The sequence below is a fragment of the Heterodontus francisci genome, chromosome 13, assembly GCF_036365525.1.
Source record: "Heterodontus francisci isolate sHetFra1 chromosome 13, sHetFra1.hap1, whole genome shotgun sequence".
Lineage (NCBI taxonomy): Eukaryota > Metazoa > Chordata > Chondrichthyes > Heterodontiformes > Heterodontidae > Heterodontus > Heterodontus francisci.
The window spans coordinates 104,907,396-104,973,837 of record NC_090383.1 but is presented as its reverse complement, the minus strand read 5'-3'; the positions used below and the strand labels follow the sequence as shown (position 1 = coordinate 104,973,837).

The 66,442-nt window shown below is 42.8% G+C and overlaps 1 protein-coding gene across 1 annotated transcript; it reads right to left on the bottom strand.

The window, feature by feature from the left end:
• Positions 1 to 18,303: 18,303 nt before the first annotated feature.
• On the bottom strand, positions 18,304 to 62,303 carry edaradd (EDAR-associated death domain). The gene is made up of 6 exons (XM_068044157.1): positions 62,184 to 62,303; positions 37,229 to 37,284; positions 32,793 to 32,841; positions 30,260 to 30,339; positions 27,925 to 27,976; positions 18,304 to 18,711 (listed from the first exon to the last, which is right to left on the bottom strand). The coding sequence occupies exons 1-6, from the start codon at positions 62,221 to 62,223 to the stop codon at positions 18,323 to 18,325; spliced, it is 666 nt and encodes a 221-aa protein (XP_067900258.1). The 5' UTR covers positions 62,224 to 62,303; the 3' UTR covers positions 18,304 to 18,322.
• Between the last annotated feature and the right edge of the window lie 4,139 nt (positions 62,304 to 66,442).

Genomic DNA, 66,442 nt, shown 5'->3' with positions numbered 1-66,442 from the left:
CTTTCTGCTCCTGGTCTTCAGGGGGATATCAGAGGTCCAGGTCTAGATATGAAAGGTCCAAATATTGACGTGGGTGCTCCAAGTGTTGATGTGCCTGAAACAAAAGCAAAATGGAAAATGCCAAAATTGGAATTGCCTTCCTTTGGACTGACTGGTCCAAAAAGTCCAGATGTGGATTTTGATGGCTCAGTAAAAGTGCCTGGTGTCGATGTGTCTGTTCCAAACGTTAAGGGAAATTATGAAGCTCCAAATGTTGATATAAAACTTCCAAAAGGAGATATAGATGCAAACATCCCAGAACTTAATAAACGAAAATTCACAATGCCAAAATTTAACTTGCCAAGTGCAAATTTATCAACTCCAGACACTAACCTGCATTTGAAAGCACCAACCGTGACAAGTGATTTAGATGCAAAGTTAAAAATTCCAAAGCTGAAGAAGCCCAATTTAGAAATTTCAGGACTTGAAGGATCTAATGTGAGTTTCGATGGCAAAGTAAACCTTCCGAAGGCTGACATATCAGCTCCTGAAATTAAAGGAGGGATAGGATCTGCTGGTATAGACCTGAAAAAGCCCACGATTGGTGCAGATTTTGATATGCCTGACATGAACCTTGAAGTTCCTGATGTAAAACTTAAAGGCCCAGGGTTCAAAAAGCCTTCAATTAACATGTCTCCAGGAAAAGCTTCCATTCCAGATGTGGATGTCAATCTGCCAACACCAAATATAGATCTCTCTGCTCCAAAATTACAAGCTGATGTCAAAAGTCCAAAGCTTGATATAAATGCTCCAATAGTTGATGACTTTGGTGGAGAAGCAAAATTAAAGTTCCCAAAATTTAAAAAGCCAACATTTTCAATCACTGGACATAAACCGAAAGTGCCTGATTTGGATGCGTCTGTACCAGAGTTGAAGACCGATATAAAGGCTCCCGATGTTGACATTGGAGGCTTAAAAGGAAGTGTTGATGTTCCTGAAACAAAAGCAAATTGGAAAATGCCAAAATTGGAATTGCCTTCCTTTGGACTATCGGGACCAAAAAGTGCAGATATGGATTTTGATGGTTCAGTGAAAGCACCTGATGTCAAAGTATCTGTTCCAAACGTTAAAGGAAATTATGAAGCTCCAAATGTTGACATAAAACTTCCAAAGGGAGATATAGATGCAAACATCCCGGATGCAGAACTCACAGGACGGAAATTCAAGTTACCAGGATTTAACTGGCCAAGCAATAAATTGTCATTGTCAGGTCCTGATAAAGGACTGAAGGTGCCCAAAGGTCAGATAGATCTTTCTGCTCCTGGTCTTCAGGGGGATATCAGAGGTCCAGGTCTAGATATGAAAGGTCCAAGTATTGACGTGGGTACTCCAAGTGTTGATGTTCCTGAAACAAAGGCAAAATGGAAAATGCCAAAATTGGAATTGCCTTCCTTTGGACTATCGGGACCAAAAATTGCAGATATGGATTTTGATGGTTCAGTAAAAGCACCTGATGTCAATGTATCTGTTCCAAACGTTAAAGGAAATTATGAAGCTCCAAATGTTGACATAAAACTTCCAAAGGGAGATATAGATGCAAACATCCCAGATGCAGAAGTCACAGGACGGAAATTCAAGTTACCAGGATTTAACTGGCCAAGCAATAAATTGTCATTGTCAGGTCCTGATAAAGGACTGAAGGTGCCAAAAGGTCAGATAGATCTTTCTGCTCCTGGTCTTCAGGGGGATATCAGAGGTCCAGGTCTAGATATGAAAGGTCCAAATATTGACGTGGGTGCTCCAAATGTTGATGTTCCAGAAACAAAAGCAAAATGGAAAATGCCAAAATTGGAATTGCCTTCCTTTGGACTGTCTGGTCCAAAAAGTCCAGATGTGGATTTTGATGGCTCAGTAAAAGTGCCTGGTGTCGATGTGTCTGTTCCAAACGTTAAGGGAAATTATGAAGCTCCAAATGTTGACATAAAACTTCCAAAAGGAGATATAGATGCAAACATCCCAGAACTTAATAAACGAAAATTCACAATGCCAAAATTTAACTTGCCAAGTGCAAATTTATCAACCCCAGACACTAACCTGCATTTGAAAGCACCAACCGTGACAAGTGATTTAGATGCAAAGTTAAAAATTCCAAAGCTGAAGAAGCCCAATTTAGAAATTTCAGGACTTGAAGGATCTAATGTGAGTTTAGATGGCAAAGTAAACCTTCCGAAGGCTGACATATCAGCTCCTGAAATTAAAGGAGGGATAGGATCTGCTGGTATAGACCTGAAAAAGCCCACGATTGGTGCAGATTTTGATATGCCTGACATGAACCTTGAAGTTCCTGATGTAAAACTTAAAGGCCCAGGGTTCAAAAAGCCTTCAATTAACATGTCTCCAGGAAAAGCTTCCATTCCAGATGTGGATGTCAATCTGCCAACACCAAATATAGATCTCTCTGCTCCAAAATTACAAGCTGATGTCAAAAGTCCAAAGCTTGATATAAATGCTCCAATAGTTGATGATTTTGGTGGAGAAGCAAAATTAAAGTTCCCAAAATTTAAAAAGCCAACATTTTCAATCACTGGACACAAACCGAAAGTGCCTGATTTGGATGCGTCTGTACCAGAGTTGAAGACCGATATAAAGGCTCCCGATGTTGACATTGGAGGCTTAAAAGGAAGTGTTGATGTTCCTGAAACAAAAGCAAATTGGAAAATGCCAAAATTGGAATTGCCTTCCTTTGGACTATCGGGACCAAAAAGTGCAGATATGGATTTTGATGGTTCAGTAAAAGCACCTGATGTCAATGTATCTGTTCCAAACGTTAAAGGAAATTATGAAGCTCCAAATGTTGACATAAAACTTCCAAAGGGAGATATAGATGCAAACATCCCAGATGCAGAAGTCACAGGACGGAAATTCAAGTTACCAGGATTTAACTGGCCAAGCAATAAATTGTCATTGTCAGGTCCTGATAAAGGACTGAAGGTGCCAAAAGGTCAGATAGATCTTTCTGCTCCTGGTCTTCAGGGGGATATCAGAGGTCCAGGTCTAGATATGAAAGGTCCAAATATTGACGTGGGTGCTCCAAGTGTTGATGTTCCTGAAACAAAAGCAAAATGGAAAATGCCAAAATTGGAATTGCCTTCCTTTGGACTGTCTGGTCCAAAAAGTCCAGATGTGGATTTTGATGGCTCAGTAAAAGTGCCTGGTGTCGATGTGTCTGTTCCAAACGTTAAGGGAAATTATGAAGCTCCAAATGTTGACATAAAACTTCCAAAAGGAGATATAGATGCAAACATCCCAGAACTTAATAAACAGAAATTCACAATGCCAAAATTTAACTTGCCAAGTGCAAATTTATCAACTCCAGACACTAACCTGCATTTGAAAGCACCAACCGTGACAAGTGATTTAGATGCAAAGTTAAAAATTCCAAAGCTGAAGAAGCCCAATTTAGAAATTTCAGGACTTGAAGGATCTAATGTGAGTTTAGATGGCAAAGTAAACCTTCCGAAGGCTGACATATCAGCTCCTGAAATTAAAGGAGGGATAGGATCTGCTGGCATAGACCTGAAAAAGCCCACGATTGGTGCAGATTTTGATATGCCTGACATGAACCTTGAAGTTCCTGATGTAAAACTTAAAGGCCCAGGGTTCAAAAAGCCTTCACTTAACATGTCTCCAGGAAAAGCTTCCATTCCAGATGTGGATGTCAATCTGCCAACACCAAATATAGATCTCTCTGCTCCAAAATTACAAGCTGATGTCAAAAGTCCAAAGCTTGATATAAATGCTCCAATAGTTGATGATTTTGGTGGAGAAGCAAAATTAAAGTTCCCAAAATTTAAAAAGCCAACATTTTCAATCACTGGACACAAACCAAAAGTGCCTGATTTGGATGCGTCTGTACCAGAGTTGAAGACCGATATAAAGGCTCCAGATGTTGACATTAGAGGCTTAAAAGGAAGTGTTGATGTTCCTGAAACAAAAGCAAATTGGAAAATGCCAAAATTGGAATTGCCTTCCTTTGGACTATCGGGACCAAAAAGTGCAGATGTGGATTTTGATGGTTCAGTGAAAGCACCTGATGTCAATGTATCTGTTCCAAATGTTAAAGGAAATTATGAAGCTCCAAACTTTGACATAAAACTTCCAAAGGGAGATATAGATGCAAACATCCCGGATGCAGAACTCACAGGACGGAAATTCAAGTTACCAGGATTTAACTTGCCAAGCAATAAATTGTCATCGTCAGGTCCTGATAAAGGACTGAAGGTGCCAAAAGGTCAGATAGATCTTTCTGCTCCTGGTCTTCAGGGGGATATCAGAGGTCCAGGTCTAGATATGAAAGGTCCAAGTATTGACGTGGGTGCTCCAAACGTTGATCCTTCTGAAACAAAAGCAAAATGGAAAATGCCAAACTTGGAACTGCCTTCATTTCGAATGTCTGGACCAAAAGGACCGGATATGAATATTGGCGGATCCGTAAAAGCACCTGGTGTCGATGTGTCTGTTCCAAATTTTAAGGGAAATTATGAAGCTCCAAATATTGACATAAAACGTCCAAGAGGAGATATAGATGCAAACATCCCAGAGGCAGAATTTAATAAACAAAAATCCAAATTGCTGTCTGTAAACTTGCCTAATGCAAAGTTGTCAGCTCCAGCCACTGACCTTAATTTCAAAGCACCAACTGTGACAAGTGATGTAGATGCAAAGTTGAAGATTCCAAAACTCTCAAAGCCCAATTTAGAAATTTCGGGAATCGAAGGATCAAATGTGAGTTTAGGCAGTAATGTCAAGATTCCAAAGGCTGATATATCAGCTCCAGAAATTAAAGCAGGGATAGGATCTGCTGGTATAGACCTTAAAAACCCCATGGTTGGTGCAGAGTATGATATGCCTGACATGAACCTTGAAGTTCCTGATATAAAAGTCAAAGGCCCAAGTTTAAAGAAGCCTTCACTTAACGTGTCTCCTGGAAATGTTTCCATTCCAGATGTGGATGTCAATCTACCCACAAACAATAGAAGAGGAGATGCAGCTATTAACATGCCAGGTGCAGTATTGAAGGGCCCAAACGTAGGCATGAAAAGTACAACGTTCGATGCTAATTTTCCAAATCATCACGGTAATTTTCGAGAAGTTGGTGTCGATGTCAGCACACCAAACACTTACGCTGAAATAAATGCTCCCGAATTAAATGTGAATAGTGATGACATGCAGAATAAATTTTCAAGGGAAACATTTAAAATAAGATCATCCTCTTTATCTGATCTTGATGATGCATCTGCACTGCCAAAAAGTCACTCCCATTTACATGCAAGAACTTCCAGTACTCTTCTTGTCACTGATACTGCTATGAATAAAAAAAGTAAGTTCAAATTCCCAAAGCTCTTTAACTTTAATCACAAATCGAAGGGATCAGTTGACTTCACAAAGGCCAAGGCAGCAGCTTCTTCTGGGACATTTACATCGAAGTTTCCATTGCCAGAACTTGAGCTCGCTGTGTCTAAAGACTGAAGGTAATTTGTACCAGCTGGTATTAACTTATGATCCATGTTCTTTATCGGTGACAGATGTACAATTCCTTCAGATCAACCCAAGGACATAGAAAGAATCTTTGATGTATTTTTACAATAATGTCACACTGCAATTTGTATTTCCTCATTCATTGTTGAGGAAAAATAAAAATGCTCCAAAACTGAAAATGACAAAGGCAAGACAGTAAGGGATTACTCTGGAATACAGACTTTGTTGCAGATACTCATCTAAAACACCCAACATCAGCACAATACTAGCTTTTTAAAGTGTTTTTAGTGCAGGACTTCAATGAAAGGATTTTGCTTTACGTACCTTAAATCTATAGGTAACACGATGAAGAAAACCTTTGTATAAGTTGTATACAAGTTGTTCCTGGAATCAATTTGTTGCAATGATTGTCTATCACCATCTAATACATATAAATATCCATAACATATGGGGATTGGGATTTTTCAAGGGGTGCTGCATATCTTTTGCCACAAAAATATAGTAAGATGAAAAAAAATTGACCAAACATTGATATCAATTCAGACAGTCTGAGTCCATACAAGACAAAATAAGGGTGATGCCTTTATACCCTAGGAATCTGCTTGAAAACGTATTTCAACTCCTGACAATCTCCTGAAATCTTATAAATGGTCTTACCACTATTTACTATTTTAAAATTATATCTATGTTATATATTCAGTTAAGTCAGGTTAAACAAAATCTTCGCTTCATCAAACTTACATGTAACAGGAGTGACTATACCAGAACTCCGTTGGCAACATATTGGAATATGCTAAAGGTATTTACTTATATTAGAAAAATCTATGTAAAAGTCAGGATTGTACAGGGTTTTCTTAGTTCTTCAGTGTCAAATTCAATGTGTAAAATAAGGAATTTCTTTAATGTTTTGAGAATGTAAAACTGTGAAAAGGCTTCACTGTAATATTTTAAATGGTTATTGTACGTTCTTACAAGTAGCCCTCAAGTGGTCAATCTCAAGGAGTTATCCTTCTGTGTTAAATGCTATTGCTTTGTTCTAATATGAAAGATTCCATTTTTATTGAAGTAACCATGTAATTAATATATTTATATAAATATGATAGTAAACACAAGTGTTGTTGGGATAATTTGTTTGAAATAGGTCTTTCTGATTATCAGTTTTTGTGACTCAAATTTTTAATGTGCTGCCTGCACTTTATCTGTACATTCTAAAGTAGATAATATAAAGTTTGTTTTACTTCAGAAAATTGTGTTCTTCTTAATTGATTTATGATTTTGTAGAAGTAAAAGTCATTCTGAGAATGAGAGTTGTAGTGTGCCATCAGGCAGATCATCCACAGCTTGCGAGGGATTAATGTTAAACTGAAAATGAGGCCGTTTTTCAGGGCTGTTTCATGTTCACTGGGTTCTGCCACACTCTTCACAATAGCACACAGGGAATCTCAACAGTCATCCTACGTTTGCTGGATTCAAGTGTCAGGTCTTCAGATGTGATCATACTTTAAATTAATTTCATCTTTTACAATTGAGGTTGAACACATATGAAAGTAAATGATCAGAATACAGCACCCAGTTATGGTAAAGATGCTTCCCAGTTGTGTTCTGAGTCATGTAGACCAGGAGGGTCCTAGGTACAATCTCTGATCTGTGCTGATCTCAGCTGCAGTAGCATTATAGGTGCTGCAATTTGCCTCAGCAAACCTGGGGGAGGCAAAAAATCAGCTGGGTTCCCACTATTGACCAGACTGAAGTTTCTGCATTCGTCACAGGTATGGATATCAGGAGGTGATTGTACCAAACTCAAACTATGATGCTTCCATGGTGGATGATGTACTATCTTGTCAGTGTGCTATTAGTATTGAATTAGGATAGTAGACTTTGGGTCAAAGTAACAGGAGTTTATTTACAGGGATCTTCTCATTATGGTATCCATATGAACACTGAGCAGCAGGAGGTACAGACTCGTGATATCACATCCTGTGATGATGTTTAAGGTGTATATACATGATCTACCCAGCAACAGCTTATGTACATTATACTACATCTCCCCCCCTCCCCCCTCCCACCCCGAGTCTCTGACTTCATTCATCAGGCTGTAACACTGTGGGGTTCTCACAACTGCCATAGCATGTTCTTCTTTCACTTGTTTGGGTTATTGAGTCTTCTTCCTCACTTTCCTATGGGTGAGTGGAACTATTGGATGACTTATGTTCTGTTTTCACTGTCATCTAGATGATCTGTTGTTGTTTGTATCACCAGTTCATCAGCTTTCTCTGGTAGCGGATTCTCTTGATCTTTCATCAATTGTTTATTTGGAGATACCCAAACCAAAAGTCTTCTATTTCTCCTTATCCATCCCCGGTCTGTCTGGACTATGTAGGACTGAGGATACGGAGATCTATCCTGATCTTTAATCCAAACCAAATCTCCAGGTGTAGGTCTGTTTGGTTTTTTGCTCTGTAATGTTTATCATGATTCTTCATTTGGAATGACCTTTCTTTCTTTCTCTCTCTGTTACGGCCACACGGTGTGACGTGGGTGGATCCTACTGTTCAACACTCCACCTGACCGCAGCACGTGTATTTGTATTAAGAGTTTAGCCCCTTGTTTTATTTTTCAAATCAACAGATAGCGACAGGTTTTCTTGTAGGTTTTAAAAACAGAAAGTTAATTGTTTATTGATCAATACACCTTATCCCAAAATTGTCGCAATTGCATCCACTCACGCATTCGTTCACACACACGCACGCACGCACTCACACACAGGAAGAAACAGATAAAGAAGGGAAAGAGAAAGGTATTTTTTTAGTGGGGGAGAAAGGTTACGATAAACCTGTTGAATTCTTTTGAAAATCAAGTTCCAGATGGCTGCAGGCCTGAAATAAAAGAAGATTTCTTTCTTGATTGAAGGTTCTGTTGCAAATGGTGGGTCACTTCTAGCTCTTTCTGCTGTATAATGTAGATGTCAGATTTTTCAGCAGGGCAGGTGCTTTATGCCTTGCTGGAATGTCAGTTGTTCCAAGTAGCTTCATCTTCTGGGTCAGTCTCTCTCTCTCTCAGGCTGTCTTTGTTTTAAGGTAAAACTGTGTCACCTTTCACCTCTTGTTAGGAGACACTCTGGTTTCTCTCCTCTGGTGATCACATCATGGCCCAGGAAGTGGCTACTTCACACCTCCTTTGTTTTAGAAGAAGACATTCAATTCTGGAGTGTTTTTAGGATAGGTGTAAGATGGGTTTCATCAACACCTTTTGGTTTTGAAGATTTGTTATTTGTCTTTGTCAGACTGTTTGAATACACAAAAGGCTAATCCCCTTTTTCTTCAGTGGCCATTTTGGACAATTGTTCACTTTTTAAAATAAAGGCTCATTTTTTTAAAGCCAAAGTCTGGTTTTTCCATAACTCTTCAGAGTTAGTCCCTGAATGTTGTATCATTGCACTTCTGATGTACATGACATCTCCCTCACCCTTTCCCAGTCCTCTGCACTGATTCATGGCTGAAGGGTGCTTGGGAGTGTGGGTAGTTGTGCCCTCAACTTCCTACCCATTAGCAACTCACATGGAGCCAGCCCATTCTGGAGTGGTGTTGATCGGTAGTTTGACAGTGCTAGCTGAAAATCCTCATTCTTTTTCAGTAGCATTTTCATGGTTCGAACACCTCTCTCTGCTTCTCTACTGCCTTGGGGGGTACCACGGTGAACTTGTAACATGGGCAAACACATATGTTTTTGCGAACTGCTGGAAGGCCTCATTTGCGAATTGTGGACTATTATCAGAGATCACTAGATCTGGAATGCCACATGTGGCGAAAATCTCTTTTAGTGATTTGATTACAGCTACAGAACTCCAGCCATGTATTGGTTTCATTTCAACCCATCTAGAGTAATAATCACCGACAATGGGGAAAATCTTCCCTTTATATTCAAACGGGTCCATTCCCAGGCACTCCCATCGCCTGGACGGAAACAAAGACGACATCAGTGGCTCTCTAGAGTCCTGTCTAGTAGTAGCAAATGCAAAACAATCGGAAATCATGTCATCAATCTACTAGGAAACCCCCAACCACCATACCTTATAGCTTATGCTCTACAATTGGTGATTCCTAAGTGCCTTTGGTATAATTTCTCTAGGACGTCTAATCTTAAAGCCCTTCGAATAACTCATCCTTCGTCATAGACTAGTAAGTTGTCGACAACAGTAAGATGGCTTCGTTGCTCATAATACTTTCTCAGGATTGGGTTATTCGTCATATTTTCTGGCCAACCTTCTTAGCAAAATTATATTACTTGTTCGCAGACTTTGTCCTCTTTCTGTAGGTTTCTAATCTGGCGTAATCTTTGAGCAGTTGCTGGCAAATCTTCGGTTATAGCTAAAGCAAAGACTTCCACTTCCTCCAGGAATTAGACATCTCCCAGTTCAGATTGTTGGATGCTGTCAATAATGTGTCAGCCGTCACCTGTTGCTTTCCTGGGACATACTCAGTTGTTGTGTCATACATCATAAGTCGTAGTCAAAACCTTTGTACCCTTGGGGGTAATTTTGCTCCTTGGAATTAAGCAACGATACTAGTGGATTGTGGTCGGTTTCGACCTTGACCTTGAGACCCAGTACATAGTCCGAAAATGTTTCGCATGCCTGTGTTGCTACTAATGCTTCCTTTTCAATCACTGCATACCTCCGTTCTGTCTCTAACAGTGAATGAGAGGCAAAGTACACAGGCCTGCGTCATCCATCTTTTTGAACCTGGAACAGAACTGCACCTAATCCTGTTGACGATGCATGGTCACTAGTTCCGGATCATAGTGCACCAAAACCTCTGGTGAAGTCATCATCTCAAAAGAATTTTTCTGGCCATCTCCCCAGCACCAGACATTCTGTTCTTTAGCAGTTGTCATAGAGGCTTGTTAATAGTTGCTAGATTTGGTAGAAATGTTCCTACCTGGTTAACTATACCTATGAATTGCTATAGATCTTAATGTGAGCCTGCCTCTTGTAATCGGTGTAATATCGCGCTTACACTTGCGTCGTGCTCTTCTTGGTTTGCTCCATGAATCAGACATCATCCACGTGGCAGATGATTCCCTCCAAACCTTCTAGGGTTGTTGACATCGTCCGCTGGAATATCTTTGGTGCCGATGCAATAACAAATGGCAATCTGTTGAAGCTGAATCTGCTGAAGGGTGTGATAAAGGTGATTAACAATGAAGACTCCTCATCTGTAGGCTACTGCCAGAACCCACTATTTGCATCCAACTTTATGAATATGGAGCTTCTTCCCAATTTGGCAATGCTATCATTGACTGATATCATAGGGTGAATCTCTCCCTCTGCCACTTTATTGAGTTGGGTAAGGTCCACACAAATTCTAATAGACAGATTTGGTTTTCTTACTGGTACCATCCCAGAGCACCATCTAAGGGGTTTTGTTACTGTGGAGATAACTCCTTGATTAAGCATGGCATCAATTTCCTTCTTCACCTTTTCTAGGAGTGGGTGTGGGACCTTTCTCAATGTCAACAAACATAACAGTTCTGCTTCTTCGTTAAGAGTAATATGGTACTCTGTTTTTAATTTCCCTAAGCCCTCCAATAGTTTAGGGAATTTAGCTCTAAAATCGCTGAGCTGTTTCTCCTGTCCCTAGCTCTCCTCCAGCCTGCATAACAGCTGTAGGGCTAAGCAAACTTTCTTACTTAGGAGGGAACGGGCTTGGTTCCTAATAACATACAGGGGTTTCCGGAATGGTGCTGTTTCTGTGTTAAGGTAGTCGGTATTTCTCCCACAACCTTCAACTGAATCCCTCCTGTCCTATAATTTCTTGTTGGTTTTCCTAAGCCTTTCTTTCCTCAGCCAAGGTGTTTGATCAGACACGATAGAAACCGCTGCTCCTGTATCTAATTTGATATTGGTTTTATTTTCTCCTAAATTTTTTGCTTCCCAGCAATCTTCGTTTTTTTCCCTGCACTTCTCCTAGGAAGAGAGTATTAATTGTTTGTCCCTCTTTTGCTTTATCATTTTACCAGTCTGCAGCGCTTGTTTTCTGCTGTGACAGATCTGCTGAAAGTGCCCCCTCTTGCACTGCTCTTGGCCACATCTACTGCAATTGTCACCTCTTGGGCTTTCTGACACCATTACTTTCTGTCTTCTCAATGGACTCCGCTGATTCCAGAATTTGAGGCGAGACTCCTCCAGTCCCCCTGAACTAGTAATCGATTATTCTTTCCTACTTCTGCCTGCTCGCTCAATAAAATAGCTTTTTTCAAAGTCAAAATCCTCTTTCAACTGAAGCTGGCCTGACAGCCCTTCATCTATAACACCGACTACTATTCTGTCCTGAATCAGTTCCTCTTGCAGACTCCCATAGTCGCAATCCTCAACTACTTTGTACAGATCATTAATAAACGAATCGATACTTTCACTGACCTTTTGGGTGCGCTTGTTGAATTTAGCTCTCTCCACGATTACATTTTTCCTGATCTGAAAGTATCCCTCCAATACTTTAATCACCGCCATATGGGGTTTCTTCTTCATCGATCCCCAGGGTAGTCAGAATGTCGTCCACACTGTCTCCCATGGCATAAAGCGAAACACTAACCTGTTCTTTGTCCAGTTGTGCCGTTAAACCCAACGCGGAATGGTACCTGTTGAATCTTCAAATCCATCTTGGCTATGCTTCAGTCTGGTTGGGCTCCACCACTCGCTTGAAGCTCTCTGGTAATAGTATGGACTTTTCCATGCTTCCTCAATGTTTTCGATCTCTTTGGTTTTATTTTACCGCTGCCAACATGTACTATCTTGTCAGTGTGCTATTAATAGTGGATGGAGATAATAGACTTTGGGTCAAAGTAACAGGAGTTGATTGATAGGGGTCTTCTCACTATGGTATCTACATGAACATTGAGCAGCACAGGGTACAGACTCGTGACACTGTGATGTTGTTTAAGGTCTATATACATTATACTACAAATAGCTTCCTAACGTTGACAATCTAGCCCTACATGTAAAAACCGGGCACTTGCTAGAGGTACCAGAGGGGAGACGGGGTCTACAGAACCACACCTCATCATGAGTCAGCATATTTAGGAGAGAAGGGAAGAAATTCATGCACCATCACTGACATGTGATCCAATTTCAGTTTTGAAATTTTTCATATCTTTAATAAGACCATATGTCTTCAAGAGGCACATATTCATGGCAGCTGATGTAAACCTCATCATAAACTCTTTCCTTGCAAAACACAAATAGAGGATTTGTATTTCTTGGTCTACATTTGCAGACAGCCTCCATTGGTACAGTAAAATGATCAAGTTACAAAGAGAACAGATTTACAACATTTAATGTTACATTACACTATATTTAAATTAGCTTTCAGAATGTCTCTCACAGACATTACTACTTGTAATTTTTATAGAAGCTTAGAACCCAAAATAAATTCTTCAAAATTAATTTTATAAAATCACAATATCGTTAAAAGTTGTTTGAAGGTTTTCATGGTGAGAGCGGTAACTTTGAGTAAGATTATTTTTACGGTTTTACACCATGTGAATTTGCTCTACAAAGCGCAGTTGTTTTCTTGAAAAAAAGGAGCTCTTAGAGGAACTGGCAGACCTCGTGTTTCAGGCAGCGTCCTTTGCCGTCTGGAGAAATAACTGAAATGGATGGAAACAGTCGGTTTATATGTGGTGAAGAATGGGAATGTGGTTGAGATCTTACTACTGATAGATTTATTTATTTAGAGATACAGCATTGAAACAGGCCCTTCGGCCCGAGTCTGTGCCGACCAACAACCACCCATTTATACTAACCCGACAGTAATCTGTACAGTACCTACACTAGGGGCAATTTTACAATGGCCAATTTACCTATCAACCTGCAAGTCTTTGGCGGTGGGAGGAAACCGGAGCACCCGGCGAAAACCCACGCAGACACAGGGAGAACTTGCAAACTCCGCACAGGCAGTACCCAAAATCGAACCCAGGTCCCTGGAGCTGTGAGGCTGCGGTGCTAACCACTGCGCCGCCCAAATCATTACATGTTCTTGTTCTTGCTGCTTTTGGGGGGGGGAGAGGGGAGAGAAAGAGGGGGGTCTAATTGTGTTGCGTGATAGGTTGGTGCATGCTGTTGTCCTTGCTGCTGATTGGTCAGCTATTGTGTCTCGTGGTAAATCGATACATACTATTGTTCTTGTTGGGGTATTGCTGGCTGCAGAGCAGGTGATGATGTATTTCTTGAATAGGGGCAGACAGATATCACTGATGAGCAGGCCACTGTCTTGGGGGATGGTGAGGTGTTGGCAGATTTTCATAGCCTCCCTGACATGTCTTGTATGCCAGTGTGTAATGGATGAGATGAGTTTGGAATTGAACCATTCAATAGGGTGGTTATTGAGTTGAGCGTGCTTGACGATGGTTGACTTATCCCCTTCACTGTGTTTGAAGTGGGCTTGCTCTTCCTTGAGACTAGTGTGTAGGCTCTGGCCTGTTTCTCTGACGTAGACGAGTCTGCAGTCGCATGGTAGATTCCTGGTTTGTTGTGAGATGGTTTCTTGTCTTTGTGATATGAAGGATGCAGTGGTCCTTCTTGGATGGCTTATGTTGGTTATCTATGTCTGCTGACTTGATTAAACATTGTAGCCTGCTTCAAACACCGTGAATGGGATAAGTTAGCCATCGTCAAGCGCACTCAACTCAATGAGCACCAAATCGAATGGTCCAATTCCAAACTCATCTCGCCCATTACGCACTGGCATACAAGACATGTCAGGGAGGCTACGGAGATCTACCAACACCATACCGTCTCCTGAGATAGGGACCTGCTCATTAATGATATCTGGCTATCCCTACTCAGGAAACACATCACCACCTGCTCTGCAGCCAACATACCCTGACATGAACAATATTATGTATCGACTTATCACGTGACACAATTAACTGACCAACAACAGCAAGAACAAAAACATGTAATGACGTAGCAGCAGTAAGATCCCACTCACATTCCCATTCTCCACCACATATAAACCCTCTTTTTCCACCTGTTCTATTTATTTCTCCAGATGACGAGCAGAGTACACTGCCTGAAATGTCAAGGCCTGCCAGTTCTTCTCAGAACTCCTTGTTTCAAAGAAACAACTCTTCACAGCAAATGGTGTAAAGCTGTAAAAATGATCTTACTCAACATCACTATATCGTTGTTTTCAATACACGTTAAACTTCCTTTGCATCACTTGACATGGACCATACTGGACAAAAAAAAAGGCTAATCTTGTGAAGGTACACAGTTTTACTGTTTTTCATTATGCCATTCAAAATGAAGTAGCCTTTTGTGGACAAAAGCAATTAAGATTGAAGAGCCAGTTAATAATAACATAAGAGGCCACCTCCTTCATGAAATGGTGATTGGTACACCTTTTAATTGTTGGGTGTCCGACTATGCAATGCAATGACAATTTAATTGAAATACATTAGTGTCACTTATATGTGTTGTCATTGTGATAAAAATGACCTATGGCTCTCTTCCCATCATCTCTTCCCTATTAGAAAAAAGTATGTCAGATATCTCTGTGAATTTAGTACTCTTGAATATTGTAATTGGCTGATCTGTCTATTTCCAGACAAACAAAGCAATTTGTTGAGAAGCTAAAAATCATTCACTGGTGCTCCACTTACAGGCGGTTAGGTGAAGATACAATTAAGATTAAAATGATCATCCAGATTAGCATACAAAACCACACAGTAGAATGAATCCCATTTAATTACATCCTTCCAGAATTATAAATCTATCATCTTTATTCCAACATTTGCTGCTTCTTAAATGCATCTGGTGTTCTGACCTCAACCATGCTTCCTGGCAACTGATGCCTGCTGGTGAAAATTTTAGCTTTGAAGAACTAATAGGCTTGTGGTGCAGGAAAATTCTTAAACTAATCTAAGTATCTGTTGAAAATCAAAAGATATCATTGCACATGACTGGACGAACTCGGTCCAGTTCAGCGCTATTCAGATTCATTAGTAGGGTTTGACTACATTTTAGTTAAAGTGCAAATGGTTTGAGGGAAGAAAAGAAATTGTTTAGAGTACTGGAATACTTTTCAGTTACCATAATCTTATTCTTGTTCAGATATAGCTTAGCACAGCTAGGGACAATTAAGAGCATCCCTGAATGGGCTGTGGAGAAGTGGAGGGCAGATGGTGGTGGTGCAGGGGTGAGAGAGGTTATCTTCTGCAACTTAATTACTCTACTATCAGTCAACAAGGAAAATAAAGTAGTTTCCACCTCACTTTGATTCTTCTGAAATAGAAGTGCTGCTGTCCACACTGCAATATATTGCATATCCTGTCTTCCCTTGCAGCAATGCAAGATCACCCATTAAACACAAAATTGTATAGATCAAGAATTGCTTTTGTGAACAAATGTGAACATAAATTTTGTGTAGATTGTATTTTCACAGCCCAAACAGGCACATATTCCTCATGATATTGCTTCAGACCAGTAATGTCCACTCCAGTACATTATGCACGCTCCTTACCATAGGTACAGATGTACTGCAGCTGAACCAATGGTATGTATAAATGAAAACAGAGGTAGTTCTTATTCCTGCTCTTAATCATATGTGATGCTGTGGTCATAGATTGGTTTCATTTTTGCTAAGGAGCAAGCAAGGTGCAAATCCAAATGGTGATATTCCTTACTTATACTTAGTGTTGATGAAGCCACTTAAAAGATGGAAGAATTATTTGCATATAGTCCTTGGGATGTCCCAAAGCACTTCACAGCAAATAACTTATGTTTGAAGTATATTCACTGTTATATAGGTAAACAATTTGCAGGGTAGAGTAGTTTAGTTTTTATAGCACTTATTTAACAATCCAGTGGTTATGAATTCAAATGCCACCATTGCAGGTTGAGAAATTGAATTCAATAAATCTAGTAATTTGTTAGTGCCAGAAAAAGTGTACAAATGGAAATTGTTCAACAAACATCCCTAAAACAGATTGTCTGGTCATTATCTCATTAATGTTTGCGGGACCTTGATTTGTGCAAATTGGCTTCCTACATTACTTCACTTCAAAAGTATTTATTAAGCTGTAAAATTCTTTGGGATGTCCTGAGGTCATGAAAAGCACTATATAAATGCAAGTTTTCTCTTTGCAATGTTCTTCATGGGGGTAGAAAAGCTATTACCCCCTACCTGGTCTACCTACATGACTCTAGTATGGCTGCATTGCTCACATCCCAACAGCAAAATAAAAAGCCAAATTGTGCACAATACCTCACAAACAATATTGATTGGGTAATCTGTTTGGTGGTGTTGGTTGAGGGATAAACATTGGCCAGAACAACTCTTCTTCAATGAGTGTCCTGCAATATTTTGCATCCACCTGAACAGGAATAAGGGATCTCAGTTTGACATCTCATCGAAAATATAGCAGTTCTGGCAAGACCTACATTGTGTGCTCAAGTACTCGGAGCATGGCTTGAACCCATGATTTTTTAAACTCAAAGATGACAGTACTACCAATGAGTAAAGTTCAAACTCCTTCTCCAAGGATCATTTGTAGGACACTCTACCATCTGGAATTCTGTTCATAAAACTACAGTTATCTATGAAAACATAAATATTTGATTCTGCCTCACCTTGGCCCACAGGACACAGTGTGTAGGCTTGCAGTAGCTTCACTTTTCAGTGGCATTTTAGGCTGGATTTATACTGTACTTTAATGGAACTCAATCCAGTGTGAGATGGCCTCTAAGAGGGGGACTCATACTGCACAGGTTTTACTATGTGAGATAGTCTGCGGCAAACTGGCTTCCCCCAAAAGGCACAGGTTTCTCAAAGAAAATGATAACACAGCATTGTTGAATCATTTATGGGGGCATTTAGGAAATATCCCAATTTCCTGTATAGCTTGGTGGTCTCAGGTTGTATTGGCACTTCTGTGTGGCCAAAGGTTCTCTGTCTTGACATAAAAATGGCAGTATAAAAGTACTTTCAAACCTTTAGGCTGTGGTTAAAAAAAATCTACAAAACAAGAATTCTAACTAGAAAGGTAACATTTGAATCCATTAAGATTTAAACATTTTCCCAAACGAAAACCTTCACCCTTACCAAAACGTCTGCATGCATGGACCAGCCTGTTGTTTCAATTTAACATGAACCACATGTACAATGAAGGACAAGGAAACATTCAGCCAGAGAGAGAGAGAGGCAGGTACACACAAATAAACATAATTCTTTCAACCTTTTTCGTACTCACAATTTTTTTCCATCATTTTGTATATATACTTCCTCAAAAACCTTAGCATGGAGCAGTAAAATGTAAGTGTCCAAACTTCAGAGCTTTCAGGAACTCTGTCTCCACCTAAGGCATGTGTTTGACACAAGTTGACACAGGGGCGGCGCAGTGGTTAGCACCGCAGCCTCACAGCGGTTAGCACCACAGCCCCACAGCTCCAGGGACCTGGGTTCAATTCTGGGTACTGCCTGTGCGGAGTTTGCAAGTTCTCCATGTGACCATGTGGGTTTTCGCCGGGTGCTCCAGTTTCCTCCCACCGCCAAAGACTTGCAGGTGATAGGTAAACTGGCCATTATAAATTGCCCCTAGTGTAGGTAGGTGGTAGGGAATATGGAATTTCTGTTGGGTTAGTATAAATGGGTGGTTGTTGGTCGGCAGACTCGGTGGGCTGAAGGGCCTGTTTCAGTGCTGTATCTCTAAATAAAATAAATAAATAAAAACTGAACTGTCCACAGTAAGTGAAATGATTATAACTGGAAATTGAACGATGAATTCTGAATTTATTTTAAGCTTTATTTTATTTTGTATGCCACTGCTTTGGCCACTCTTTCTCCACCCACGTCTCCAGCACTTTCAGTACATCCACCCTCTTGTAAAATTTGCATAGGTCGATCAGCTGTGCTACTGTTTGTTCACTGTTCCTCAGCAAGAACTCTAAGGTCGGACTTTGTTGTTTCTGCTCCAAAAAGCACAGTTCATCATATGTCATACCCCATTTGCTGGCAAAGTTCCTCCAGTTCTTGATGGTTGGGTGGTATGGATCCAGCTTTAACCTCAGTGTGTACAGTAAATCTTCATCATTCATCAAGTCACCGATACAAGGAGGAGCGATGCACATTGAAGACAACGATGAATGTTTACATGTAGTTTCTGAACAATCTGTACATGGTTTACTGTCTTTCATATCTGCAATCAAGAAGTAGGGATTAGCTTTCGGAAATAGCTCGTCATTTAGCCTTCCCTGAAGTTTGAACTTATTTTTCCCCACTTTACTGCATTCAAGTGAATAGCAGCCACAACCAACATTCTCTTTAATTTCTTTTGGAGTGCGGGGGCAATTTCTTTGAGTGTGTGGGCGATTTCCTGAATTCAGTGGCCCCTTTAAATGTTTTTCTGTGGCCATGCATGCATGGTAATTTAAAGGGCCCGACTTATGCGCAGCCTGTGTGGGGATTTGAGAGTTGCTGCACAGCCATGTGTCTTAAAGGGAACATTGGCTGCAACGTCAGCAGTAGCCATGTAAATACTCTGGAGGCACTCAGATCCATCTAAAGAAATATTTTCCACGAGCACCTCTAGAGATTGTGTTTATATTTATCACTAGACATACTACAGAAGAAATAAAAATCAGCACATCTCCACTCCTGATCACCATCTGGTGATTCCTGCTGGAGAATGAGCACATGCAGTCATCAGATGAGAGTAAAATCAAGGGATCGGCTGTAATGATCCTCAAATTTGAACTAACAGGCACTCTGTTTAGGTTCTCATGTGAAGAGGGATGATAGCATAGTGGGAATGCTACTGGTCTAGTAATCCAGAGGCCTGGACTAATGCTCTGGAAACATGAGTTCAAATACCACAATGGCACCTAGGGGAATTTAAATTAAATTAATTAATGGATTTGGAATAAAGTGCAAGTCTCATTAATAATGATCATGAAACTAGTGGATTGTCACAAAAATGAATCCAGTTCACTACTGCCCTTCAGGGCAGGATGTCTTGTGTCCCTACCTGGTCTGGCCTGCACATGACTACAGACTAAAGGCCAGCTACCCGACCCGAACCCGAAGGGACCCGACGATGTGTCAGGTTCGGATTGGGTCGCACTTCCGGGTCTGGCATTCGGGCTTGGGCCAGGTCGGACACACTATCACAACCTCAGGTAAGTAGTTGCAATGTTATGTAATTTTTGGACTAGAAAGATGGTTTTGTTACAGTTATTTTAAGCTTGTGCAGATCAGCAACATAGTGAAAAACAGAAGGTAGGTTAACTGATGATCGGGCCGGGTTGGGCTTGGGGTCGGATGTGGTTCTGTCGGGCTCGGGTCGGGTTTCATTTGCAGACCCGAGCCAGCCTTTACTCCAGACACACAGCAATGTGGCTAACTCTTAGCTGCCCTCTGAAATGGCATAGCAAACCACTCAGTTGTATCAAACCACTACAGAAATGTTGAATAAGATTAAAACAGGACGGACCATCCAGCATCGACCTAAGCACCGGAAACAACAAAGACACACCCTACCCAGTCGATCCTGCGCAGTTCTCCTCACTAACATCTGGGGCCTTGTGCCAAAATTGGAAGAGCTGTCCCACAGACTAGTCAAGCAACAGCCTGACATAGTCATACTCACTGAATCATACCTGACAGCTGATGTCCCAGACTCCTGCATCATCATCCCTGGTATGTCCTGTCCTACCAGCAGGACAGAACCGTCAGAGGTGGCGGCACAGTGGTATACAGTCAGGAAGGAGGGAGTGGCCCTCGGAGTCCTCAATATTGACTCCAGACCCCATTAAGACTCAGGTCAAACACAGGCCAGGAAACCTCCTGCTGATTACCACCTACCACCCACCCTCTCTCCACTGATAAATCAGTGCTCCTCCATGTTGAAGCACTGAGGGTAGCAAGGGGCACAGAATGCACTCTGCACATTCAAGTTCCCCACCCAGAGTGGCTCAGTAGCACCATTCCTGACCAAACTAAATGAGTCCTGAAGGACATATCTGCAGACTGAGTCTGAGACAAGTGGTGAGAGAACCAACAAGAGGGAAAAATCTACTTAACCTCATCCTCACTAATTTACCTGTCGCAGATGCACCTGTCCATGACAGTGTTGGTAGGAGTAACCACTGCACAGTCCTCTGAAGACACCCATCCATTGTGTTGCATGACACTACCACCGTGCTGAATGGGAAAATTCAGAAGAGATCTGGCATCTCAAATCTGGGCATCCATGAGGTATTGAGAGTCATAATCAGCAGAAGAATTATATTCAACCATAATCTGTAACCTCCAGACTCAGCATATCTCTCATTCTATTATTTCCATCAAGCCAGGGGGACCAATGCTGGTTCAATGAGAAGTGTAGGAGAGCATGCCAGGAGCAACAACCAGGTATACCTAAGCATGAGATGCCAACCTGGTGAAGCTACAACAAGGACTACAAGCATGCTAAACAGCAGAAGCAGCATGCTATAGGCAACTAAGCAATTCCACAACCAACAGATCAGATCAAAGCTCTGCAATCCTATCACATCCAGTCGTGAATGATGGTGGACAATTAAACAACTAACTGGAGGTGGAGGATCTACAAACATCCTCATCCTCAATGATGGGGAAGCCAGGCATGTCAGTGAAAAAATCAAGGCTGCAGCATTTGCGACCATCTTCAGCCAGAAGTGCTGAGTGGGTGATCAATCTCAGCCTCCTCCTGGGGTCCCCACTATCATAAATGCAAGCCTTCAGATACTACATGATATCAAGAAATGGTTGAAGGCACTAGAAACAACAAAGGCTATGGGCCCTGACAACATCCTGGCTGTAGGACGACAAACGTTTACTTCAGAACTAGCTGTGCCCTTAGCCAAGCTGTACATCTACAACATTGGCATTCACCAGTTACGTCCTGTCCACATAAAGCAGGACAAAACCGAGCTGGCCAATTACCACCCCATCAGTCTACTCTCAATCATCAGCAAAGTGATGGAAGTTGTCGTCAACAGTGCTATCAAACAGCAATAACCTACTCACTGAAGCTCAATATCGTTTCCACCAGGGTCACTCGACTCTGGACCTCATGACAGCCTTGGTCCAAACACGGACAAAAGAACTGAACTCGAGAGGTGAGGTGAGAGTGACTGTTCTTAACATCAAGGCAGCATTTGATAGAGTGTAGCAACAAGGAGCCCTAGCAAAATTGAAATCAATGGGAATCAGGGGGAAAACTCTCCACTGGTTGGAGTATATCTAGCACAAAGGAAGAAGGTTGTCTTTATTGGAGGCCAATCATCTCATACCCAGGACATCGCCGCAGGAGTTCCTCAGGGGAGTATTCCAGGTCCAATCTTCAGCTGCTTCATCAATGAGCTTCCTCCCCCATCATAAGGTCAGAAGTGGGATGTTTGCTGATGATTGTACAATGTTCAGTACCATTCGTGACACCTCAGACACTGAAGCAGTCTGTGTCTACATGCAGCAAGTACTGGACAACATTCAATCTTGGGATGATAAGTGGCAAGTAACATCTGCACCTCCAACAAGAAGGAATCTAACCATCTCCCCTTGATGTTCAATGGCATTACCATCTCTGAATCCCCAACCATCATCATCCTGGGCGTTACCATTGAACAGGAATTTAACAGGACTAGCCATGTAAATACTGTGGCTATAGGAGCAGGTCAGAGGCTGCGAATTCTGCAGTGAGTAACTCACCTCCTGACTCCCCCAAGCCTGTCCACCATCTACAAGGCACAAGTCAGGAGTGTGATGGAATACTCTCCACTTGCCTGGATGGGTGCAGCTCCAACAACACTCAAGAAGCTCGACACCATCCAGGACAAAACAACCCGCTTGATTGGCACCCCATCCACTACCTTATTCACTCCCTCCACCAGAAGCGTACAGTTGCAGCAGTGTGTACCATCTACAAGATGCACTGCAGAAACTTGCCAAGGCTCCTTTGACAACCCCTTCCAAACCTATGACCTCCACCACCTAGAAGAACAAAGGCAGAAGATGCATGGGAACACCACAGCCTGCAAGTTCCCCTCCAAACCACACCATCGTGACATGGATCTATATCACCATTCCTTCACTGTTACCGAGTCAAAATCCTGGAACTCCTTCCTAACTACACTGTGGGTGTACCTACACCAGATGGACTGCAGTGGTTCAAGAAGGCAGCTCACCACTACCTTAAGGGCAATTAGAGATGGGCAAGAAATGCTGGCTTTGCCAGCGACACCCACAACCCAAGAAAGGATAAAAAAAAACCTGCTCACTAAATGCTCAGTTTGTGTTTGGCCAGGGTCACTCAGCTCATTACAGCCTTAGTCCAAACATGGAAGAAAGAGCTGAATTCCAGAGGAGAGAGTGACTGCCTTTGACATTAAGGCTGCATTTAACCAAGTTTGGCATCAACGAGCACTAGCAAAATTGAAGTCAATAGGAATTGGGGGGGAGGGGGGTGGGGAACACTCCACTCATTGGAGTCATACCTCACTCAAAGGAAGATGGTTGTGGTTGTTGGACACCAAACATCTCAGCCCAAGAACATCGCTGCAGGAGTTTTTCAGGGCAGTGTCCTAGGGCCAACCATCTTCAGCTGCTTCATTAATGATCTTCCCACCAACATAAGGTTAGAAGTGGGATGTTTGCTGATGACTGCTTCAGTATCCGAGGAGTTGGGGATGGTACTAAACAATGTGCAGTCTGTGCTTGTATGCAGCAAGACTTGAACAACATGCAGTCTTGGGTTGATAAGTGGCAAGTAACATTTGTGCCACACAAGTGCCAGGCAATGACCATCTTCAAGAGAGAATCTAACCATTTCCCTTTGACATTCAATGGCATCACCATCGCATGTCCACCATCATCCTGGACATTACCATTGACCAGAAACATAACTGGACCAGCCATATGAATACTATGGTTACAAGAGCAGGTCTGAGGTTGGGAATTCTGCAGTGAGTAACTCACCTCCTGACTCCCAATGCCTGTCCACTATCCATAAGGCACAAGTCAGGAGCGTGACACTTGCCTGGATGAGTGCAGCTCCAACAACACTCAAGAAGCTTGACATCATCCAAGACAAAGCAGCCTGCTTGCTTTCTTTAAACATTCACTCCCTTCACCACTGGCACACAGTGGCAACAGTGTGTACCATGTACAAGTTGCACTGCAGAACTTGTCAAGGCTCCTTCGACAGTACCTTCCAAACCTATGACTTTTACCACCAGGAAAGACAAGGGCAGCAGACGCATGGGAACACCACCAGATGCAAGTTCTCCTCCAAGTTACACACCATCCTGACTTCAGACTATATCCATGTTCCTTCACTGTTGCTGGGTCAAAATCCTGGAACTCCCTCCCAGATAGTACTGTGGGTGTACCGACGCCACATGGGCTGCAGCGGTCACCATCTTCTTAAAGGCAATTAGGGATGGGCAACAAATGCTGGCCTTGCCAGCAATGCTCACATCCCAAGGACAAATTTTTAAAAATCACTTGGGGCACTCATCTAACCAAGGAAGTAGGGCGGGAGGGAGGTATTTTGCAGTCATAGCATCAATAAACCCACAGCATTCTGGTGCAGTGTTTCTAAAACTTGCTGTTGCCTTGTGCTAGTTTCAGTAAAACAGTCACTCATTCCAGCAATCGGCCTATCAATGCAGAAAGTTCCCCGATCCCTACTATGCCTACAGAAATGTTATACACTGGGTACTCACAGGTATCCCTGCCATGCAGTGATGCCAAGTTTATAAATGAGGGCAATATAATATATGATGCATGTTCCTTATTTACATTGGATTATAGATCCACTCATTCATGAGCAATCGTTCTATAGACATATGCTAAAGTGTCTGAATTTGCAACTGGGCTAGAAAGAGGCCATTCCGGATCTGGATTTTACTTTAAATTCCACCTCTCTTCCTCATCACAAACATATTCTCCTCAGTCCCTGCATTTCAGGTCAATAGTTCCAGATGTGCCAAACATTCTCCCTTATGCTGTAACTTCTATGATTTAAAAAATGTTTCAACTATATTCAAAATTAAGAAACTCTATGCGGGGAAAAAAAGCCTTGAATTTTTCTTAAAACCTTACATCAAAAATTATAATTAGTTAATCATTACTCCACTTAACCTAGGGTGATCAATGTGCTATTTCTGCTGAGGACACAGCTAGCAGTTGTGAGGAAAAGCAAACAAGAAAGGAGAAAATTAATTACACTGAAATTAAAATAAATAAAGTTAATGAATAAAATTCAACCTTTTTATTATCATCCAGCTTTTAGTGACTGGTTTAACAATGAAATTGGCAAGTGATTTTCAGATCTCTTGGTCTGTGAATGCACGTAGAGGAATGAACAGAGAGGAAATGAGAGGGTGGAAGGGAGGAATGTTTCAGAAAATATCAGTGGCAACAACAGCAACCAAAATAATCTTTTTAGATTGCTTTTCCTAACAGACCCCTCTTCCTGACCCAAAGTGTGTCACAAGTGTCCAGGTCCAGGAGTGTCGATATTTATGATAGGAACATCGGACTTAGGAGCAGGAATAGGCCAGTTGGCCCTCCGAGCCTGCTTGCCATTTGAGAAGGTCATGGCTGTGCTGGTTGTGGTCTCAACTCCACTTTCCTGCCTGCCCCCATAACTCTTGCCACCACCACACCCCACCCCCCTTGTCTATCAAAAATCTATCTAATCAGCCTTGAATAAATTCAATGACCCAGCCTCCAGTGCTTTCTGGGGAAGAGAATTTCACAGACTAATGACGCTTTGAGAAAATAAATTTCTCCTCATCTCTGTTTTAAAGGGAGACCGCTTATTCTTAAACTGTGTCCCCTAGTTCTAGTCTCCCCCACAACAGGAAACATCCTCCATTCTATCAAGTCCCCTCAGGATCTTATATGTTTCAATAAGATCAACTCTCATTCTTCTAAACTCCAATGGGTACAGGCCCAACTTGTTCAATCTTTCTTCATATGATAAGCCCTTCATCCCTGGAATTAGTCAAATGAACCTTCTCTGAACTGCTTCTAATGCAATTATATCCTTTTTCAAATAAGGAGACCAAAACTGTACACAGTACTCCAGATGTGGTCTCGACAAGGTCCTGTTTAGCTGCAGTAAAACTTCCCTGCTTTTATACTTGATTTCCATTTGCCAGGACTTCATTTGCCTTCCTAATTTCTTGCTGAATCTGCATGCTAACCTTTTGTGATTCATGTACCAGAACACCCAGATCCCTCTGTACCACTGAGTTCTGCAATCTCTCTCCATTTAAGTAGTATACAGCTTTTCTATTCTTCCTGCCAAAGTAGACAAGTTTACTTGTCCTTGAGCATTACTGTGGCTGGTAGCACAACTAGTGTAGCCTGTTTCCCTAGCAGGGCTTAGCGCAAGCAGAACAGCTGCAGGACTCTGAGTTCCTAGGTGCAAGCCTCAGGGCCTTGTAAGGAAACAGCAGGTTCTGTGACTGATAGAATCATACAATGGTTACAGCATGTAAGGAGGCCATTTGGCCCTTCCTGTCCCTGCTGGCTCTCTGCAAAAGCAACCAAGCTAGTCCCATTCCCCCACCCTTTCCCCATAATCCTGAACATTTTTTCTCTTCAGGTAATTCTCTAATTCTCTTTTGAAAGCCATGACTGGATCTGCCTCCACTACACTCTCAGGCAGTGTAGTCCGGATCCTAACTACATACTGCGTAAAAAAGTTTTTTCTCATGTCACCTTTGGTTCTTTTGCCATTCATCTTAAATCGATGTCCTCTGGTTCTCAACCCTTCCAATGAGAACAGTTTCTCCCCATCTACTCTGTCCAGATCTTCTCTTCTCTGAACAGAGCAACCCCAGCTTCTCCAATCACATAACTTAAGTCCCTCATTCCTGGAACCATTCTCGTGAATCTTTTCTGCACCCTCTCTTAAAGCCTTCACTTCCTTCCTACAATTCCTACAGATTTGGACACAATATTTCAGTTCAGGCCGAACCAGTGTTTTATAAAGGTTCACTGTAACTTCCTTGCTTTTGTACTTTATACCCCTATTTATAAAGCCAGGATCCCATATGCTTTATTAGCCACTTTCTCAACTTGCCCTGCCACCTTCAATGATTTGCGCACATATACCTCAGGTCCGTCTGCTCCTGCAGACACTTTAGAATTGTATCCTTTATTTTATATTGCCTCATCTCATCCTTCATACAAAAATGTATCATTTATCACTTCTTTGCATTAAATTTCATCTGTCACGTGCCCGTTTATTCCACCAGCCTATGTCCTCTTGAAGTCTATCTCTATCCACCTCATAGTTCACAATACTTCCAAGGTTTGTGTCATCTGTAAATTTTGAAATTGTGTCCTACACAGACAAGTAGTCTAGATCATTAATCAAGATCAAGAAGAGCAATGGCCCTAGTACTGGTTCCTGGGGAACCCCACTGTACACCTTCCTCCAGTCTGAAAAACAACCATTCACCACTACTCTCTGTTTCCTATCATTCAGCCAACCTCGTATCCATGCTGCCACTGTCTTTCTTATTCCATGGGCTTTAACTTGGTGACAAATCAGTTATGTGGCACTCTTTTAAATGCCTTTTTGGAAGTCCAATGTACACCACATCATTACCCTTATCAACCCTCTCTGTTACCTCCTCATCAAAAAATTCAAATCAAATTAGTTAAACACAATTTGCCTTTAACAAATCCATGTTGGCTTTCTTTAATTAATCCACACTTGTCCAAGTGACTGCTAACTTTTTCCAGGATTATCATTTCTAAAAGATTTCCCACCACTGAGGTTAAACCGATTGGCCTGTAGTTGCAGTTGCCAATAGAGGAGAAATATTTTTTAAAAACTACCTTGAAGCTTCTCTTTACCATGCTGCTGGACTCTGTTTAGACTCATTGGTCTGAGGGGGATCCCAGCACAGGTCCAATGCCAGCACTTTGGGATGCCCCTGCCTCTGGGCACCTCACAGCTGCAAGTCTGAGACAGTGGGGCAGGGGATTTGTGATGTCCCCTCCCACCTGTTCTTCATGCCATCACTGGGTCTGCACAGTATAAGCTCAAGAAAACTCCAGAAATTATGAAGCAACATAAAAGGAGCAGAGACTTTGCATATGGCCTTTACCCATTTCTCTTGACCTTTGGATCTGGGGAATGGTTAGGAAAATCAGCAACATGGATTAGTGCAAGAGATCTATGAAATGGATATACAAAATAAAAGATTGAGAGAAAAAGCAACTGCAACATTAATAAAAATGAAGGATTTCTGGTACTTTTAATGTAATGTTTGGCAAATAACATTTAATAAGGCTGACCTTAAGTTCAACCCAAAAAACAGCAGCTTTTGCAGTTATGATAAGTAACTATAGAAATGACTCATTTTACCTTCTTCTGATAAACATTTTCCTTCAGTGTGTTGACTGTCATTCTCTTCAGGCTGCATGGCAATTACAGTACATTTCAGTGAGGTTGGTATTACAGTAAAAGCATATCATTTGGGCTTGAAGTCTGGGGAAGAACACTTTTGAACAAATATACAAAGCTAGGGAGTTTTTAAACAGAAGTCTATTTTCAACAAGCTTGCAACAAGATCAGAGCAACTGCATTTTTCTGACACAAAAATTTGCATAGCATTCACGTCATTGCAAACAAACTGCTATCCGTTAAAAATGCAAGAGGCCCTTCCCTATTATGGCACTGGACCACTAGGGGAGTCCTCTACGGCAGTTCAGGTAAATAAAATGCATACAAGCAATTGTAGTTTAATGCAATAAGACCTTATGAAGATTCTTTATGCCTACATCAACCTATTTCAGTGGTCTGCATTTAAAGAGAAATTTCATGCAATTTCACCTCAGCCACAAGAAGTTATGACATTTTCCTTTGTTCCTTCCAAACATTGCCCCGTGCTAACAATTGACCTTATGTTATATATAAGACAGAAGTTTTGCTTTACCTTTCTGTTGCAATTGATATTTATAAAATAACTAATGTCTAAATTCATTATTCTATGATTTTTCTCTTTACCTGGTCATGCTGTAGATAGTCCTGACGTGTGGGTAGAAAACTAAAGGGTAATTTGAAATGATAAAACCACAGAATGATACAGGACAGAAACAGACTACGTGCCCCCGTGTCTTTCTCTGCATGAGCCACCTAGTTTAATCAAGTTTTCCTGTTCATTCCCCATACTCTATACAATTCATCTTTTTTAAGCAACTGTCTAAAACAAAAATACATGGACTGCTTCAACAACAGTTTGTGGCAGAGAATTTCACATTCTAACCACTCTCTCTGTAAAGACATTTTTTCTAACCTCCCTTCTAAACCTTTTTGTTATTATATTAAATCTGTGCTGTTGTTACTGTATCACCTATCAGTGGAATTAATCAGACTTGATTCACCAAGTGGCATGTTTCTCCGCTGTAATATTACACAATTCTATTTACGTTTTGAAAACTGTCCATAATCTTGAAGAACTGCATCAGTTCGACCCTTGGTTCTAGTGAAAAAGCACTAACTTCTCATATCACTCTTCATACCCAGAACCACGCACTCACAGCTCCAGGGACCCGGGTTCGATTCTGGGTACTGCCTGTGCGGAGTTTGCAAGTTCTCCCTGTGACCATGTGGGTTTTCGCCGGGTGCTCTGGTTTCCTCCCATAGTCAAAGACTTGCAGGCGATAGGTAAATTGGCCGTTGTAAATTGCCCCTAGTGTAGGTAGGGAATATGGGATTACTGTAGGGTTGGTATAAATGGGTGGTTGTTGGTCGGCACAGACTTGGTGGGCCGAAGGGCCTGTTTCAGTGCTGTATCTCTAAATAAAATAAATAAAATAAAATAGATTGCACTTTAAAAAAAATTGCTTTTATATTCTTCCTGATTTGTTAGTGGCATGCTTGGCCAGCAGAAACCAAATTCACTCATAATGCCCTAAATGCTTAAGAGTATTTTGTGCAATATCTGAAGCTCAGCTTGGCCCCAGGCCTATAGTGGAAGTTATTTACTGGAAATAGATGGGAAATATGGAAAAAAGCTATTTTTGAATAAATGGCTGCTGGTTCTGAAAAGTTTTGAACATGCTGATAAAGAATCAGAGAAAAGAAAATCTGAGAAACTGTTGGGAAGACCCAGTTGAGCTAGCTGACCTTTGAGTGTGCTTGTTATATATATCACAATAGTAGGAAGGCTTCTTGGCCAATGTTCCAACTTCAGGCTGCTACAAATTGCCTCAAGCTGGACATGTCCTTTTTTCAATCCTCTTAAAGATCAGATTCCATTTCCTTACTTAATTATTTCTCATCCAAGACAGAGGGGACAGGATTCCCATATTCCACTCAATCCATAAATTAGGAAATGCACAAAGGCAGTTCAAGGTGTTTGCTATTCAATTTTCCCTTCTCTTTTGCTATGTCACAGCACACTGAAGTACTAAAAAGCCTCTAATGTGTTGAATAAGCAATTTTAAAATTCTCATCACAAAACTGACATTGCCAACTTGCTGTTGACACTATTTTGAAGCCGCCCAATTCTTACTACCTCATGTTAGAGGCTGAAGGAGGTGGTATAGTCATGAATTGTGATTTTGGGAGGAGGGAGAGAAATTAAAAAATCTTTTCAAGATGCTTGCTAAACTGAGGACAGAATACTTTGAAACTTAATCTCTGTAAAAGCTCATAACCAAAGAAGGGAATTAGGTAGAAATAAACTCGTTCCTACCTGTCTTGTCGCCTGAAACTTTGTAGTTAAATGTTCCAGGTTAACAGTTGCTGTATCCTGTACTGGGAGATCTGAAGCACCTGTCAGCAATATCAATTGATCTTTAGTAGGTATTGATGGATGACAGTGCTCAATAACTGAAAGAACTTCAGTGGAAAGCCTTCCCCACTTCAGTTATACTACACAGGGAATGAACATTTCCTCAGAAGTGATAATGTTCTCCAGATAATATACAGAAACATCAAAATGATACCAGAAAGTGCTAGTTGATGTTTGTGAGCCACATTTTTGCATTGGTCCAATGGAGACAGCATACGGTGCAGCACTTTTGGAGCTCTAATGCACAGGATTATAGTATGAGAGTAAGCAGATAAGGCGTGGACGAAGAGATCTAAAGCACAGCAACAGGGTAGGAAATTAAAACAGTTCATCAAGATGAGAATTATTCAGGGAATGGAAAATTTCCACTTTTTGCACCCAGCTTCAACATCAAGTACTCCCAAGTGAGCTATTGCAAGTGTAAAATTGCAGCAACCTGCCTCTACCCTGGTAGAGGAGCACCCTCCCTACAATGCCAGCATGGCATTTCTATTTTTTCTTTTTACATCAGTCACCATTGTGGCCTCGCTTTCTGAGTATGATTGCCACTCAAGAAACTCAACACCATCCAGGACAAAGCAGTATGTGTGATATGCAGCCCATCCCTCACCTCAAATATCCACTACCTTTATCACTGACGCACCACGTGTTCCGTGTGTACTACCTATAGAATGCACTGCAGCAACCTGCCAAGGCTTCTTTGACAGCAACTCCCAAACCTGCAACCTACACCTCCAAGAGGAACAAGGACAGCAAGTGCATGGGAACCTCATCGTCTCCAGGTTCCTTCCAAATCACACACCATCCAGGTCTGGAGATATATCGCTATTCCTTTATTGTCACTGGGTCAAAATCCTGGAACTTCCCATCTAACAGTATTGCAAGTGTGCCTTCACCACATGGACTGTAGCAGTTCAGAAGATGGCTCACCACCTTCTCAAGGCAACCAGGGATGACCAATAATGCTGGCTTGATAAGTGATACCCACATCTCGTGAATGAATTAAAAAAAATTCCTGCTGAATTAAGGGCAGGTTGGTATTGCAGAGCAATACCTATTGAGTGTGTTGAAGTTACCACAAACAAATTTAACATTGGTCCCTAACAGCCAGCAAGGTGCATAAATACTCATGCCATTATCCTGTCTGGATTTCCAACTTGGGTCTCAGACGTAAAAGGGCAGTTGCCACTAGAACTGGAATAATAAACTAACATGTCCTGGGCCCTGCCCTAGAACAAACATCAGTCATGGCTCAGGTGGCAGCACTCGTCAGTTCAAGTCGTATTCCAGACACTTGAGTACAAAAATATAGTCTGATACTCCAGTGCAGCACTGAGAAAGTTGGCTTTTGGATGAGATATTAAATTGAGGCTCCGTCTACTCTCTCAGATGGACACAAAAGATCCCATGGCATGATTTCAAAGAAGAGCAGGGGACTTATCCCTCGACTAACTAAAACAGATTATCTGGCCATTATCACATTGCTGTTTGTGGGAGCTTGCTGTGTGTAAATTGGCTGCTGCATTTCCTATAACTATAGTGACTATACTTCAAAAGTACTTCATTAGCTGTAAAGCACATTGGGAGGTCCTGAGGTCATGAAAGGTGCAATATAACTAAGGCTTTTCTTTCAAATTAGTCCTCTAGAATTTCTTTAGTTAAGCTCAAGATTTAACTTACACGTCCAACATCAAGGTGTTCATTTATTTAACAGAAAAAGCACCACAATGCCTGCACTTCTAAGTCTGTGGGGCAAGTGCACAGGCTGGCTCTCCCAATGAAGAAATAAAATTTAAATCTGCTCCATGTTATCAGGGCAAAGCAGGGAACAGAGATCGCATATCTCCTCAAAGGAAGGGAAGGAGAAAACTTTAGAAGTCATCACCCTCGGTCATTCTTGCACATTTATTCAGAGTTAGCCCAAGTATGCACCATGAAAGAAGCTCACTCTGTCCAGAGAGCCACAATGATAGAAAGCCTGGAAACACTAGAGTTGAAATCTATGCATGGTTATTAATCAGCTCATTACTGCATTCTTATGAAATTGCTTTGCCCCCTACCTTAAGAAAGGCACTGACCCGTTTGTTTTGAATTTGAGATTGCCAATTTATTTTCAATAGGTTAATGCCTTTATTAAAACAGTAGCTAACAGAGTTTTGTCAATGCCTTTATTACTAATATCACAGCAAATATTCAAGATCAACAATGTAAAAGCACTTAATCTGCTTCATTCTTGGTGCCAAATTTTCTACTGGCATCAAGTCCAACATTGCTGCTGATGTAAAGTAACGATATTGTACATGCTGACCTTCATACAAAAAATGGCAGCTTTCATTCCAAGTAATAGCACAATGCATGACGCATTACAGCTGTCTCAATTTTAAGTTAGTTGAAAATTCTGTTCAGTGGATATTCTAGGGTCAAAAATTAATACCTTTACTGGAAACACTGTGATCTGTAGCTTGAATAGGATATTTTTCAATCTGTGGAAGCAGAAAGATCAAAGTATTAATTCAAACATACAGACATTGTTAATAATAGTGAAGGTCTTTTATGTACAAACTCTGGGAGGAAAAAGAAACACTCAGGATTTTGTTTGCAGCAGAAGCAAATAAAATCATGTAACGGTGGTTAAGGGTTCCATCATAAAAATGGTGGTTGTACTCTTGCCATCACACTGCATTTAAGCAATGTTGAAGTGGCAAGGATTGAGCTACGAGGATAAATTTCCTCCACGAAGACAATCGTGGCAGTGGATGGGAAACAAAATGTGAATTTTCCCAATCTCACCTCCTCCTGTGATAAATCATTAGTCTGCTGCTAATAGATTTTATTTTGAGAGAATATAATGTAAAGAGAACTAAATTCTGCATATATGCAATTTGACCACATGTACTTACCACAAGATTGTATTCTGTTTCGACGAAAAGGTGGCAGTCATAGGTTTTAGCATTTCAATTTCAAAAGTATTCAGGTTAGCTTTTCAAAGCTCGCTGAGCGCGGGAACAGAGGTGACGATTTGAAGATCGCGTTCACGAAGGTCAGCGCTGGGACCCACCGCCTTCGGAACATGACGCCATTTTTAAAAAGGGCACTGGCAGCGAGGGAAAGGGTTGGGCGCACCCCCCCAATTAATTGCCTGTTAAGCTCATTGAAGAGCTCATTAACAGGCTTGTCAGTATCAGTTCACAATTTACCAGGAAAGACACCACAGGGGGAATATGACAGAGTTGTGAAGACATGAACAGTGTGGAGGGCTATGGGAAGGGCTGATTGAAATAAAGCAGAGACAGCAAATAAAGCTCAGCTGCTTTAGATGTGCCTCAGTGTAGATACTGCTGCAGCTGGAAGAGTTGAATTTCTCATTGGTAAGTGGCAGGAAACTGGAGAGGGACGTGAGACCGCTGGCATCGCAGGGGCAGCTGGGGTTGTCAGGGAAAACCTGGTGAACATACAAAGCCCAGCTGGGGAGTTCAGATTGGAACAGGCTACTCTGATATTGGATAGTGCAGCCAGGAAGAGCTGTGGCAGATGCAGCTTCCTGGACAACAGGAGGCCAGAGGAGCTCAACGGCGGGGCTTGCGGGGGGCTGTAAGTGGACAAAGGCAATAACCCAAGACATCGGGTGTACAGCCCGAAGGTTAGCTACCTGTAAATAACAGAGCGCGAGTGCCCTAGGAGGTTACGCCTATCCAGGCAGATGGACTCTGTCCTGTGTGCTCTGATCCATAACAGCCTCAGGCCTCACAGGCCCCAGGGCAGTTCCCTACCTACAGACGTCAAGGTCTCCATCGCCCTGCACTCCTATGCAACTGGGTCATTCCCGGGATCAGCTATGGACCTAGGTGGCATCTCATTACGCCATCAGGAGGGCAGGGACTACACCTACTTTGACACAGAAGGGCCTGTGCTGGCATACAGGACACTGGGTTCAGCCTCCATCGTTGCATTCCCCCAGCGATCCCAGAGCATCATTGCTTACGCCCAAGTGGCCACAAAGACACATAGCGACTGGCCAGTGAGATCCATCAACAGGAAGGGTTTCCACTCCCTCAACATCCAACTGGTGCACAACCACTGAAGAGCTTCCTCTATGTGTGCACTCATTTTCCTGGCAGCTGCTAGGACTCCTTCATTCTCTGCCAGTCCAGGCTGCCTCGGTCCTTCACTCCATCCCCCCATAGTGCATGGCCTGCTCCAAGGGGACAAGGGAAATCCCTTCAAGAGATGGCTACTGACCCCTCCACAGGAGCCCCAGACAAAGGCATAGAGGTGAAAGAACCAATGCCACCTGCTCAGCAGGTGCCTGGATCAGTCAGATGGCACCAATACCCTCCTGAAAGGATCTCGGTCATTGTGGTGGCCTGCCGTGCTCTCCATAACATGGTCCTCCAGAGAGGTGTGGACCTTGAGGACAGTGAGAGACCTTATCAGGGTGGAGCTGGAGGTAAGAGGAGGAGGAAGAGCGGCTGAGGGGGCAATAACACTGAACAGAGAGGTGACCCTGCTGCATGACAAGGTGGCCTCCTCCTGCCACCCCCCTCCGGGAAGGGACCCTCCCTCCTCTCCCCCATTGCCTCCAGCATGACATCCAAGTGGGCATCGATGAAGCGAGGGTCTGCCCTGCCCTTAGTGCCAGGCCTCCAGCTTCCCATACCATCTCACTTCCCTCCGGTGCTGTGGATGGCAAATTTCTCCCTCAGGACAATCAGCAGCCTCACTGATGGCTGCCATGGAAGTTACATGAGCCTCACATTTGATTTAAAGTATTGAAAATGGCAATAGGTTCAGAGGACAGGAAACCCGTCTCCATACCAATTAAGGGCTTTCCCATTTGAAAATTGCAATCTGAATCAACTTCCCAGAGGAGGCAGGTTTCAGACCCAAAACCAAACCTGTCTCCATCATGTAAATCCAGCTAAAGGCCTACTCGGGTATACAATTTAAACCAACCCGGGCCCGACCTGATCACACGTAACCCGAACCGGGCCCGAGTCCTTTGGTTTTGTCCTGCGTCTGACCCGATCCGACTCGGCTACTGGAAATTAATGACGTTTACTCTTACTTCCTTTTCCCTCCCTGACCAAAAGGCAGCACTGCCACTGTGTCCGACCCAGACCAACCCAACCCGAGCCTGAATGCCGGACCTGGAAGAGCGACTCGGCCTGAACCCGACACATGTCGTTGGGTTCGGGTGGGGTAGCCATGCTCTAAATCCAGCCCTTCAACTTTTGCATCGCCCATATTCTTAAAACTACAAGCTTGTGCTGCAACATGAGCACAGTGGTCCAGGCAATAAATCTGCAGCATAGCCATTTGGTGGAAGCTGGTGGAATAATATAGTCAGTCAGAAACTGCCTAAAATTAGAGAGTAAAGAGTACTGATATTATCTTTTATGCAGTCATGAAGAACTTGCATGTGCATAGTGTCTTTCATATCCTCAAGTTGTCCCAAAGCATTCCACAACCAATAGATTACTTTTGAAATGGTCACTATTGTTTTGAAGCAAATGTGGCAACCAAATTGCAAACAGCAAAGTTCTAACCAATACAGGTTCAACCCCTCCACTCACACCCCTTAATTCCTGTGTTAAACTGTGTTGCTGTAAAACAGAAACTTCCCATAGGAAATGGAGGGGAAAAACCATGGGCAGTACAGTCATGTGGCTATTGTTGCACAAATTCTCAGAATAAGCTGAACACACTTTTGGCAAAAGCTAGGCACAGTAATACCTGCACGAGGAGAAAAAGGGGAAAGTAGGAGAGATCCCAACTTTGTTAAAAGGAGAAAAAGCAATGATACCTAACAGTGGTTTGTTATTGCCTTATGACTTGTAATATACCAAGCATCAAGACCGGCTTGGTGTCACATTTGACCCCAAGATGAGCTTCCGACCTCATATTCACGCCATCACTAAGACAACCTATTTCCACCTCCCTAATATCGCCTGACTTCACCCCTGTCTCAGCTTATCTGCTCCGGAAACCCTCATTAATTTCTTTGTTACCTCTAGACCTGGCTATTCCAACGCACTCTTAGCTGCTCTCAAACTTTCTACCTTCTGTAAATTTGAAGTCATCCAAAATTCGCACCAAATCCCATTCCCTAATCACCCCTGTGCTCACTGACTTTCATTGTCTCCCGGTCAAGCAACATCTTGATTTTAAAATTCTCATCCTTGTTTTCAAATTCCTCCGTGACCTCGCCCCTCCCCATCTCTGTAATCTCCTCCAGCCCCACAACCGTCCAAGATATCAGCGTTCCTCTAATTCTGGCCTCTTGAGCATCCCTGATCTTAATCGCTCCACAAATGGCAGCTGTGCCTTCAGTTGCCTAGGCCCCAAGCTCTGGAACACCGTTCCTACACTTCCCACCTCTCTACCTCACTTTCCTCCTTTAAGACACTCCCTAAATTTCCTGCTTGCACCAAGCTTTTGCTCATCTAACCCAATATCTCCTTACATGGCTTGGTGTCATAATTTGTTTAATAACTCTCCCGTAAAGGGCATTTTAGTATGTTAAAAGATGCTATATAAATACAAGTTGTTGTTGTATTTTAATAAACAGAATGTTGCACCATTGATTTTAACTAATGAGAATGTTCACTGGTGGAAAAAAGGTAGAAATATACTATTCATACTATTGCTTCACACTTGTAAATGCGCATCTGAAATAAATTATCACTGCCCAAATGACCTAGAAGCAAATTTTATTTGTTTCGAAGTGGCATGTCATGTTTGCTGCAAAAATTAAGGAAGTTAAGGATTCAACACCAGAGCAAGTAAATGAAATAAGCAGAACCACCATGATTTATATACTATACTCACGCAAGCCCTTGAAACAGTTTACAAAGTGCATGTTAGTCATACCGTTTCTAGAGGAACACTCGGATCTGTATCCTCAACTGGGACTCTGGCAACTTCTTCTGTTAAAATCAGAAACACAACAAATAGTTCATCAAAAAAATGAATAACTTACACAATATTACACAAAATGAGATGCCATAATTGCGAAATTGTAATAAAATAAACACATACAATTTATAACACTCCCTCAATGTTGGGATTCAGCTTGTTATTAATCTCACCCACAGTCACAGGAGGTGGTAAGGGGAGCCAAGGACCTTCTACACAAGTAGAAAAAGAAGATCCAAGAGAATGGGCCCCCAGTTTCTATTGCCTACTATTGCAGTAACATTGGTGGAGATGTGAAAGCAGGCCATCCAGCTGGCCTGGACTGGCCCATGGTGCAGGAAGCACTGGAAGAAGATAGAAATTAAAAATATACACAACAGAATTTTCATGGATAACTGTGAGATCATCGCACTTTAGATCCAAGAAAGATAGTATTTTCTAAATGGTGAGAAGCTAGGAACGATGGAGGAGTAGAGAGATTTAGGGGGTCCAACTACAGAAATCAATAAAAGCTAGTGGAGGGACACAAAACTAAGATTTAAGGCTTAAGTTTGTTTTACTCATTTAAAATAAAGTTGCACAGAGCCTCTTTTAGGTATAACTGAGCCAATGTCCACGAAACAAATGCAAATATCTTTTTGCTGCTTGACCTGAAGGTCTTTTTCTGCGTTGCTTCATTTTAACATAAGAATTTTGCAGCTCATCATATATAAAGGGAAGGATGATTAATGTTTGCCCCAGGGTGTTTCTGATGGTTTGATGCTTCCATTTCTCTGAAAATAGAGGTTTGATAAAATGTGTGAAACTGTTCCACAGAATTATTTTATAAATTTTCTTCATGATTGATGTTGTGCTGTGCTGTCAGTTAGAATAAGGAATTAAACCTTCAGGGCAAGACATTTGAGAATGCAGTGAGTACTGTGCTTACAACGTTACGAAAATTGCACCTACCAGCCACAATGTTATATGGGATTCAAACACCTGCGTACAGCACCCAAGTACAAGTATGCATCCCGTAAAAGTGCCTGAATTATTAGAAAGTTTTGGCTTATTGAGAAGTGTAGCTGTCAGCCATCTCTGAACAGTTAAGCAGATGAAACAAAAATAAAAAACAAGAAAGCAGAAAGTAGGAACAGGAAATATAGGGTCAGTATCTAAAAAGGAAGATTATCTTTGGAAGGACTCATCGGAACGGTTACACCAGACCAGCCTTTGTACTGCTCTTGGACTCCACCTTCCTCCCACACTCCCCCGGCCTCTTGCCTTTCCAATAAGAACTCCAGCTATAACAGTAATCGTCCAATAATTCAGTCACTTTTACAGGATGCATACTTGTGCTCAGATGTTGCACACAGGTGTCTGAATCCTCTCCAATATTATGTCTGATTAGGTGTTATTTTTGTAATGATACAGTTGTCTTATTCATGGTAAACAATCTTCCTTCGAACTTATTGTTGTCTTAATTTTGACCTGGACATAATCATAATACTTGCTAACACTGGTGTGTTAGAAGAGTCCTTTAAATGGGAAGAGACTCCTCTTATTTTCTGTTGTGGGCTAATAGTGGAGAACAATAAACCACTATCTTCCAAATTGCCACTGGATTGGATCATGTTCCTGGATCATTCCCCAACCCCTCACCACCCATTTCTACCTTAGAACCATAGAATGACACAGCTCAGCAGGAGGCCATTCTATAGGCTCTTCGGTACAGCTATCCAATTAACCTCACTCCCCTGCTCTTTCCCCATAGCCCTGTAATTGTTTTCACTTTATGTATTTATCCAATTCTCTTTTGAATGTTACCATTGAATCTACTTCCACCACCCTCTCAGGCAGTTCAATCCAGACCATAACTCACTGTGCAAATAAACATTTCATTATGTCACCTCTGGTTTTATTGTCAGGCACCTTAAATCTGTGACCTCTGTTTACCAATTCTTCTGCCACTGGAAACAGTTTCTCCTTACTTAATCTGTCAAAACCATTCATGATTTTGAACACCTCTATCAAAACTCCTCTTCATCCTCTCTGCTCTAAGGAGAACAACCCCAGCTCCTCCAGTCTCGCCACATAACTGCAGTCCCTCATAGCTGGTATCATTGCAGTAAATCTTTTCTACACCCTCTCAGAGGCCATGATATTCTTCTGAAAATTGAACACAATATTCCAGCTGATGCCTAACCAGTGGTTTCTCAAGGTTTGGCATAACCTCCTTCATTTTGTACTCTATTAATAAAGCTCAGGATCCCATATGCTTATTTTCAAGATGCATAAGTAGAATTGTCTAGTTCTGATGAAATCTCTTTTTTTAATTTCATATGTTGACTATCCTGCAGTCCTGGCTACTCAGTTGACAGAGTTTAAGGCCTAGCTTTTCTTTGGCTTGTTGTAAACATGATGGAACAGGTCAAGCACCTGCCCACATGATCCCACTAGTACCTGATTGCGCTTTCTGAAGAGCACCCTCAACGAATTAAAGGTACAAGAGATGGGAGGCAAGATGAGAGGACAAAGTTATGATGATAAATAGAAAGCTGATGGCATATATTATAGTTTTAACTTATACGAATGTCTTTTCCTTTGGATTTACTGCAAGTAGACAGTCAGACTAATACATGAGGAGGATCTGCCGACTGAGGCACTGTGGGTTGAGGTCAGGAACAGGAAAGGAGCAGTCACCTTGATGGGAGTTTTCTATCGGCCCCCCAATAGCAGCAGGGAGGTGGAAGAGCAGATTGGGAAACAGATTTTGGAAAGGAGCAGAAGTCACAGGGTAGTAATTATGGGGGATTTCAACTTCCCAAATATTGATTGGCAACTCTTTAGATCGAATAGTTTGGATGGGGTAGTGTTTGTGCAGTATGTCCAGGAAGCTTTTCTGACTCAGTATGTAGACTGCCCGACCAGAGGGGAGGCAATATTGGATTTGGTACTAGGTAATGAACCAGGGCAAGTGATAGAGCTGTTGGTGGGCGAGCACTTTGGAGATAGTGATCACAATTCTGTAGCATTCACTGTGGTAATGGAGAGGGATAGGTATGTGCAACAGGGCAAGGTTTACAATTGGGGGAAGGGTAGATATGATGCTGTCAGGCAGGAACTGAGGAGCATAAGTTGGGAGCATATGCTGGCAGGGAAGGGCACGGTCGAAATGTGGAACTTTTTCAAGGAGCAGATAGTAGGGGCCATTGATAAGCATGTCCCTGTCAGACAGGGAAGGGATGGTCATGTGAGGGAACCGTGGTTGACAAGAGAGGTTGAGAGTCTTGTTAGGAAGAAGAAGGATGCGTATATAAGGTTGAGGAAAAAGGGCACAGGCATAGCTCTGGAGGGATACAAGATGGCCAGGAAGGATCTGAAGAAAGGGATTAGGAGAGCTAAGAGAGGGCATGAAAAATGCTTGGCGGGTAGGATAAAAGAAAACCCCAAGGCCTTTTACGCGTATGTCAGAAATATGAGGATGACTAGGGGGACCGTAGGTCCGGTCAAGGACAATAGCGGGAGACTGTGTGTTGAGCCGGAAGAGATAAGTGAGGTTTTGAATGAGTACTTCTCTTCGGTATTTACGAATGAGAAGGGGTGTATTACTGAAGAGGACGGTGTGAAACAGACTGGTAAGCTCGAGGAAGTGCTCGTTAGGAGGGAAGATGTGTTGGGGTTTTTGAATAACTTGAAGATAGACAAGTCTCCCGGGCCTGACGGGGTATATCCAAGGATGTTATGGGAAGCAAGGGATGAAATTGCAGAGCCGCTGGCAATGATCTTTTCATCTTCTCTGTTGACGGGGGTGGTACCAGGTGATTGGAGGGTGGCAAATGTTGTGCCCCTGTTCAAGAAAGGGAATAGGAACAACCCTGGGAATTACAGGCCAGTTAGTCTTACTTCGGTGGTAGGCAAGTTGATGGAAAAGGTGCTGAGGGATAGGATTTCTGAGCATCTGGAAAGACACTGCTTGATTCGGGACAGTCAGCACGGTTTTGTGAGGGGTAGGTCTTGCCTCACAAGCCTGATTGAATTCTTTGAGCAGGTGACCAAGCAAGTGGATGAGGGTAAACCAGTGGATGTGGTGTACATGGATTTTAGTAAGGCATTTGATAAGGTCCCCCATGGTAGACTTATGGAGAAAGTCAGGAGGCATGGGATAGTGGGGAATGTGGCCAGTTGGATTAAGAATTGGCTAACTGATAGAAGGCAGAGAGTGGTCTTAGATGGTAAATACTCAGCCTGGAGCCCAGTTACCAGTGGCGTGCCACAGGGATCAGTTCTGGGTCCTCTCATGTTTGTGATTTTTATTAACGACTTGGATGAGGAAGTCGAAGGGTGGGTCAGTAAATTTGCAGATGATACAAAGGTTGGTGGAGTTGTGGATACCGAGGAGGGCTATTGTCGTCTGCAAAGGGACTTGGATAGGTTGCAGTGCTGGGCTGAAAAGTGGCAGATGGAGTTTAACCCTGAAAAGTGTGAGGTCGTCCATTTTGGAAGGACAAACACGAATGCAAAATACTGGGTTAACGGTAGGGTTCTTGGGCATGTGGAGGGGCAGAGAGACCTTGGGGTCTATGTGCATAGATCGTTGAAAGTTGCAACTCAAGTGGATAGGGCTGTGAAGAAGGCATATGGGGTGTTAGCGTTCATTAGCAGAGGGATTGAATTTAAGAGCCGTGAGGTGATGATGCAGCTGTACAGGACCTTGGTAAGGCCTCATTTGGAGTACTGTGTGCAGTTCTGGTCGCCTCATTTTAGGAAGGATGTGGAAGCCTTGGAGAGGGTGCAGAGGAGATTTACCAGGATGTTGCCTGGAATGGAGAATAAGTCTTACGAGGAAAGGCTGAACATTCTAGGCCTCTTCTCATTAGAACGGAGAAGGATGAGGGGTGACATGATAGAGGTTTATAAGATGATCAGGGGAATAGATAGGGTAGACAGTCAGAAACTTTTTCCCCGGGTGGAGCAAAGCGTTACAAGGGGTCATAAATTTAAGGTGAAGGGTGGGAGATATAAGGGGGATGTCAGGGGAAGGTTCTTTACCCAGAGAGTGGTCGGGGCATGGAATGCCTTGCCTGGGGAAGTTGTTGAGTCAGAAACTTTAGGGACTTTCAAACGGCTTTTAGATAGGTATATGGATAAAGGAGAATGATGGGGTATAGATTAAATTGTCCTTGACAGAGGACAAAGGATCGGCACAACATCGTGGGCCGAAGGGCCTGTTCTGTGCTGTATTTTTCTATGTTTTTTTTTTCTATGACAGAATAACTCAGTGCCCAATTTTGGTCTATTAGATTAGAGTCAGAAAGGTACTAATACACTAACTTGCTTTGTTCAAGTTGGACAGTCAATTGTTTCTGTCTTTTCAACTAGGTGACAAATAAACTTGTATCAAACACCTATTAATTGGACAGAAGAGAAATACTGCAGATACTGGAAATCTGAAAAATAAACAGGAAATGCTGGAAACATTCAACAAACCAGACAGTATCTGTGGAGAGAGAAACAGTGTTAAAGTTAATCAGATTAACCCTATTAATTGGAATCTGATGACATTCCAGGGGTTAGTCCTACCAGCTACTGACATTTCCATCTAAATGATAATTGAGGAAATTATGGGTATTGTGTGTAGCCATTTTAAGAAGAAGCCGATACAATAAGGTGCATCGGATCCTTCACATGTCAGACTTAGTTATGATTTTTGATTAGATGATTGAACCAAAATGGCCTAACCTATGCAGATTGTGGTAGAAACTCCTCGCTGCATGTACTGGATAGTATGATTTAATGTTTGTGCAATTTCCTGTCTTTGCAGAAGATGAACTAAAAGCCCTCTAGTGGAAGGCATGATTATAAACCAATAATCTGGTTTATTTTTCATGAAATTTATGAATAAACAGAATACAAGTAGACAGTCAGACTAATACATGACAGAATAACTCAGTGCCCAATTTTTGTCTATTGGATGAGAGTCAGAAAGGTACTAATACACTATTTGCTTCTATCATAAAATAATAATACACAGCTCTGCCACTACTCTAGGCCATACTCCCTTACAAACTAAGCTAGGTGCTGCTGACTTGAAGGTACAAGCAAAATGGGCTGACTCTGGCATTCTGGAGCTTGTGTGCATATTTCTAAACATCTCAGACTCTCACTGCCAAGAGATCGCTCTCTCTCTGCTGTGTCTCAGACTGACTCTCAGAAGAGAGTGAAACAGAAACTTTCCTCTGATCCTTCCACAACCATTCTTTTTTGTTCATTCATGGGATGTGGGTGTCACTGGCAAGGCTAGCATTTATTGCCCATCTCTAACTGCCCTAGAGAAAGTGTTGATGAGTCACCTTCTTGAACCACTGCAGTCCATATGCTGTAGTACACTCACAGTACTGTTAGGGAGATTGTGTCATTGTCAAATTGCCAAGTTACCAGATTGAATGAAAAGCTGCTGCCTTGATATGGAAGCTTACAGCATGTCTGTTCAGCTAGACCCTCTGCAAGCTGTATCGACTTCTATCATAATGGCAAGTATACATCAGACATTAGCTCACTGTTACAAAACGAATGTAACATGCAACAATAAACCGACGTCTATGATAACTGGACTATTTGATACTTCACATCAAGAACCATCTTAATCACACTCTAAATGGCATGTATATCTTTGGGAGTTAATCCTATATAAACTGAATCTAAACTCACAACAGGATCACAAAATTAAAATGAAGTCTCTTACAGGCCATAGTGGTATGTCCCAAAATGTTACAAAGTTGTTAGGTTTTTAGAAATCAGGCAAATGGCAAGACTGATTATTCCAGAAAATAACTAAGGATTGAGGGCCTCCTTGGGCTTGCCTAATGTCCTGTAAGAGGTTAGAAGGGAACTTTTGCTTAGAATTCCAGAAGTGAATAGTTTTTTTGTCTCTCACAAGAGGTGGAGAGAGAGCGAGAGAGAGCTGCTAAGTGGGGTATGAGACCTGCAAAATAAAATGTGAATACATATGGACCTAACGGCCTTTTCTTGTCTTAGGTACATAACAAGAATAAGAAAAAATGAACTTAAACAAAAAAAGTTTCAAAATACAACATTCCAATGAGAGAAAACCTTTGGCCAAAGAACTTCTGATTTATATGATGCAACCAGTAGATTTATATATAGTGTACAAATTTGGAGATTTTATACGTAGAAATGTAAAACTCTTTCTAGGCAAAACATAATTAAAAGGAAGTGCAATTCTCCACTTAACCATGTTGCAGGATTCTTTTGAAAAAAAAAACTATCACCAGATATGGGCAATGCTGGCAAGGTCATATTTATTGCCCATCCTATTTGATCTAAGAAGATGGTGGTGGTACTTCCTCTTGAGCCACTGCAATCCTTCTGGTGATGGTGCTCTCACAATGGTGAAGGACAGGAAACTCCAGGATTTTGACCCAATGATGAAGGATTAACAATATTTGTCCACATCAGGGTGGCACATGGCTTGAAGGCAATGGAGTCCTGATGATCTTGCTCCTCTTGTCCTTCTTGGTGGTAGAGGTCACAGGCCTAGGAGCTTTTGAAGTAAACTTGGTGACTTTCTGCAGTGCATTCTATAAATAATACACGCTGCAGTCACAGTGCACTGTTGGTAGAGGGCATGGCTAGAGTTGAATGGCGGGGAGCCGATCAAGTGGATTACTCTACTGCTAGTACTCTACGCTACTTACGAGGGTGATGGAGGCAGAGACAAGCAATCAATGATTTCAAAAGGAAACTGAATGGACATTTGAAGGAAACAAACTTCCAGGGCTACAGGGATAGAGGGAGAGAATGGGACTGACTGGATTATTCTATGGAGAGTTGGCATGGACTCAATGGGCTGAATGGCCTCCTTCTGTGCCATTAATGACTATATGACTGTACTATATGACTCTGTCCTGGATGTTGTCGAGCTTTGAGTGTTGTGAAGCTGCACTCATCTAGGTCAGTGGTGATTGTTCCATTACACTCTTAACTTGAGCCTTGTAGATGATGTAAAGACTTTGAGAGGTCAGGAGGTGCATCACTCATCCCCGAATACCCAGTTTCCACCCTGATTCTTGTAGACATGGCTGGCAGTTGTTTGTCATTCTGCCATTCACACCTCCTCTAGCCACGTTTTAAGTTTCTTTACTTGTCCCGTTACCACTCCCTTTGGCCTTGCACCACCAACCCTTTTGCAATTCTCCTGCCTTCCACCCTATCACAGATCTTCCCTTTTGTTCTTTTTTCCCACCCTCCCCCCCTTTCACTTGCTTAAAACCTACTACACCTCTAACTTTCCCCAGTTCTGATGAAAGGTCATCGACCTGAAAAGTTAACTCTGTTTCTCTCTCCACTGATGCTGCCTGACCTGCTAAGTATTTCCAGCATTTTCTATTTTTATCTCTCTGTTCCTGCACCCCCTATAGAACTGTACTCTTTATTTTATATTGTCTCTCCTTGTTCATCCTACCAAAATATATCACTTCACACCTCTCTGCATTAAATTTCATCTGCCATGTGTTTACCCGTTCCACCAGCCAACGTCCTCGAAGTTTATCACTACCTCTTCATAGTTCAATATACTTCCAAGTTTTGTGTCATCATTTGAAATTGTGCCCTGTACACTTGTCTAGGTCATTAACATATATCAAGAAAAGCAGTGGTCCTAGTACCGACCCCTCAAGAGCCCCACTGCATACCTTCCGCCAGTCCGAAAAACAACCATTTGCCACTACTCTTTGTTTTCTGTCACTCAGCCAACTTCGTACCCATGCTGCCATAGAGATATTAATTATACTGCTATCACCACCCCTCCCTGCCCCCCACCCGCCTTCTCCTTTCCTGACTCAAGTGACTGATTGTGTGTGCTTTCTGGCATTTCTATATTGAAAGCATTACATAAATGTAACTTCTTGTTTCCTTGCCTTAGTTTCTTAAACTGTCATTTCTCTATCTATTTCACGTTTACAGTCTTAACCAAACCTTTGAGAGAAGAGTTTGTATCTATTTAGATGCTTTAAAATGGAGAGCAAACAAAAGTTAAAGAAATGGCTAGACAATTTCCACTAAGCAGGTCATATTGAGTTCATATTATGAACTTCTGGATGAAGGGGTAAGGGGAGAGGAAAAATGTACCAATCTGTAATTCACAAGCAGGATGTATACTAGTCAGCCCAATATAGCTTTGGCTGGATATACATTACACACTTGTACTTAATTGCTTCTTCTACTCCTCCTCCTTCTTTTCATGTCTTGTCCATGCCCCCACAAATCTGTAAACTAGCGCTATCAAGACAAGTAAGGTTTAATCTCAAGGCATAAATCCTGGGATAAACAGATAATAATGCCTGACCAGTCCACATCATACTTCTCCTTTTCATCCCAAGGTAGGTGAAATAGCTCAATACTCATGTACAAGAATCTTACTGATATTAGGTCACCCTTCTGTGCCACATCTAGATAAGAACATGAGCGAATTCCATCAATGTCCATTCTTTGGATGAGATATTAAATTGTTCCCGTAGGCCATGTGGACATTAAAGATCTCATGGTACTATTCAAGGAGCAGAGATTGCCCCCAACGTCCTGAGCAAAATTCTTCTCTTAACTGTCACCAAAAACAAATTAACTAGTCAATTAAGTCATTGTTATTTGTGATACATTGCTGGCTTTAACTTTAATTTGGTCAATAATCCCTACTTATTAATGGCTACTGCTGTAAATGATGGTTTTTTATAAATGTGCATTTTCTTGGTCTTCAATGTAATGTTGACAAGTTTGTTTTGTGCAACAGTAGGACTGTGTTTAAACTTTTTCTTTTTTCTCTTTCATTAATCCTCCCAGAATGCTTGTCCTCCTCTGTGAAGCTCGTGGGATGCTTTTTATGCTAAGGCATAAGTTTTTTGTTGTTGCTGTAGTTGTTGTTAGGAGGATGGCAAGAGATTACAAGAAATCAGTGCTGTTCAGTCACTTTCACTGTAAATTTAATGTGTTTTCTGGTGCATTTTTTCTTACCAAGCTTGTCCTTTACCCTCCTATAGGTGTTAAGATTAGAGATACAACACTGAAACAGGCCCTTCGGCCCACCGAATCTGTGCCGACCATCAACCACCCATTTATACTAATCCTACACTAATCCCATATTCCTACCAAACATCCCCACCTGTCCCTGTATTTCCCTACCAACTACACTAGTGACAATTTATAATGGCCAATTTACCTACCAACCTGCAAGTCTTTTGGCTTGTGGGAGGAAACCGGAGCACCCGGAGAAAACCCACGCAGACACAGGGAGAACTTGCAAACTCCACACAGGCAGTACCCAGAATCGAACCCGGGTCCCTGGAGCTGTGAGGCTGCAGTGCTAACCACTGCGCCACTGTGCCGCCCTTGCTGGACTATGGGTTCCATGATGAGTCATCCTTCAGTACTTGCCCAAATGTTCATTAGTCATAAATGGCCTGCTGACAAGGCTAAGATATAAGTACATCACAGTGAAGGTCAAACCCGTCTTTATCTAACATTCACATGAATCATTGAAGGTTTCAGGGCAGGTTGAGAAAGCGGTTAATAAAGCATATGGGATTCGGGGATTATAAATAGGGGCATAGAGTACAACAACAAGGAAGTTATGATAAACCTGTATAAAACACCCAACTGGAGTATTGTGTCCAGTTCTGGGAACCACACTTTAGAAAGGATGTGAAGGCATTAGAGAGGGTGCAGAAAATATTCACCAGAATGGTTCCAGGGATGAGCAACTTCAGTGACATGGATAGACTGGTGAAGCTGGGTCTGTTCTCCTTGGAGAAGAGATGATTCAGAGGAAATTTGATAGAGGTGTTCAAAATCATGAGGGGTTGGACAGAATAGATAGGGAGGAGCTGTTCCCATTGGCTGAGGGATCGAGAATCAGAGGACACTGATTTAAGGTGATTAGCAAAAGAAACAGTGACACCAGGAAAAACCTTTTTATGCAATGAGTAGTTAGGATCTGGAATGCACTGCCTGAGACTGTGGTGGACACAGATTCAATCGTGGCCTCCAAAAGAGAACTGGATAATTATCTGAAGAGAAAATCTTTGCAGGGCTACTGCAAAAAGGCAGGGGAGTGGGATGAGGTGAGTTGCTCTTGCAAAGAGCTAGCATGGACACAATGGGGTGAATGGCCTCCTTCTGTGTTGTAACCATTCTATGATTCAATGAACGCTTTTCCAAAAGATTAGGGTGCCCACCCCTCATGAAAATGTATACCAACAAGATTTAACACATTCAGGAAAGTAGCAGGTAAGAAAATTGCCCCAAAAATTTAACACAAGGTAATTCATTCGACAGTATCTGTACCATCAGCACTTGGAGGAATGGGGCGGGAAAGAAAGTTGGAGATGAGAAAGGAATAACTAATTACACAATCTGTGATCGTGAAACATATTCCTCAGCATCAATTAAAATTTATTGTATAAATTTGGTTTATAAAGGGAAAAGAAAATGATACGAGGGCTTTATTCATGTTCTAACTGCACTCTATGGATTAACATACTATAGTTGAAAGCTTTCTTATTACAGGTTTCCACATGCCAAGATCTTTGAAGTGAGGAACCCAAAATGTAAAGAGATGTTTTTGCCTGACTTCTTCAATTATCTGTACATGGCAAACAACTGGTTAACTCTTTAAGTACTGGATTAACTTTGCAATATCAAAACATATTTTTCTGAGCCATAGGCCGACAGAAAACAAGGTTCTGTAGATTTAAGAAGCCAAGATATAAATTATGCAATAACGTTCAGAAAAGATGTACCAGACTTTTAGCCATATTAACAGTAAAATAGCTCAGGTCTTAATCTTGGAAAGGTCTAATGCAAGCTAAATTGGTGTCCTGGGATTCTTTAGGTAGGACAGCAGTATATAACTGACTCATCATTTAAAGGCCATCCAAAACTGTCCTTTTCATTGTTTCCAAAAATGTAGGTAATATAAGAGGGTGGATACGCAAAATGCATGAGATATGTTTTCAGTTTGTACTTACACTCAAGGGGAGAGATATTAACACTTGAGGAATGGAACACTTGCCTTTTTTAGGCAGAGCATTCATAGACCAGATACAGCATAACCAGCAGCAGAATAAAGGCCCAACAATGTCTTAGCCTAAATTCTCCTGCTACAATCATTGTCAAATTAAGGATAGTATTATGTTGTGGGTCTATTTGCATTATGTATGTCCTGTCCACAAAAAACAAGACAAATTCAATCCGGCCAATTACTGCCCTACCTACAATCAACAGCAAAGTGCTAAAAGGAGTCTTTGATACTGTATCAAGCAGCCCTTACTCACCAATATCCTGCTCACAAATGCTCAGTTTGGACTCTGCCAGGGCCACTCATATCCAGACCTCATTAGGTGTTGGTCCAAACATAGACAAAAGAGCTGAATTCCAGAGGTAAGGCAAGAATGATTGCCCTCAACATCAAGACAGCATTTGGCTGAGTGTAGCATAAATGAGGCCGAGCAAAATTAAAGTCAGTGGGAATCAGGGGAATACTCTCCATTGGGTGGAGTCATACCTAGCACAAAGGAAGATCGTTGTGGTTATGGAGGCCAACCATATCAGTCCAAGGACAGTGCTACAGGAGTTCCTCCGGCCCAACTATCTTCAGCTGCTTCATCAATGACTTTCCCTCCATTATAAGGTCAAAAGTGGGTAAGTTTGCTGATGATTGCAGTGTTCAGCTCCATTCGCAACTCCTCAGATAATGAAGGAGTCTGTGCACTGGTGCAGCCAGACATGGACAACATTTGGGTTTGGGCTGATAAGTGGCAAGTAATATTTATAACATAAAAGTTCCAACAATGACAATCATCAAATCCACCACCAACATCCTGGGGGTCAACATTGATTAAAAACTTAGGTGGACCAGCTACATAAATACTGTGGCTACAAGAGCAGGTCAGAAATGGGGCTGGGATTTTATCTGGGTGACAGGTGGCCAGGGTGGTGGGGGAGTGGGGGGTTCTTGGCGTCCGGAAAAAGTGATGCTGAGAATCGCGCATCGCCTCTGCTGTGGAAGCCCTGCCGAATCTAGTTCCAATTAGGCACTTAAGCAGACAGCAGCGGGCCTTCCACGGGATCAAGGACCCTGCCCTTGGAGAGCTGCCGGCCAATCAGAAGCCGGTTGCTCTTCCACTGATCGGCTCCACCGCAGAGGTGGTGGCTGCTACCGGTGGAGCACCTTCCCGAGGCCCAGGACTGTCGCTGGACCCAGGCCAGAATTAGGTCAGGGTGGGAGAGGTCTCATGGAGTGGGGTCATGGGGGAGGGTGCTGTGCAGGAGTGCTGTTAGCAAGGGCAGTAGGGTGGCTGTCAGCGGGCCCCCCTCTTCCCGATGCCAGGTCCCTTTTTTAGGCACTATGTGCCTTTTAACGAGGGATCCACCCCCACCGCTGGAGCTGGAGCCGGGAAGCAGCCCATACAGTTTTTTCTTGCCATGCTTCTTCTGTGGTGACAGGGCCACCTGCCACACGGCTAATTGTGGTGGTGGTGGGATCAAGCCCTTAACTGCCCACTTAAGGGCCTCACTTGGTGGTGGGGCAGGAAGGCCGTTAACAGGTCTTCGCGCCCCGGACTTAATTTTGGCGGAGGGGGGAAGATGGTGGGGTCTCCCCCCACCACCATCCCACCCGATTTTATGCTTTCCTCGCCTCCAAACCCGCCGCGGGGGACAGCATAAAATTCTCCCCTGGGTATTCTGTGGTGAGTGACTCACCAAATGACTCCTTAAAGTTTCCACCATCTACGAGGCACAAGTTAGGAGTATGATGAAATGCTCTCCCCTTGCCTGGATAAATACAATTCTAAAAAGGGATGCAGGAACAGAGAGTGTTGGGGATATACATGCACAAATTATTGAAGGCGGCAGGGCAGGTTGAGAAAGTGGTTAAAAGGGCATATGGGATCCTGCACTATATAAATAGAGGAATAGGGTAGAAAAACAAGGGAGTTATGATAAATCTTTATAAAACACTGGTTCAGCCTTAATTAAAGTATTGTGCCTAATTCTGGTCACCACACTTTAGGAACAATGTGAAAGCTTTAGAGAGGGTGCAGAAAAGATTTACGAGAATGGTTCCAGGGATGAGGAATTTTAGTTATGGGGACAGATTGGAGAAGCTGGGCTGTTCTTCTTTGAGAAGGCTGAGAGGAGATTTGATAGAGGTGTTCAAAATCATGAGGTGTCTAGACAGAGTAGATAGAGAGAAACTGTTTCCTTTGGCGGAAGGAACAAGAACCAGAGGGCACAGATTTAAGGTAATTTGCAAAAAAAAACAAAGACAACAGGAGGCAAAAACTTTTTTTATGCAGCAAGTGGTTAGGATCTGGAATGCATTTCCTTAGAGACTGGCAGGGGCAGATTCAATTGGGGCTTTCAAAAGGGAATTGAATAAGAACCTGAAGATAAACAATTTGCAAAGTTACAGGGAAACGGCAGGGTAGTGGGACTAGCTGAATTGCTTTTGCAGAGAACCAGTGCAAACTCAATCGGCTGAATGGCCTTCTTCTATGCTGCAACCACTCTACGATTTTGAGAGCAGCTCCAACAACACAAGAAGCTCGACACCATCAAGGATAAAGCAACCCACTCCATTCACCACTTTAAACATTCACTCCCTCTACCACACTGTGGCTGCAGTGTGTGCCAGCTACCAGATACATTGCAGCAACTCACCAAGGCTTCTTTGACAGCACCTACCAAGCCTATGACCTCTACCACCTCGAAAGACAAGGGCAGCAGGTGAATGGGAACAGCACCACCTCCAAATCATACAACAGCTGACTTGGAAATGTAACGCTTTTATTTCATGTTCGCTGGGTCAAAATCCTGGAACTCCCTCCCTAACAGCACAGTGGGTAATCTTCACTTGGAGTGCAGTGGTTCAAAAAAGTGGCTCACTGCCACCTTTTCAAGAGCAATTAGGGATGCCAGTGTGAATGAATAAAAAAAAATTAGAAACTGGATAGGACTGCTCAAACATATTTCATAAAAAGTGCTTGCAGCTAGCTGAGAAGTCTTTTATCCCATTATTTTGTGGTGGTTTCAAATTCACGTCCTAGAAGTGAAAATACAGTTCCTTATCCTATAGCACCACTTATTCCCCTTATGCTTTGTTAATATGCTGACATAGCTAACTGGATAGCTTCAGAATGTCCAGGCTGTGAAAAAAACCTATCTATATAGTGCTTTTCACAAGGTAATTTACAGGAAGACCCAGCGGACACCAAGCAGAAAGTGAGGAAAATTCATGATTGAAGTGATAAGCAGAGTAATGGAGGTAAAATAGCCAACAAAATCTCACAGCATAAGGCAAAGTCATATGGTGTGCAGGAGGAGCTGCAGGAACAGACTATTGTTGATGGTCACAGTCTTTGCAATTTAGTATAGTTGAGAGATACAGCCAACCAAATCAGAACTCAGTGATGCCATTGATTCTCTAGCCAGCAAAAAAGCCCCTGGGAAGGACAGCATTACCCCTGAAATAATCAAGAGTGCCAAGCCTGCTATACTCTCAGCACTACATGAACTGCTATGCCTGTGAGGGAGCAGTACCCCAGGACATGCACGATGCCAATATCATCACCCTCTATAACAACAAAGGTGACCGTGGTGACTGCAACAACTACCGTGGAATCTCCCTGCTCAGCATAGTGGGGAAAGTCTTTGCTCGAGTCGCTCTAAACAGGCTCCAGAAGCTGGCCGAGCGCGTCTACCCTGAGGCACAGTGTGGCTTTCGTGCAGAGAGATCGACCGTTGACATGCTGTTCTCCCTTCGTCAGATACAGGAGAAATGCCGTGAACAACAGATGCCCCCTCTACATTGCTTTCATTGATCTCACCAAAGCCTTTGACCTCGTCAGCAGACGTGGTCTCTTCAGACTACTAGAAAGGATTGGATGCCCACCAAAGCTACTAAGTATCATCACCTCATTCCATGACAATATGAAAGGCACAATTCAACATGGTGGCTCCTCCTCAGAGCCCTTTCCGATCCTGAGTGGCGTGAAACAGGGCTGTGTTCTCGCACCCACACTTTTTGGGATTTTCTTCTCCCTGCTGTTTTCACATGCGTTCAAGTCCTCTGAAGAAGGAATTTTCCTCCACACAAGATCAGGGGGCAGGTTGTTCAACCTTGCCCGTCTAAGAGCGAAGTCCAAAGTACGGAAAGTCCTCATCAGGGAACTCCTCTTTGCTGACGATGCTGCTTTAACATCTCACACTGAAGAGTGCCTGCAGAGTCTCATCGACAGGTTTGCGGCTGCCTGCAATGAATTTGGCCTAACCATCAGCCTCAAGAAAACAAACATCATGGGGCAGGATGTCAGAAATGCTCCATCCATCAATATTGGCGACCACGCTCTGGAAGTGGTTCAAGAGTTCACCTACCTAGGCTCAACTATCACCAGTAACCTGTCTCTAGATGCAGAAATCAACAAGCGCATGGGAAAGGCTTCCACTGCTATGTCCAGACTGGCCAAGAGAGTGTGGGAAAATGGCGCACTGACACGGAACACAAAAGTCCGAGTGTATCAGGCCTGTGTCCTCAGTACCTTGCTCTATGGCAGCGAGGCCTGGACAACATATGTCAGCCAAGAGCGACGTCTCAATTCATTCCATCTTCGCTGCCTCCGGAGAATACTTGGCATCAGGTGGCAGGACCGTATCTCCAACACAGAAGTCCTCGAGGCGGCCAACATCCCCAGCTTGTACACACTACTGAGTCAGCGGCGCTTGAGATGGCTTGGCCATGTGAGCCGCATGGAAGATGGCAGGATCCCCAACGACACATTGTACAGCGAGCTCGCCACTGGTATCAGACCCACCGGCCGTCCATGTCTCCGCTATAAAGACGTCTGTAAACGCGACATGAATTCCTGCGACATTGATCACAAGTCGTGGGAGTCAGTTGCCAGCGTTTGCCAGAGCTGGCGGGCAGCCATAAAGACGGGGCTAAAATGTGGCGAGTCGAAGAGACTTAGTAGTTGGCAGGAAACAAGACAGAGGCGCAAGGGGAGAGCCAACTGTGCAACAGCCCCAACAAACAAATTTCTCCGCAGCACCTGTGGAAGAGCCTGTCACTCTAGAATTGGCCTTTATAGCCACTCGAGGGTCTGCTTCACAAACCACTGACCACCTCCAGGCGCGTATCCATTGTCTCTCGTGATAAGGAGGCCCAAAAGAAAGAAATAGTTGAGAGAGTGAGGACAACAAAAAGAACCTGACAAAATGAAATGTTTCAGAAAACCAAAAGGAAAACATCACATCACAGAAAGTATGGCTAAACACAAACATTGTGAATAGAGACATCCAAACTCTTTGGGCATGCAGAACTGTAGATGTCAGTCTGACCTTAAATCAAGGAAAAGGCAGAAATCAAGATGAAATCTAAACACAAGAGAAATATACTGCAGAAGATAAAATAAAAGCAGCCACAATTAGAGTCTCATCACCGAGCATCTGGCAGTTTAGGTTAAGAAAAATAATTATGTAATTTTGAGTAGAGGATTAAGATTATTCTTGATAAAATTCCAACAGCATTAAATAGATTCTTTACATATTTTCAACATATAATTTAAATGGAAGCTGCAGTCAGTTCTTTATGAAATATATTTCTGGAGCCATGACTTGTGAACCGAGAACAATTAACTATCAAATTCTTCTTAATTGAAAGCCCCACAGACAAATTCCTGTAAGAGCAAGTCAAATGTTTCAACAAGCTTCACTGAAAACCAAAACTGCCTTTATCAGCAAAATTGCCTTTTGCTAACTGAGCCAAAGATGGATACACATGATGGGAGATAATTCTTTAGCCATTTTATTTGACAGCACAAGTACAGAGCACATTTCAGAAATTTGTTGCATAAATATCCATTATTGCGGTTTGCCAGGCTATGCAGCTTCAGTTTGGGTTCTTGGCTGATCCAAATCATAGCCTCAGTTATTTTCAATGGGGCTACTTCAGGCTGCTCTTTATTGCTGATATGACATGGTGGCCTAATTATATTTTAAGCTCTTACAATAATCTCAATTTTTTGGTAAGAGGTGAAAAGAACAGGTTAGGAGACAGATACGTGAGCTAAACAAGCTAGAGGAAGTACAGAATGATGAGAGAAAAAATAAAAACTGAAACATTTTCACCAGTTGACTAATTTACTATCTTATTGGAAAATGTTGTCAGTTTCTGAACAGTATGTATTCTACTCTCTCCCCACATTGTATTTAGTTTACATCAAAATACCTATTTTTCAATTGAAAACAGTTTATCTTTGTGTTTGGCATTTTCTATTTATAGAACTCAATACAGTAGTTACCTTATCAACATAGAAAATGAAACTTCTGTTTTTCCAAGTTGTGGCAAGTTATGTTTGTATGAATCTGCCTCTGGTCCAGCATTGTAATGTGTTACATATATCCAATTTGTCTGAACAGTACCTACTCAGAACTTTGTCATTTGAGAGCGGAATGTGTGATAATTCATATAACGCTCATCATAGGTTTTCAGTGGGGATAGGAAATATAGTTATATAAGTTGAAACTGCTTTTGTCTGTCTCATCAGGGTAAGATACTGACCTTGTCCTATCAACACTTTCTCTTTTGTTATCTCTTGCCCCACCCCCACTTTACGTGCTTAAAATCTTTTACATTTCTTATATCTGCCAGTTCTGAAGAAGGGTCACTGACCTGAAACGTTAACTCTGCTTCTTTCTCCACAGATGCTGCCAGACCTGCTGAGTATTTCCAGCGTTTCTTGTTCTTATTTCAGATTTCTAGCATCCACAGTATTTTGCTTTTATTTTAAGATAATGACCTGGAGTTTTGGCTCGAATGCACATGTTTTTTGGTGCTATTAGCCCAAAATCGTTCTAGAATTTCCAACATCAATTACAGGAAGTGGCTTCAGCATATATTAGTTTTTTTTAATAACAGAAAACGGCAAAGAACAATCAACTTGCTTGCTTCACTCTATCCAAATTGCAAATTTCTTTAATAGCTCTTTTTATAGTTTAGTCAATTAAGATGTGCTCCGATAGCAACTAATTTACATATTAATCAAGCACTTTAGTAGACAACAATGTGACACAGCTGAACCGAAAACAGAAAATGCTGGAAACACTCAGCAGGCAAGGCAGCATCTGTCGAAAGAACACAAGTCGATGTTTCAGTTTTGAATCCTTCCTCAGAATACTGCGACACAGCCGTTTGCTGATCAATTCAATATTTAACAGCTGGTGTTTCAATTCCCCATTTTCACCAAACTCTAGTTACTAAGAAATGTATACTATTTGAGACAGAGCCTAGCCCCGAGATGTGGGCTAGGAGTTTAACCCTCCCTTTCCCTGCTAGGATGGTGTGTGGGGATGGGTTAAAATTTTAAAATTCTAGCTCCTGGCTCCAATGTGCCACATTCCTGGCTGTTGTACTTTTTTATGATGGAAACTCATGCCATCGACAAGGCTCCAACTAAAGGCAGGTTGGGGCCAACTTAATATTCAAAAGTCACACCCGATGACATGATCAATACCATGAAGTAGTCTTTGCTTCTAGTCAGAGTGTTGTACGATCTGCTGCCTGACAGCAGAAACACGGCGGGAGGCACCGATTTGCTAGAAGAGGCAAGGTGAATCTTTAAAAATTACTTTCCTCAGATCTCCTTGTGGGCTGAAAGAGCTCCTGAATCCTTGGACCACCCCAATTGCTTGGAACAACCCCACCCCTCAACTGCAACTAGCCTCTGCTTCCATTAACTGCATGAGTCCCCAGCTGCAGCCTGCTGGTGTCAAAACCCCACTGCTGCACGCCAGACAAATAGTGAATCTGGCTGGATAGTGGGCAGTAATTTGGGAACTTTTACTTAAATGAGGCCCTGCAGTTAAGATGAGCAGGGCCTCCATGTTCCTGGAATCTCCGGATGTGCCGCTCACTTTGTGGTTCACGCACACTGTTCCTGACCCCTTTATAAAATCAGGGCCATAGATACTAATGAAGTAAAAACAATTCGCTCTTCTCCTCCTCACAGATTTTTCTCTCATGTCTTTTGTGATTTCCATTATTCTCTAATGAGCAGAGGGAAGTGAGCCAGATTGCTTAAAGGTTGAGTCAAGTCAAGACTGGGCTACAGATTGCTCCAATTGTCCATGCCAAATGTCAAGTTGAACCAATAAAAGACATTAAGATAAAAGTTCTGATAGAACAATGCAGAAAGAAACAAAAGGAGAGAAATGTGGTTGAACAAATAATGTAGTAAAGAGCCATGATAAAATTCAGAAATGATTTATTATTATTGAGTGAGCACCCAGCATCAACCTAGGCACCGGTAACGGCAATGACACACCCTGCCCTATCGACCCTGCTAAGTCCTCCTTACTAACATCTGTGCCAAAATTGGGAGAGCGGTCTCAGAGACTAGTCAAGCAACAACCTGACATAGTCATACTCACGGAATCATACCTTACAGACAATATCTCAGACACCACCACCATCACTTGGTATGTCCTGCCCACACCAACAGGACAGAGGTGGCAGCACAGTGATGTACAGTCAGGACGGAGCTTCCCTGGGAGTCCTCAACATCGACTCTGGGCCACATGAAGTCTCATGCCATCAGGTCAAACATGGGCACAGAAACCTCCTCTTGATTACCACCTACCACCACCCCACCCCCCACTCAGGTGATCAATCAGTACTCCTCCATGTCGAACACCACTTGGAAGAAGCAAGGAGACTGGCAAGAGCACAATTTACTCTGGGTAGGGGATCTTCATTGTCCATCACTAAGACTGGCTCGGTAGCACCACTACTGACCGAGTCCTAAAGGACACAGCTGCTAGACTGGGTCTGCAACAGGTGGTGACGGAGCCAACAAAGAGGGAAAAACCTACTTGACCTTTTCCTCACCAATCTACCTGTCGCAGATGCATCAGTCCATGACAGTATTGGTAGGAGTGACCACCGCACAGTCCTTGTGGAGACCAAGACCCGTCTTCACATTGAGAATATCCTCCATCGTGTTGTGTTACACTACCACTGTGCTAAATGGGATAGATTTTGAACAGATCTAGCAGCTCAAAACTGGGCATCCATGAGGCAATAGTACTGAAGACTTCTGCTCCAGAACTGGCCATGTCACTAGCCAAGCTGTTCCAATACAGCTATAACACTGGCATCCACCCAACAATGTGGAAAATTGCCTAGGTACGTCCTGTACACAAAAAGCAGGACAAATCCAACCCGGCCAATTACCGTCCAGTCTACACTCGATCATCAGCAAAGTGATGGAAGGTGTCATTGACCGTGCTATCAAGCAGCACTTACTCAGCAATAACCTACTCACTAACCCTAGCAAAACTGGAATCAATGCGAATCAGGAGAAAAACTCTCCACTTGTTGGAGTCATACCTAGCACAAAGGAAGATGGTTGTGGTTGTTTAAGGTCAATCATCTCAGTCCCAGGACATCACTGCAGGAGTTCCTCAGGGTAGTGTCCTAGGCCCAACCATCTTCAGCTGCTTCATCAACAACCTTCCCTCCATCATAAGGTCAGAAGTGGGGATGTTCACTGATGATTGCACAATGTGCACACCATTCGTGACTCCTCAGATATTGAAGCAGTCCATGTCCTTATGCAGCAAGTCCTGGATAACATTCAGCTTTGGGCTGATAGGTGGCAAGTTATTTTCACGCCACACAATTCAACAGAGAGACTCCAACCATCTCTCCTTGACATTCAATGGTATTACCATCACTGAATCCCCCACTATCAACGTTCTGGAGGCTACCATTGATGAGAAACTGCACTGGAGCAGCCATATAAGTCCTGTGGCTACAAGAGCAGGTCAGAGGCTGGAAATTCTGCGGCAAGTAACTCACCACCTGACTCCCTCAAGCCTGTCCACCATCTACAAGGCCCAAATCAGAAGTGTGAAGGAATACTCTCCACTTGCCTGGATGAGTGCAGCTGCAATAACATTCAAGAAGCTCGACACCATCCAGGTCAAAGCAGCTTGCTTGATGGGCAGCCCATCTACCACCTTCAACATTCACTCCCTCCACCACCGACGCACAGTGGCAGCAGTGTGTACCATTTACAAGATGCACTGCAGCAACTCACCAAGCCTCCTTATACGGCACCTTCCAAACCCATGACCTCTACCACCTAGAAGGACAAGGGCAGCAGATGCATGGGAACACCACCACCTGCAAGCTCCCCTCCAAGTCATAGACCATCCTGACTTGGAACTCTATCATCGTTCCTTCATTGTTGCTGGGTCAAAATCCTGGAACACTCTTCCTAACAGCACTGTACCTACGCCACAAGGACTGCAGTAATTTAAGGCGGCAGCTCACAACCACCTTCTCAAGGGATGGGCAATAAATGCTGGCCTGGCCAGCGATGCCCACATCCCGTGAAAGAATAAAAAAAATGGTGTCCAAGAAAGACATTCAGAAAAGGGAGCAATCATATGGTTTGGACTTCTATACTCAACTAATGAATATTAGTAAAATCCTGTTGAGACATTCATGAGCCATGGTTGATAGTTGTTTCAAGGAAGAGCCCTTTCTTACAACTGGCAGAGAAGGGGGCAAGGGTGCAATAAGCTGCAGTAGCCGATCACTGCAGAATCCAACTTCAGGTAGCCTTTGCAGCTGTGAGGAATGATTCCTGAGGGATCATCCTCCTGATGGGAGATACAAGCCACAGCACTTTTCCTGGTGCCTCTGGCTCATCATCATCCATTTGCACTTTAGACCTGGGAGTTCTGAAGAAGGGTCTCTGAACTGAAACGTTAACTTTGCTTCTCTCTGCACAGATACTGCTAGATCTGCTGAGTATTTCCAGCATTTCTTGTTTTTATTGCACTTTAGGCCTTCCTGGAGCACAAAACTGTGTAGGGAACAGCACAGAAACATGGAAGCAGGAGTAGGCCATTCAACCTCTCAAGCCTCGGGCCTGGTAATTTAGTTAGATTATGGCTGGTTTGTATCTTAACTCCATTTACCCGCCTTGGTTCCATGCAATCATGCAATACAATCAGGATCATGCTACCCTTTGGGGCGTGTACTGCAGTACTTTGCCAGATCTGCCCAGGCAGTGAAATCTATTCGTGTCTCTATGCTGCTCCCCACCATAAGCATTCTTGCTGCGATGACCTGGTTGCATCTGCCTGGGCTTTCAGTGGAGTCATGAGCCAGTGCTCTGTTTCCCAGGATCCATCCATTCACATAGTCATCCTCATGGTAAAAGTCATTAAGTTCTGTGTTGAAAAGTAGATTCACGATTGCAATTAACTGCATGTTTGGTTTTGACATACAGGATCTTCTGGTTGGCATCACAATCTGTACATTAAGCAAATCTAACCCTTTCTTTTCAGATGCTTCAAAGGATGTTCTTTTGGTGTCTTCAGTGTCATGTGTGTGCCATTAAGGAATTCTGCATCCTGGGAAATCCAAATCGTTGGTAGTGCCCCCTAGCTCTCTTCCTTTGCTCCCTGGACACAATGGCAAATTTGATAATTTGTTCCACTGAAGAGTATGTCCATTGCCTGTCACATAGCTCCCTTGGCTGCACCCTGGCTGATGTTACACGGATCCCCTGTGGCAGCTTGGAAGGATTTGAAGCCAAGGAAATGCAGGACAACGATAACAACTTACATTCATATAGCACCTTTAACATAGTAGAACACCCCACAGCAGTGTTGTATTCATAGCCACAATCAGGACAGTTCTGGCAGTTGAGTAACGCTGCTGATTTTCATGTAGAAGGTTGCACATTTAGAGAATCATACCCTGAGAGCAAAAGCTTCTCTAATCTTCAAAAAAACTTGCAATTTATAAACCTGATGTGGAACATCTGGTGGGCTCATGCCTTCTGCTATGCTGTCTTACTCCAGATATTCTAATTGTGGGGTAAGGTATAAAATGTAGGGGTAGGGGGAGACCGTAACACTGGAGGGGGGAGCAGGATAAAGTGCATGTCTCAGCGACCAATCCCACAAAATATAGTTTGAAAAGATTGTGAAGCCCGAAATCTGTGGACTTCTCAAAACTCCACCTGAAATATGTGACTGCGGGAAACAGCTGCACCAGGTGTAAGTTACGCAGAGTGCATCAGGAGAGTAAAAACAGGAAATTCTCACTCACAGCGCCACCAGATGACTCGCACACTTATGCAAGTGAGTCCCATGCGCTTTGGGCGATCAGATGGTGAAAACTACTGAAAAGAGTAAGGTAACTTGCCTTTTCCAATTAAATGGCGGATTGCGCTAAAGTGCAATTTTCCCATCTTATCGGACAATAATTGTGTAATTAACAGAACAAGTGCTAGGCAGCATGGGAATTCTGTGCAAAATATTCTGATTAATCTGTAATAAAAAATACCTCCAACAGAAAAAGAAATTAATGCGAAGCAAAATAGATTAAAATAGCTCAATATTTCCAACAGGGAGAAATAAGCTGGAAGCACGAAGTTAAAGAAAATGAGGAAGAGTAAAATAAAAACCTGGTTTAATTATAAACCACACTTAGTAACAAAAACGTACAGCACCGACCCAAACAGAAGTTAATTCAGTTGCTTAAAACGTTTTAACCAAGTACTACTGATGTGATGCTCCTTGTACAAGTTCCCAGAGTTAAAACCAATCATACCTGATGCTGGATCACTTCTCCAACTTTCATCAAACACGCATACTTGAATGAAAATAACCTCCAATAAATGCATTATAAAGCGAAGGAAACATTCTAAATATCAGACTGACTGTGGAACTAGAACATCAAAAATAGCGTTGCTTGAGCGCATTGTCGTTACCAATTTGGGGAAATAAGACACCAACAAACAGACGCCAAGATCTCACCAGTGTAAGGGTACGGTACCTTCAGGCACTTGGCCGTCCTGTGGTTGAAGGGTCGCCATGCGAGCGGACTTTGACTGAGGCCGGCTGTAAGCGGAGAGACCCGAATGAAACAAGGCGGAACGGGGCTTCACTTCCTGGGACTTGATGCTGCGGGGAACGCACATTCTTCGCAAAGAAAGGGAATCTGGTACATGGGCGCTCCCTACAGGTATGAAGCAACTTCAGGTATCATTCCGGGGGAAAGAGGAAACCGTGCAAAGTCCTGTGCAGATTGTTCGAGTTCATCGTTTTCCTGTAAAGAATTTCCATCGCTCATCCGTTTGGTGTGTTTTTAAAATTGTTTCTTTCCCCTCCTCTCTCCCTCAAGGTGGAAATCTCGAATCGTTTTGGACTAACAGTTCTGTTAAAAACCGACGCCTGGGTTTCAAAAACTTCATTCGATTGAAAATGTTCAGATAAGTTCTGTATGTCTGTCTAAAGTTGTTTTGCTGCATTTTTGTTTAAGTAGTAATTTGTCAGTACTTTTCCCCGAAAGACTAAAATCCTGAGGAGTAATATAGCCTGTAGAGGAACCCAGAGCCTTCTCTGCTCACCTGAATGGAGTCCCTGGACGCGGTTTCGAAGACAGTAAGCTCCTCCAGAAGCGATTGACTATTTTAATTACAGTGAAATATTCTGACTGAGAATAGTATGAAAATGTCTTTAACCTCGTCCGTTAACAATTACTTTATTTAGGTAGCTTAAAAAATAATACGAACAAAGTGCAAATTCTCTCTCTCTCTTTGGCCTCCTTGTCTCGAGAGACAATGGGTAAGTGCCTGGAGGTGGTCAGTGGTTTGTGAAGCAGCGCCTGGAGTGGCTATAAAGGCCAATTCTAGAGAGACAGATTCTTCCATAGGTGCTGCAGATAAAATTGGTTATCGGGGCTGTTACACAGTTGGCTCTCTCCTTGCGCTTCTGTCTAATTTTCCTGCTAACTGCTAAGTCTCTTCCACTCGCCACTCATTAGCCCCGCCTTTATGGTTGCCCGCCAGCTCTGGCGATTGCTGGCAACTGACTCCCATGACTTGTGATCAATGTCACAGAACTTCATGTCGCGTTTGCAGACGTCTTTAAAGCGGAGACATGGACGGCTGGTGGGTCTGGTACCAGTGACGAGCTCGCTGTACAATGTGTCCTTGGGGATCCTGCCATTTCCATGCAGCTCACATGGCCAAGCCATCTCAGGCGCCGCTGGCTTAGTAGGGTGTATATGTTGGGGATGTTGGCCGCCTCGAGGACGTCTGTGTTGGAGATACGGTCCTGCCACCTGATGCCAAGGATTCTCCGGAGGCAGCGAAGATGGAATGAATTGCGACGTCGCTCTTGGCTGACGTACGTTGTCCAGGCCTTGCTGCCGTAGAGCAAGGTACTGAGGACACAGGCTTGATACACTCGGACTTCTGTGTTCTGTGTCAGTGCACCATTTTCCCACACTCTCTTGGCCAGTCTGGACATAGCAGAGGAAGCCTTTCCCATGTGCTTGTTTAATTCTGCATCGCGAGACAGGTTACTGGTGATAGTTGAGCCTAGGTAGGTGAACTCTTGAACCACTTCCAGTGTGTGGTCCAGAAGCTCCAGAAGCAGGCTGAGCGTGTCTATCCTGAGGCACAGTGTGGCTTTCGAGCAAAGAGATCCACCATTGACATGCTGTTCTCCCTTTGCCAGCTACAGGAGAAATGCTGTGAACAACAGATGCCCCTCTCCGTTGCTTTCATTGATCTCACCAAAGCCTTTGACCTCGTCAGCAGACATGGTCTCTTCAGACTACTAGAAAAAATTGGATGCCCACCAAAGCTACTAAGTATCATCACATTCCATGAGAATATGAAAGGCACAATTCAGCATAGCGGCGCCTCATCAGACCCCTTTCCAATCCTGAGTGGCGTGAAACAGGGCTGTGTTCTCGCACCTACACTGTTTGGGATCATCTTCTCCCTGCTGCTCTCACATGCGTTCAAGTCTTCAGAAGAAGGAATTTTCCTCCACACAAGATCAGGTGGCAGGTTTTTCAACCTTGCCCGTCTAAGAGCGAAGACCAAAGTATGGAAAGTCCTCATCAGGGAACTCCTCTTTGCTGACGATGCTACATTAACATCTCACACTGAAGAGTGTCTGCAGAGACTCATCGACAGGTTTGCGGCTGCCTGCAATGAATTTGGCCTAACCATCAGCCTCAAGAAAACGAACATAATGGGACAGGACGTCAGAAATGTCCCATCCATCAATATCGGCGACCACACTCTGGAAGTGGTTCAAAGTGCAAATTAATTAATCATGTGAGTGGATGGAACAATGACAGGTCCAGTGAGGTAAAAATGACAGGTGTGGATATAGCCTAGATGGGCAGAAGGTAAAATGATTTAGAGGATTTGGTACAAAAGTTACTAAATGCTAGCCCACGGTGTGAAAAGTGATTAAAAAAAGATCATCGGGCATAATCACCAGAGGGACAGAATATAAGGGCAAGGGTAGGTTACTGTAGTTTTACATAGAAAGTCATGGTAAAGGCTTGTTTTTTAGACTGGAGGATGGTAGTTAGTGGTGTTCCACAAAGGGGCAGTGTTAGAACCACTGCTTGAGACTAAATTTGGAGGTGTGCAAACAGTGACTGCAACAGGGCATAGATAGTCTAGCAGAATGGGCAGACAAGTGGCAGATGGAATTTAATACTGAGAAGGTTGAGGTGTTACATTTTGGCAGAAGGGATAGGGAGAGGCAGTATATACTTAATGGCACAGTTCTAATGAGTGTGTAGGGACAGAGGGAGCGGGGGTGCATGTGCATAGATTTTGAAGGTGGCAGGACATAGTGAGAGAGCAGTTAGCGAAGTATATGGGATCTTGGGCTTCATAAATAGCAGTAATGACCCAGATTTTATGGTCAGTGGCAAAGCAGCAGCATTTGCCGCTGACTGCAGAAAAAAAACTGTACTTACCTGGTTCGTAGGCTGCAGCAAAAACGATCTCTTTTTGCTGCAGCAGGGCCTAGCGTTGGGACAAACAGCAAGGTCTTCTATTGGGGGGGGGGGGAGGGAGGGAGGGAGGGGGTGGTGCTAGGTGGGGGAAGAAAAGCTGGGGTGGGAGGAGCAACCACTGGGTGGGGTGGAGGAATAGGAGTTGGGGGAGCCAGACCTTGTGACATTTTTTCATTCATGGCCGTGAATCATGAAGAGCTGTGATTTGAATATTGCTGATATTTTCATCTCTGCTACCCTGTCTGACAGATTATCACCCCTTGAATAAACAAGGCCATCCAAATATATCTACCTTAAATTTACTTTTCATGAAGTTTAGTCCTTCTTTGCTGACTTACACCTGTGATTATCAGCCCTAACTCTTTGCACATAAAAATCCATGCAAGTTGTGGGCAAACAGGCAAAATTCTCCCACTGCTGGTCCCTGCTTCTTCAAGCATTGCGACCGGTGGAACCATCAGTGTGGGCTCCTCCAGAATCCACAGAAATGCACTGTAACTTCTAGGTTTCGGTGTAAGTGAGATCACTGGAAGTTGCGGTGCCATTGTGGCCCTCAGTAGTGGAGACCATCTTGACAATCCCCGCTATTGGGAAAGGAAGATCTGGGCCATTGAGTACAAAAGTAGTGAGGTTATGCTGAACCTTTCTAATGTGTTGGTTAGGCCACAACGAGAGTATTGTGTCCAGTTCTGGCCATTACACTTTAGGAAGAATCAGAAGGTCTTTGAGAGGGTGCAGAGGAGATTTACAAGCATGGTTCCAGGGATAAGGGAATTTAGCTACTAGGTTGGAGAAGCTGTGGTTGTTCTCCTTGGAGTAAAGGAGGTTGAGGGGAGATTTGATAGAGGAGTACAAGATTATGTTGGGTTTGGATAAGGAAGACAAAGAAAAATTGTTCCTATTAGCTGATAGTACAAGGTCTCGGGGACACAGATTTTAGGTTTTGGGCAAGAGATACGGGGAGGATGTAAGGAAGAAATTTTTAACACAGCGAGTGGAAATGACCTGGAACTTGCTGCCTACGAGGGTGGTGGAAGCAGAGATGATCAATGATTTCAAAAGGAAATTGGATGGGCACTTGAGGGAAATGAACTTACAGGGCTATGGGGAGTGGGTGGGGGAATGGGACTAACTGGATTGCTCTACAGCAAGCTGGCATTGGCTTGATGGACCGAATGGCCTCCTTCTGTGCTGTTCTGACTCTATAACTTTGGTAGAATTGCTGAACTTTATTCACTTACATAATTAAACACTAAGTTATA

Bases quoted from the DNA above. Each gene is read 5' to 3' on its own strand.
- edaradd (XM_068044157.1), bottom strand. From the start codon at position 62,223: ATGGCGACCCTTCAACCACAGGACGGCCAAGTGCCTGAAG. The intron at 32,842-37,228 runs GTATGACTAACA...CTGCTTCCACAG, and splicing joins CGAGTGTTCCTCTAGAAACG to ATTGAAAAATATCCTATTCA. The intron at 27,977-30,259 runs GTAGGAACGAGT...ATTGCCATGCAG, and splicing joins AGTTTCAGGCGACAAGACAG to CCTGAAGAGAATGACAGTCA.